This window comes from Trachinotus anak, unplaced genomic scaffold (assembly GCF_046630095.1).
Source record: "Trachinotus anak isolate AG129_WGS33_773 ecotype Australia unplaced genomic scaffold, CSIRO_AGI_Tana_v1 ptg000009l, whole genome shotgun sequence".
Classification (NCBI taxonomy): domain Eukaryota; kingdom Metazoa; phylum Chordata; class Actinopteri; order Carangiformes; family Carangidae; genus Trachinotus; species Trachinotus anak.
The window spans coordinates 23,026,362-23,098,450 of NW_027273860.1; the positions used below are offsets into that span (position 1 = coordinate 23,026,362).

The following is a 72,089-nucleotide window of genomic DNA, read 5'->3' on the forward strand; positions in this document are numbered from 1 at the left end:
TCAAAAACTCAAAAGCTTCACCAAAAACGCACAACTGAACAGTATTCACTCACATTCAGTCATTTTAAGCTGACTCTATCCTAAGATTACTGTTTGATATCTGTGATGTCAAAAACTCAAAAGCTTCACCAAAAACGCACAACTGAACAGTATTCACTCACATTCAGTCATTTTAAGCTGACTGTATCCTAAGATTACTGTTTGATATCTGCCGACGTCAAAAACTCAAAAGCTTCACCAAAAACGCACAACTGAACAGTATTCACTCATCTGAGTCATTTTAAGATGACTGCATCCTAAGATTAATGTTTGATATCTGTGACGTCAAAAACTCAAAAGCTTCACCAAAAACGCACAACTGAACAGTATTCACTCATCTGAGTCATTTTAAGATGACTGTATCCTAAGATTACTGTTTGATATCTGTGACGTCAAAAACTCAAAAGCTTCACCAAAAACGCACAACTGAACAGGAGTCACTCATCTGAGTCATTTTAAGCTGACTGTATCCTAAGATTACTGTTTGATATCTGCCGACGTCAAAAACTCAAAAGCTTCCCCAAAAACGCACAACTGAACAGTATTCACTCATCTGAGTCATTTTAAGCTGACTGTATCCTAAGATTACTGTTTGATATCTGCCGACGTCAAAAACTCAAAAGCTTCACCAAAAACGCACAAGTGAACAGGATTCACTCACATTCAGTCATTTTAAGCTGACTGTATCCTAAGATTACTGTTTGATATCTGTGACGTCAAAAACTCAAAAGCTTCACCAAAAACGCACAACTGAACAGTATTCACTCACATTCAGTCATTTTAAGATGACTGTATCCTAAGATTACTGTTTGATATCTGCCGACGTCAAAAACTCAAAAGCTTCACCAAAAACGCACAACTGAACAGTATTCACTCATCTGAGTCATTTCAAGCTGACTGTATCCTAAGATTAATGTTTGATATCTGCCGACGTCAAAAACTCAAAAGCTTCACCAAAAACGCACAACTGAACAGGATTCACTCACATTCAGTCATTTTAAGCTGACTGTATCCTAAGATTACTGTTTGATATCTGTGACGTCAAAAACTCAAAAGCTTCACCAAAAACGCACAACTGAACAGCAGTCACTCATCTGAGTCATTTTAAGCTGACTGTATCCTAAGATTACTGTTTGATAGCTGCCAACGTCAAAAACTCAAACGCTTCACCAAAAACGCACAACTGAACAGTATTCACTCACATTCAGTCATTTTAAGCTGACTGTATCCTAAGATTACTGTTTGATATCTGCCGACGTCAAAAACTCAAAAGCTTCACCAAAAACGCACAACTGAACAGTATTCACTCACATTCAGTCATTTTAAGCTGACTGTATCCTAAGATTACTGTTTGATATCTGTGACGTCAAAAACTCAAAAGCTTCACCAAAAACGCACAACTGAACAGTAGTCACTCATCTGAGTCATTTTAAGCTGACTGTATCCTAAGATTACTGTTTGATAGCTGCCAACGTCAAAAACTCAAAAGCTTCACCAAAAACGCACAACTGAACAGTATTCACTCACATTCAGTCATTTTAAGCTGACTGTATCCTAAGATTACTGTTTGATATCTGCCGACGTCAAAAACTCAAAAGCTTCACCAAAAACGCACAACTGAACAGTATTCACTCATCTGAGTCATTTTAAGCTGACTGTATCCTAAGATTACTGTTTGATATCTGCCGACGTCAAAAACTCAAAAGCTTCACCAAAAACGCACAACTGAACAGTATTCACTCATCTGAGTCATTTTAAGCTGACTGTATCCTAAGATTACTGTTTGATATCTGCCGACGTCAAAAACTCAAAAGCTTCACCAAAAACGCACAACTGAATAGTAGTCACTCATCTGAGTCATTTTAAGCTGACTGTATCCTAAGATTACTGTTTGATATCTGTGATGTCAAAAACTCAAAAGCTTCACCAAAAACGCACAACTGAACAGTATTCACTCACATTCAGTCATTTTAAGCTGACTGTATCCTAAGATTACTGTTTGATATCTGCCGACGTCAAAAACTCAAAAGCTTCACCAAAAACGCACAACTGAACATTATTCACTCACATTCAGTCATTTTAAGATGACTGTATCCTAAGATTACTGTTTGATATCTGCCGACGTCAAAAACTCAAAAGCTTCACCAAAAACGCACAACTGAACAGTATTCACTCATCTGAGTCATTTTAAGCTGACTGTATCCTAAGATTACTGTTTGATATCTGCCGACGTCAAAAACTCAAAAGCTTCACCAAAAACGCACAACTGAACAGTATTCACTCACATTCAGTCATTTTAAGCTGACTGTATCCTAAGATTACTGTTTGATATCTGTGATGTCAAAAACTCAAAAGCTTCACCAAAAACGCACAACTGAACAGTATTCACTCACATTCAGTCATTTTAAGCTGACTCTATCCTAAGATTACTGTTTGATATCTGTGATGTCAAAAACTCAAAAGCTTCACCAAAAACGCACAACTGAACAGTATTCACTCACATTCAGTCATTTTAAGCTGACTGTATCCTAAGATTACTGTTTGATATCTGCCGACGTCAAAAACTCAAAAGCTTCACCAAAAACGCACAACTGAACAGTATTCACTCATCTGAGTCATTTTAAGATGACTGCATCCTAAGATTAATGTTTGATATCTGTGACGTCAAAAACTCAAAAGCTTCACCAAAAACGCACAACTGAACAGTATTCACTCATCTGAGTCATTTTAAGATGACTGTATCCTAAGATTACTGTTTGATATCTGTGACGTCAAAAACTCAAAAGCTTCACCAAAAACGCACAACTGAACAGGAGTCACTCATCTGAGTCATTTTAAGCTGACTGTATCCTAAGATTACTGTTTGATATCTGCCGACGTCAAAAACTCAAAAGCTTCCCCAAAAACGCACAACTGAACAGTATTCACTCATCTGAGTCATTTTAAGCTGACTGTATCCTAAGATTACTGTTTGATATCTGCCGACGTCAAAAACTCAAAAGCTTCACCAAAAACGCACAAGTGAACAGGATTCACTCACATTCAGTCATTTTAAGCTGACTGTATCCTAAGATTACTGTTTGATATCTGTGACGTCAAAAACTCAAAAGCTTCACCAAAAACGCACAACTGAACAGTATTCACTCACATTCAGTCATTTTAAGATGACTGTATCCTAAGATTACTGTTTGATATCTGCCGACGTCAAAAACTCAAAAGCTTCACCAAAAACGCACAACTGAACAGTATTCACTCATCTGAGTCATTTCAAGCTGACTGTATCCTAAGATTAATGTTTGCTATCTGCCGACGTCAAAAACTCAAAAGCTTCACCAAAAACGCACAACTGAACAGGATTCACTCATCTGAGTCATTTTAAGCTGACTGTATCCTAAGATTACTGTTTGATAGCTGCCAACGTCAAAAACTCAAACGCTTCACCAAAAACGCACAACTGAACAGTATTCACTCACATTCAGTCATTTTAAGCTGACTGTATCCTAAGATTACTGTTTGATATCTGCCAACGTCAAAAACTCAAACGCTTCACCAAAAACGCACAACTGAACAGTAGTCACTCATCTGAGTCATTTTAAGCTGACTGTATCCTAAGATTACTGTTTGATAGCTGCCAACGTCAAAAACTCAAACGCTTCACCAAAAACGCACAACTGAACAGTATTCACTCACATTCAGTCATTTTAAGCTGACTGTATCCTAAGATTACTGTTTGATATCTGCCGACGTCAAAAACTCAAAAGCTTCACCAAAAACGCACAACTGAACAGGATTCACTCACATTCAGTCATTTTAAGCTGACTGTATCCTAAGATTAATGTTTGATATCTGTGACGTCAAAAACTCAAAAGCTTCACCAAAAACGCACAACTGAACAGTAGTCACTCATCTGAGTCATTTTAAGCTGACTGTATCCTAAGATTAATGTTTGATATCTGTGACGTCAAAAACTCAAAAGCTTCACCAAAAACGCACAACTGAACAGTAGTCACTCATCTGAGTCATTTTAAGCTGACTGTATCCTAAGATTACTGTTTGATAGCTGCCAACGTCAAAAACTCAAACGCTTCACCAAAAACGCACAACTGAACAGTATTCACTCACATTCAGTCATTTTAAGCTGACTGTATCCTAAGATTACTGTTTGATATCTGCCGACGTCAAAAACTCAAAAGCTTCACCAAAAACGCACAACTGAACAGTATTCACTCATCTGAGTCATTTTAAGCTGACTGTATCCTAAGATTACTGTTTGATATCTGTGATGTCAAAAACTCAAAAGCTTCACCAAAAACGCACAACTGAACAGTATTCACTCATCTGAGTCATTTTAAGATGACTGCATCCTAAGATTACTGTTTGATATCTGCCGACGTCAAAAACTCAAAAGCTTCACCAAAAACGCACAACTGAATAGTAGTCACTCATCTGAGTCATTTTAAGCTGACTGTATCCTAAGATTACTGTTTGATATCTGCCGACGTCAAAAACTCAAAAGCTTCACCAAAAACGCACAACTGAACAGTATTCACTCATCTGAGTCATTTTAAGCTGACTGTATCCTAAGATTACTGTTTGATATCTGTGATGTCAAAAACTCAAAAGCTTCACCAAAAACGCACAACTGAACAGTATTCACTCACATTCAGTCATTTTAAGCTGACTGTATCCTAAGATTACTGTTTGATATCTGCCGACGTCAAATACTCAAAAGCTTCACCAAAAACGCACAACTGAACATTATTCACTCACATTCAGTCATTTTAAGATGACTGTATCCTAAGATTACTGTTTGATATCTGCCGACGTCAAAAACTCAAAAGCTTCACCAAAAACGCACAACTGAACAGTATTCACTCATCTGAGTCATTTTAAGCTGACTGTATCCTAAGATTACTGTTTGATATCTGCCGACGTCAAAAACTCAAAAGCTTCACCAAAAACGCACAACTGAACAGTATTCACTCACATTCAGTCATTTTAAGATGTCTGCATCCTAAGATTACTGTTTGATATCTGTGACGTCAAAAACTCAAAAGCTTCACCAAAAACGCACAACTGAACAGTATTCACTCATCTGAGTCATTTTAAGCTGACTGTATCCTAAGATTACTGTTTGACATCTGCCGACGTCAAAAACTCAAAAGCTTCACCAAAAACGCACAACTGAACAGTATTCACTCATCTGAGTCATTTTAAGATGACTGTATCCTAAGATTACTGTTTGATATCTGCCGACGTCAAAAACTCAAAAGCTTCACCAAAAACGCACAACTGAACAGTATTCACTCACATTCAGTCATTTTAAGATGACTGTATCCTAAGATTACTGTTTGATATCTGTGATGTCAAAAACTCAAAAGCTTCACCAAAAACGCACAACTGAACAGTATTCACTCACATTCAGTCATTTTAAGCTGACTGTATCCTAAGATTACTGTTTGATATCTGCCGACGTCAAAAACTCAAAAGCTTCACCAAAAACGCACAACTGAACAGTATTCACTCACATTCAGTCATTTTAAGATGTCTGCATCCTAAGATTACTGTTTGATATCTGTGACGTCAAAAACTCAAAAGCTTCACCAAAAACGCACAACTGAACAGTATTCACTCATCTGAGTCATTTTAAGCTGACTGTATCCTAAGATTACTGTTTGACATCTGCCGACGTCAAAAACTCAAAAGCTTCACCAAAAACGCACAACTGAACAGTATTCACTCATCTGAGTCATTTTAAGCTGACTGTATCCTAAGATTACTGTTTGATATCTGTGATGTCAAAAACTCAAAAGCTTCACCAAAAACGCACAACTGAACAGTATTCACTCATCTGAGTCATTTTAAGATGACTGTATCCTAAGATTACTGTTTGATATCTGCCGACGTCAAAAACTCAAAAGCTTCACCAAAAACGCACAACTGAACAGTATTCACTCACATTCAGTCATTTTAAGATGACTGTATCCTAAGATTACTGTTTGATATCTGTGATGTCAAAAACTCAAAAGCTTCACCAAAAACGCACAACTGAACAGTATTCACTCACATTCAGTCATTTTAAGCTGACTGTATCCTAAGATTACTGTTTGATATCTGCCGACGTCAAAAACTCAAAAGCTTCACCAAAAACGCACAACTGAACATTATTCACTCACATTCAGTCATTTTAAGATGACTGTATCCTAAGATTACTGTTTGATATCTGCCGACGTCAAAAACTCAAAAGCTTCACCAAAAACGCACAACTGAACAGTATTCACTCATCTGAGTCATTTTAAGCTGACTGTATCCTAAGATTACTGTTTGATATCTGCCGACGTCAAAAACTCAAAAGCTTCACCAAAAACGCACAACTGAAAAGTATTCACTCACATTCAGTCATTTTAAGATGTCTGCATCCTAAGATTACTGTTTGATATCTGCCGACGTCAAAAACTCAAAAGCTTCACCAAAAACGCACAACTGAACAGTATTCACTCATCTGAGTCATTTTAAGCTGACTGTATCCTAAGATTACTGTTTGATATCTGCCGACGTCAAAAACTCAAAAGCTTCACCAAAAACGCACAACTGAACAGTATTCACTCATCTGAGTCATTTTAAGCTGACTGTATCCTAAGATTACTGTTTGATATCTGTGATGTCAAAAACTCAAAAGCTTCACCAAAAACGCACAACTGAACAGTATTCACTCATCTGAGTCATTTTAAGATGACTGCATCCTAAGATTACTGTTTGATATCTGCCGACGTCAAAAACTCAAAAGCTTCACCAAAAACGCACAACTGAATAGTAGTCACTCATCTGAGTCATTTTAAGCTGACTGTATCCTAAGATTACTGTTTGATATCTGCCGACGTCAAAAACTCAAAAGCTTCACCAAAAACGCACAACTGAACAGTATTCACTCATCTGAGTCATTTTAAGCTGACTGTATCCTAAGATTACTGTTTGATATCTGCCGACGTCAAAAACTCAAAAGCTTCACCAAAAACGCACAACTGAACAGTATTCACTCATCTGAGTCATTTTAAGCTGACTGTATCCTAAGATTACTGTTTGATATCTGTGATGTCAAAAACTCAAAAGCTTCACCAAAAACGCACAACTGAACAGTATTCACTCATCTGAGTCATTTTAAGATGACTGTATCCTAAGATTACTGTTTGATATCTGCCGACGTCAAAAACTCAAAAGCTTCACCAAAAACGCACAACTGAACAGTATTCACTCACATTCAGTCATTTTAAGATGACTGTATCCTAAGATTACTGTTTGATATCTGTGATGTCAAAAACTCAAAAGCTTCACCAAAAACGCACAACTGAACAGTATTCACTCACATTCAGTCATTTTAAGCTGACTGTATCCTAAGATTACTGTTTGATATCTGCCGACGTCAAAAACTCAAAAGCTTCACCAAAAACGCACAACTGAACATTATTCACTCACATTCAGTCATTTTAAGATGACTGTATCCTAAGATTACTGTTTGATATCTGCCGACGTCAAAAACTCAAAAGCTTCACCAAAAACGCACAACTGAACAGTATTCACTCATCTGAGTCATTTTAAGCTGACTGTATCCTAAGATTACTGTTTGATATCTGCCGACGTCAAAAACTCAAAAGCTTCACCAAAAACGCACAACTGAAAAGTATTCACTCACATTCAGTCATTTTAAGATGTCTGCATCCTAAGATTACTGTTTGATATCTGCCGACGTCAAAAACTCAAAAGCTTCACCAAAAACGCACAACTGAACAGTATTCACTCATCTGAGTCATTTTAAGCTGACTGTATCCTAAGATTACTGTTTGATATCTGCCGACGTCAAAAACTCAAAAGCTTCACCAAAAACGCACAACTGAACAGTATTCACTCATCTGAGTCATTTTAAGCTGACTGTATCCTAAGATTACTGTTTGATATCTGTGATGTCAAAAACTCAAAAGCTTCACCAAAAACGCACAACTGAACAGTATTCACTCATCTGAGTCATTTTAAGATGACTGTATCCTAAGATTACTGTTTGATATCTGCCGAAGTCAAAAACTCAAAAGCTTCACCAAAACCACACAACGGAACAGTATTCACTCATCTGAGTCATTTTAAGCTGACTGTATCCTAAGATTACTGTTTGATATCTGTGACGTCAAAAACTCAAAAGCTTCACCAAAAACGCACAACTGAACAGTATTCACTCACATTCAGTCATTTTAAGCTGACTGTATCCTAAGATTACTGTTTGATATCTGTGATGTCAAAAACTCAAAAGCTTCAACAAAAACGCACAACTGAACAGTATTCACTCACATTCAGTCATTTTAAGCTGACTGTATCCTAAGATTAATGTTTGATATCTGTGACGTCAAAAACTCAAAAGCTTCACCAAAAACGCACAACTGAACAGTATTCACTCATCTGAGTCATTTTAAGCTGACTGTGTCCTAAGATTAATGTTTGATATCTGACGACGTCAAAAACTCAAAAGCTTCACCAAAAACGCACAACTGAACAGTATTCACTCACATTCAGTCATTTTAAGCTGACTGTATCCTAAGATTAATGTTTGATATCTGCCGACGTCAAAAACTCAAAAGCTTCACCAAAAACGCACAACTGAACAGTATTCACTCACATTCAGTCATTTTAAGCTGACTGTATCCTAAGATTACTGTTTGATATCTGTGACGTCATCTGAGTCATTTTAAACTGACTGTATCCTAAGATTAATGTTTGATATCTGTGACGTCAAAAACTCAAAAGCTTCACCAAAAACGCACAACTGAACAGTATTCACTCATCTGAGTCATTTTAAGCTGACTGTATCCTAAGATTAATGTTTGATATCTGACGACGTCAAAAACTCAAAAGCTTCACCAAAAACGCACAACTGAACAGTATTCACTCACATTCAGTCATTTTAAGCTGACTGTATCCTAAGATTACTGTTTGATATCTGCCGAAGTCAAAAACTCAAAAGCTTCACCAAAACCACACAACTGAACAGTATTCACTCATCTGAGTCATTTTAAGCTGACTGTATCCTAAGATTAATGTTTGATATCTGCCGACGTCAAAAACTCAAAAGCTTCACCAAAAACGCACAACTGAACAGTATTCACTCACATTCAGTCATTTTAAGCTGACTGTATCCTAAGATTAATGTTTGATATCTGTGACGTCAAAAACTCAAAAGCTTCACCAAAAACGCACAACTGAACAGTATTCACTCACATTCAGTCATTTTAAGCTGACTGTATCCTAAGATTAATGTTTGATATCTGCCGACGTCAAAAACTCAAAAGCTTCAACAAAAACGCACAACTGAACAGTATTCACTCACATTCAGTCATTTTAAGCTGACTGTATCCTAAGATTAATGTTTGATATCTGTGACGTCAAAAACTCAAAAGCTTCACCAAAAACGCACAACTGAACAGTATTCACTCATCTGAGTCATTTTAAGCTGACTGTATCCTAAGATTAATGTTTGATATCTGACGACGTCAAAAACTCAAAAGCTTCACCAAAAACGCACAACTGAACAGTATTCACTCACATTCAGTCATTTTAAGCTGACTGTATCCTAAGATTAATGTTTGATATCTGCCGACGTCAATGTGAGTGAATACTGTTCAGTTGTGCGTTTTTGGTGAAGCTTTTGAGTTAAAAGCTTCACCAAAAACGCAAAACTGAACAGTATTCACTTTTGAGTTAAAAGCTTCACCAAAAACGCACAACTGAACAGTATTCACTCACATTCAGTCATTTTAAGCTGACTGTATCCTAAGATTAATGTTTGATATCTGCCGACGTCAAAAACTCAAAAGCTTCACCAAAAACGCACAACTGAACAGTATTCACTCACATTCAGTCATTTTAAGATGACTGTATCCTAAGATTCCTGTTTGATATCTGTGACGTCAAAAACTCAAAAGCTTCACCAAAAACGCACAACTGAACAGTATTCACTCATCTGAGTCATTTTAAGCTGACTGTATCCTAAGATTACTGTTTGATATCTGCCGACTGTTCACTTTCTCCTAAAAGTATTGCTTCACACCTGCAAATCTCAGAAACTGAAATACATCACACAAATCACACAACCACTGATTCTGATAAGTATTCACTCACATTCAATAATTTTCAGTTCACTGTCTCCTAAAACTAGTGCTTCTGTCCTGAAGATCTCAGAAACTGAAATACATCACACGAAACTAACAACTGTTGATTCTGATTTGTTTTCACTCATACTGTGTGATTTTCTATTCACTTTCTCCTAAAAATAGTGCTTCACACCTGCAGACCTCAGAAACTCACAAACTGATGAACATCATGATATGTTGAAGAAGATGCAGCAAAAGATTGTTTAGAATTAATTCTATAAGCTGTCTCAAAACATCACAAAGTATTATGGAGCAAAACTGTAGTCAGACCCCCACACAAACCATCGCAGCAGATCATCATTTCTAGTTCAACACCGATCCACACCAGAACCAGAACCCGTGACATGGTCAACATCACAAAGAGTGAGGCAGATGTCTATACAGCATGTAGGCCTGTTCCTCTGTGCGCGTGTGTCTGTGTCGACTGAATATGCAGCCCTACCTGTATGGGAAACAATGTGTCTACCTACAAATATTGATGTTGAAGCATTTGCAATGCTGACATTAATTTTATGGCGAATTCAGCCCTACAAAAGCTTCTATCAAATTAGTCTTACCTTAAAAAATTGACCACAAAGGTTTGGGTTGACTCTTCTGGCCTGTCCTCCCTGGCATCGACAATGTTAGAAAGCAATGTCCAGCTCTCACCCAGTATGTCAAAAATCCTTCTAGGTCTTCACTGTCCTCTTGACCTCCTCCTGCCTGCTGATGTCATTATGTTCTCCCTCTGCTTGCTTAATACAACAGCACAACCACAGACAACAAACACAGTAATGTCATCTCTGAGTCCTAATTCTTACAAATTTCATCTTACTCTTTTTCAGCAACTTATCTCCACTCCGCTTGCTCATGCTCATCTATGAATTAACTCTTCGATGAAGTAGCCTTTGAACTAATAACAGTGGTGGAGGTAGTATTCAGACCCTTTACTTCAGCAAAGGTACCAATACAGCAAATCCTCCATTGTAAGTCCTGCATGAAAAATCCTGCCTTAGTAAAAGTACATGAGTATTAGCAGCAAAATGTAGTTAAATTACATCAGAAAAGTAATGGTAACTCAGTCCCTCTGACTGAGTGGCAGGAACCTAACCATTATTAATCTGAAGATTAATCTGAGAGGAAACATACATCTATTCAATTCAATTCAATTTTATTTGTATAGCGCCAAATCATAATATACATTATCTCAAGGCACTTTACAGGGTAAGGTCAAGACCTTACTTTGTTACAGAGAAAAACCCAACAGTTCCCACAACGAGCAAGCGCTTGGCGACAGGGGGGAGGAAAAACTCCCTTTTAACAGGAAGAAACCTCCAACAGAACCGGGCTCAGGGTGGGCGGCCGTCTGCCTCGACCGGTTGGGTTTAGGAGAAGATAGAAAGAGGGGGAGGGGGAGGAGAGGGGAGAGGAGAGAGAGAGAGAGAGAGAGAGACCAGGAACAGCTGTGTAGGTAATGGTGTTATCAATAATAATGATGACAGGTAACAGTGGTTAATAGTAAAGATGAGTAGTGGTGGATCTGGATCCTGCTGCTCCCGAGGCAGAGATACCTGCAGAATGAGGACAGAGAGAGGGAGAGAGAGGAGAAGCACAAACTACGGGAGAGAAAAGGAAACAAAGTTAATGGCATGAAGTCATCGAGAGAGAGAGAGGGAGAGAGACAGAAATAGGGAGAGAGCGCCCAGTGAATCATGGGAATCCCCCAGCAGTCTAGCTCTATAGCAGCATAACTAAGGGATGGGTCAGGACATACCCGAGCCAGCCTTAACTATAAGCTTTACTAAACAAGACAGTTTTAAGCCTGATCTTAAAGGTAGAGAGGGGGTCTGCCTCCCGAACCCACACTGGGAGCTGGTTCCACAGGAGAGGAGCCTGATAGCTGAAGGCTCTGCCCCCCATTCTACTCTTACAAACTCTGGGAACCACAAGTTGACCTGCATTTAGAGAGCGAAGTGTCCTATTGGGAAAATAGGGAACTATAAGCTCTCCAAGGTACGATGGTGCCTGACCATTAATGGCTTTGTAGGTGAGGAGGAGGATTTTAAATTCGATTCTGGATTTTGGATCTGTTTTCATCTTTTGGACTTTTCCTCTATTCTTTGATTTTTGTTGAGATATATTGAAATAAAACCATGTGAGAAGTTTACAGGGAAAAATCACTATTTAGTGGAGCTGTTAATAACTCATAGACATCTGAAATGTGACCCTGTCTGCACACTGCTTTTTGTAAAATGTCAGAGGCCAAAAAGCTTTGAAACCACAGGTTTAATCTCTAACTATGCATTGCATTTTAATGCTTGTTAAACTATCCTTTGTGTGAAATACTCATGTTAAAAATAACTACTACTATAAATAACCATCGCCAGATGAGTGTATTGGAGTAAAGAGTACAATATTTCCCTCTGAACTTCAGTGAAAGTATACCATAGCATAAAATTATTTAAAAAAAATATTTCCAGTACCCAAAAGAGGTTAACCATGATGGACAGCACATTCTGTAACAGACCAGCAGGGGGATCCATACACTTTTTAACCTGTGCCAGAGAGTTGATGGAACCAAATTATTCATAATCAGAACTCTTCCTCTGTACAATATGTGAGGTAACAGCTACCTCCACTTGGCCAACCTTCCCTCCACCTTCTCCTCCACTTCCTTCCAGTTCTTCTGTACAGTCTGATCAGATCAGAACAGGTCTGCTAGTATGCCTTTTCTGATTGGAGGTCTTCAATGCCGCCTTTTCACAAGAGATATTGAGAGTGTACTGGTGACAAAGCTGCTTGATTTCCACTTTCCCACAATCCCACCACTGCTTCAACAATGTAAAATCTCCTTTCCAATCTTTCCAAAACTAGAATTACTGCCTCACAGTTGTATGCCTCCACCTGTCAGACTAATTTCAGATCACATCTTTGTTTTTCCAGTCATATAAAATATTAACCATTTGTGTGAAATTTTGTCATAATTGATGTGTGAAGTCTTGAGTAATGCTAAAAAGTATTTTGTGAAGTCACAATACCCTTGACACTGACCACCAAAATCTAATCAGTTCTTTCGTACCAAATTTGAAGAAATAACTGTGTATGGTGAGGTCACCAAGACCTTGACCTTTGACCACAAAAATCTTATCAGTTCATCCTTGGGTCCAACTAAATGTTGGCACAACTTGAGTCCAACATTTAGTTGTGCCAAATTTCAAGAAGTTCTGTCAAAGTGTTACTGAGATGAGTTTCTAAAATGTTAAATGTGCATCTAATAACAAACAAGTGTTACAGTGCCAGTATGCAGACTTGTATTTCAGATTTGCAATAACACATTACACAACACTGTGGGAATGATCTGATCAGAACCCCAGTATCCTGCAGTATCCTACACCCTTTTAAAAATATTGAAATGATGCTTAAAACAAAAAACAACAACAAAAAAAAAACAACAAAAAAGAACCCAACTGTCTCATCTGGCCATAGAAAAATAGGAAAATAGGAAGCAAAAGTCGTAACAAGGTTTCCGTACGTGAACCTGCGGAAGGATCACTACCGTTTCTGAACACCCATGTGTTACTGTCTGTGCATTTCTCTCCATACATCATTTAACCTGTGAGCCTACACCAGCTGCTTTGTGGCACATTTTGAAGCAGCATGAGGCTCAGTGTGGTTAATGTCCAGCTCATTGTTCTCTGTACAGTTGAAATCTCCTCCAAGAATTAAAAACTGTTCAGGACCACACTGACTTAAAATCACACAGAGCTCATTTAAATACTGATCTCTGTGCACTGTGTTGGGTGTGTAGATAGTCTCAGGCTCTGGATGCTCCTCCTGCTGCTGCTCTCTCAACCTGCCTACTACACTATTCTTGGCCTGAAAGCCACTGGTGTTCATCTGCTTTCTCTTGAGAGCAGGGACTTTAAACATTGTCATCCACCATCAGGTCCTCATCAGTGTCCCTCAGAGTGTCCTTTGCTACTCTGTCTGCAGTGTTCAACACAGCCGGCTCTTGTCCTCCTGAGCTCTATCACTATGTCCACACTACTGTTCTCATTTCAAAATGCATCATTTTTGCTACATTTGTGCCTGGCATCCACACTACTCCCGAATTTTCTAAACGGAGACATTTGTAAATGATGCTGGCCCTGTGTTAGTTTGAAAACTCCAGCCATGCGTTTGTAGTCTGGATGGGCAAAACAGAGACCTCTGGAAACAATGATATAGACAACCACAGTCACTCCCTGATTAGGTCTTATCAGCCTTGACTACCAGCTTTGTCTGGATTGAGATCATTTTCATTTCTCTCCAGAAATGTTTTAAACTCTGTAAAAATCTGCTATGATTAATATTTTGTTTAACATGGTTTTCCCGCATAAAAGGTGAAAAAAAAAATCAAAAACCAGGGCTGTAAGCACATCTACACTCCTCGTTGAAAAATCTGGATCAGGCCTTATGCCCCACCCACCACTGCTGCTTGCACTTGGTTTACAGGTGAAACAACAGAGCATATCAAGATGGTTAGTGGAGGAAACATCACAAAGTCTGAGCTGCATGTTTGTGCCTTAGTCATACCCAGACTCAGGAGTTTTTGAGTTTATTGTGACCAAAACTGGTTCCTGGAAGACATATCAGAACTGTATGCGTAGCTCACTGATTACGTTGTTTGTTAGCTTGTAACCGCGTCAGTAGCTGTGCTAGTGCTAACTAACACAGTGTCATCAGCTGTGCAAGTGCAAACTCTGGCCCTCTGTCCTGACAAGGTCTTGGGTTTATTTTGTCCGCCCCCTCATCTCCACAAGTTGACAGGATTGGTTCATACAGCTAATATGACCTATTAATCCCTGGCTGTCTGAATCTGTTTTTATGAGACTGTTATTGGTTCACAGTGACCCTCGTTCCTGCAGCACTTCAAAAACACTTAAAGGCCCCAAAGTTGACAAACACCACATATTCAAAGTCATCAGCCTTCACACTTAAACCTAGACGGAGGTCCTCATCTTTTTTACTGAAGATCATGTGAACCTGCCATCTGTGAGAGACAACATGTTTCACCAGTGAAGACCTTCCTGACCATCCTGACTGCAACCTATTGAATGGGGAGACAATCTTCCTGTGTCTTGGCAGTTCCTTCAGAATCTCATCACTGATGAATGGTGATATGTAAGAGATCATCACTATCTTTACTGGTGTACTCATTGGTGAGACTGATACAAAGGTGTTGTTGATCAGTACACTGCTCTCAACCAGTTTCTTTCTTTGCCTTTTCAATCTCTTCCAAAAAAATCATGACTGCACTGTAAATCTGAGCACCTGCTGTAACCCCCAACTCTCTCCACGACCATACTACACTAACCACTAACCAGCTGTAGGGATTAGGATTTTATCTTTATCTTATCCAAAATTGATCCAGCTAATACTATCACTTAAGAATTCGACAAATTAAATAAAGAACACGATTAGAATTGTCTTGAATTTAATTGGCTTTTTTGTCTGAGCAGTTGCTCAATTTGTGGTAAATGAAGACAGCTTTCCTTTTAGCTTTTTCTAACAATTGGCTATTGTTAGAAAGAGTGATGTCATTGTGTAAATAACACTGGGAGACATCGGACAAAATAGTTGAAAATATCTCTTTTATAGATGCTTGTTGAACAGGTTGTTTGATAAAGTTCTTATTAGCCTTTTACTTTTTATTGCACTTAAAATAACATAAAGTACAGCAACAGTGTACTTGAGTCAACTTTTCTTCACCTGGTTCTGTGTCCAGTGCAGCCTCTCTGCCCTGCTGTTTGTTCCGCGTGTGTGTGTATGTGTGTGTATCTGTATCTCGTGCATGTATGTACCTTGCGCAGAAAACAGAGAACAGAGAGCAGAGTTAAGAGCAGAGGAACAGTGCAAACGTAAATGATAAAATAGAAAATAAATATATGTCTATTTTCTATTAATGTTTTGTGGTATTTTAAGTTAATGTTTATGTTGCGGCTGGCTGCCATAAATAAACCAATGTATGAGAAATGACGCGTTGACTTAATAGTATAATAGTAGACTCATCACTGCACCCCAAGCATGCGCACAGACAGACCTCTGATGGTGTTCAAGCACCTGCCTTTTTGGCGTCTGATCAGATAAGTGCTCTTTTTACAATACTTTTTTTATTTATTTCTCCTTTTCTAAGTTTATATTTAAGTTATTAAATTTGTCTCGTGGCATCAGTTCTCATCTAAAAAACATGTTGAATTGACCAATGACTGTGTTTCAGCTTCCCTCGTCACAGTCTCCACAGTTAACCAACCCAGACTGAGAGGACTGCAGAACAGCGCTTTTCACTGACCTACCTTCACCGGTGACAACCAAGTAACGAGTGTTTGTCCTAAGCCTTGGTATTGTTTGTCACTGTTGTGAAATTAAACTACTATTAAAACAGCTCAATACAGACCAATAGCAACATAATGCTCCCTTTACAGGGGTACACAGTGTGTTCCTTGTACAGTACACAGAATACAATGAGCCTAATTGTTGCTGCATTCTAGTTTGGAAGGTAGATTGGTTGGTTTATCATTATTTTATATAGTTAGAGACCAGCTTTTTTTTTGTTTTACATCAACAAATCTTTATTTTTTGAGACTGAATTATTATTTTATAGACAAATCTATACATGTGAAAATGCCCTAAAACACAGTGTGTCATTGTTTTCTTTGGTGTTGCCTGTTCTTGTGATAAATGTAGAAAAGTACTAAAGACCATTGTCTCTGTGCAAATTGATAATTTTATCTGCAAGTGTAGAGTATTGAAATGAATAAATATGTAAGTAACTTTATTTAATTTAATAATTATGAGAGGAAGGTCCCCTTTTCCCCTTGAGCACCTACCCCTCAAAATGTCTGTGCATGGGCCTGCTGCAGCCCTCCAAAAGATTCCATCAAATCAGTCTTACCTTAAAAAATTGAGGTTTGGGTTCGGGTTGATTCTTCTGGGCTCTCCTCCTTGACGTACACGATGTTGGAAGGCAATGTCCGTCTATCACCCAGGATGTCACAAATGTCCTTCAAAGGTCCTGCCTGCTTACTGTGTCCTCTTGACCTCCTCCTGCCTGCTGACTGTCATTATGGCCTCCCTCTGCTTCAACAGCACATAAATGTAAAACTCACATCACCCATACTTTCCTGTTCAGTTTGAAACCTGCAGGACAGCCACAGAAAATACACACTGCATTATCATCTCTGAGTCCTAATTCTTACAAGTTTCCTCTGAAAGTAACAGTTAGGTCCATCTGACTAATGTATTATTGTATATGACATCATCAGATGATTAATACTGAAGCATCAGTTTTCAGCAGCATGTTACTCTTTGAACTACTTTATATCGAGTTTTATATAAAGGGTCACCAGATAAATCTGAAGGGTTGTCAGATGATAATTTGGAGAGGAAAGAAGAAAGAATAATACCGATACATAGATCTGATACATACATAGACCATGTCAGAGCTGTAGAGGGAAAATCACTATTTGGTGGCGCTCATAGGCCCTGTTAAAACTTGGGATTAACATCCATCTCTGGTGATCCAATCACACCCAGACTGTTCTAAGTAGAGTTGTGACTGTACCCAGGACATATTGAGGGCACATTTGAGATCCGATCACCCAGACCAAACGCTCTGGGCCACATGGCCACATTCTTTTAGCAGTGTGAATGCAAATGCATCCACATAGAACAAATATTATGTAAGACAGTCATATTTAGGCTTAACACCAACAATATCAGAGACTATGACAGCCTGGTCGAAATTCCACCAAATCACAAACTCTATCCTTACACTATCTAACCTCACCCCAATATGGAATAATCCAGACTTTCTTATCAATAAAGCACCACTTAACTTCTGCACCTGGGCTGAAAAAGGAATCACACACCTCAAGCATATCTTCCATAATAATAAACTGGCTTCATTCAATCATGTGACCCAATTGGACACTTCGCTCTCTAAATGCAGGTCTACTTGTGGTTCCCAGAGTTTGTAATAGCAGAATGGGGGGTAGAGCCTTCATCTGTCAGGCTCCTCTCCTGTGGAACCCGCTCCCTGTGTGGGTTCAGGAGGCCGACACCCTCTCTACCTTTGAGATCAGGCTTAAAACTGTCCTGTTTGGTAAAGCTTATAGTCAAGGCTGGCTCGGGTATGTCCTGAACCATCCCTTAGTTATGCTGCTATAGAGCTAGAATGGGATTCCCATGATGCACTGGGCTCTCTCTCTCTCTCTCTCTCTCTCTCTCTCTCTCTCTCTCTCTCGACTACTTTATGCCATTAACTTTTTTACTTTTTTTAACGTTTTTTTTTTTTTTCTCTCCTCAGTAGTTTGTGCTTCTCCTCTCTCTCCATCTCTCTGTCCTCATTCTGCAGGTATCTCTGCCTCTGGAGCAGCAGGATCCAGATCCACCACGACTCATCATTACTATTAACCACTGTTATCTGTCATTATTATTGATCACACCATTACCTATACAGCTGTTCCTGGTCTCTCTCTCTCTCTATCCCCCCCCCACTCCCCCTTTTTTTCTCCTCCTAAACCCAACCGGTCGAGGCAGACGGCCGCCCACCCTGAGCCCAGTTCTGTTGGAGGTTTCTTGCTGTTAAAAGGAGATTTTCCTCCCCCCCTGTCACCAAGCACTTGCTCTTTGTGGGAGCTGTTGGGTTTTTCTCTGTAACAATGTGAGGTCTTGACTTTACCCTGTAAAGTGCCTTGAGATAATGTATATTGTGATTTGGCGCTATACAAATAAAATTGAATCAAATTGACTCTGACCAGTATGGCAAGTATGGCATCGAGAGCGACCACTTCTTAGAATACTTACAACTTAAATCCTGTATACAAGCAAAATGTAACATAACAGCCTGTAATCTGGAACTCTCATTCTCAACTCTCATTCTCAAGTCTCCATACATATGTACTCCATACAACTCACTACCTTGGGCAAAAAATATTTAGAATGGGATTCACTTCTGAAATTTGTACCAATTGCACCCAAACAGGCCAGAAACCTACATGGCACCTGGCACTGCACACCCATTCACCAATTTTGGAAAAAAGTCATACGATCACTATCTGCCATCTTTGGCTGCCACATCCCACTTTCCCCCTCACTCTGCTTACATTTACATTTACATTCAGTCATTTAGCAGACGCTTTTATCCAAAGCGACTTACAGAAAGGGGAACAATCAAGGTTAAGTGCAGGAGACACATCAGCTATCAACATTAACACAACAAACAGCAGAACCCTCCTCATTGCCCTAGCTATCGCTAAGAAGACTATCCTCATGAACTTGAAATGAAGGAACACCACAACACTCTGGAAAAACGTACTCTGGAATATATCTCTCTAGAATATTCATCAACTCACAATAATAGCCATGGCAACCCTTCATTAATTTTCTACACTACTGAGTTCTTCCTCCTCTCAGTCATTATCATTATCACTGTTCATACTTATTATTGTTATTACTATTATTATCACTATTATGATTATTATTACTTCTCTATTTGATGGTTCCTTTATTTATTCTGTTTTTTCTTTCTCTTTTTGTCCACCAACTTCCAGCATGGTTTCTATATACACACTCCAACAATTAAGTTGCTATCCTTTTTTTTCTCTTTACTATTTTTTTTAACATTATAACTACTATTATTATTGTTATGTACAGAATCCATAGGATTACTCTCTCAGTTTTCTGTGTAATCATGTATACCACCATTACTATCATACTTCAATTTTTTATTCATTTTGTATTCCTGGGTTTGCTTTAGTACATTCTATTCTCTTATTTCATTATTATTAATATTGCTATTATTTCATCATTATTAATATTGCTATTATTTCATCATTATTAATATTACCATTACTATCACTACAATTATTATTAATTTCTTATTGCTGTTATTATATTATCTTGAAATATTATTAATTCATTTATTTATCCATTCACTTTTTGTTATTGTTAATATCTATTTATTTACTCAATTTATTTTATTTATTAAGGGCAAGGGAAGGATCCCATATCTCTCACGTCTTTTAATACAATACATTAGATAGGGTTAAAAAAAAAAAGAAAAAAAAGAAATACAAAAGTATTATAACTTGACGTTGTTCAAACGACAAACTGAACCACCACAGCCACTGATAAACTCTATGGCCTTGTTCATTACCTGCCAATAACATGCGTCTTACAAGTAGACAGATGTAAAATGAACAAATGAGCAAATGAACACTTATTTATTTAGCCAGTCAGACAGACGGGTCCATTGTTAATGTATGTGTGTGTGTGTGTGTGTGAGAGAGAGAGAGAGAGAGAAAGAGAGAGAGAGAGAGAGAGAGAGAGAGAGAGCGGGTGCGGAGGAGCTGGGCAATCATCGGCTCTGCACAGCTCAAATGAGATAAGCCTTAAGCCACTTGACAGAGTCAAATTTTCTGGTTTCACTGTGAAACTGTGGCGGCACAACTGAGTAGGCAGTCTTTTAGTGTGGCCCAGGACACGTTTGCGTTCACATTGCTAAAAGAATGTGGCCACAGACATGATCTGATCTCAGTGCCTCTTGCGTGCGTTATCTATACTTAGTGCTGTCCACCTGTGATCGGATCACCCCATCTCTACAACAAAATCCACCAGTCTCACTGCGCACAACTGATCACCCATATTTGAAAGGATACACTATCAGTTAGCCAACATTAGCTAGCTAAACTGTAACTTAGGGCGAAAATTAACTAGCTAACATTAGCTCTCCTCCACAAATACTTGACATAATCAAATTCAGATTCTCTGGTGCTGAGAAAGTAAAGTGTCTTAAACAAGCAAGATCGTTAACCACTGCTACTTACATTTACCTTCATCGTACAGATGGTGATGCGACACGGTGCATGGATGCCAGTGCTTTGCAGGGCATGTGGTTGCAGGATGCTCTGAAGGGAGTAAGGCGGGCAGATCAAAGAGGCGGCGCGAGGTTTTGACGTGGGAGAGAGAGACTAACCGTCCACATGAAGAAAGGGTGTGACCCAGGGGCGTCTGGCGGCGGCGATTCTTTGATGTGGGAGAAACAAACGGAGGAGATGCATCATTCAAATTAAGAAAACGTAAGAAAATATCCTGAAACAGAGAGGTCACTGGGTAGCTGAGTAGTTAGTGCGTATAACATATAAAGCGATCTTTTCATCACCGGTTCGACTCCCGGCAGCCCCGACTCTTTCGTGCATGTCATTACATCTCCTTTTGCCCCTTTCCTGTCACTCTCTCCTGTCCTATCTAATAAAAGCAAAAATGCCCCCAAAATTTCTTTAAAAAAAAATACATTCTTCCTGTCCATCACAGTCAGAGGGTGTACCCCGCCCTCGCCCAAATTTCTGTTGCCATGGCGCCGCGGATGGCTGCCTCGGTGTTTTGGTGCGCATTTTTTTGCCTTATTTTCTTTATAAATCCAGTTTTCTGCTTTGGTTTCCGGAGCTCTTTCACCAGAGAAGAGCTCATTAATATCAGAGAAACAACTCCAGTGGATTTTTTTCCTACTTTTCTCGACTCATCTGTGGGATTATTGGACATTTTGGTCAGAGGTCACTGACCGTTGCTCTCGCAGTGAAACGCCGGAGGAGAGGAAAACGTGCTGGTGCGCTTGCGCGTCTCCGCCGGCGCGGACTCCGCACACCTCTCCCAGGTATCTTTCTCTCCAACGTGCGTTCACTGCCCAACAAACTGGATGAACTTCAGCTACTGGTGCAGAAGAACAGAGACTTTTCCTCATTTTCCGTCCTGTGCTTCACGGAGACGTGGCTGTGTGGATCGACTCCGAACTCTGCGCTGGAGCTGGCCGGCTTCCAACTCTTCAGAGCGGATCGCGACACAGAGCTGTCCGGCAAAACCAAAGGTGGAGGAATCTGCTTTTATGCAAACAGTGGCTGGTGCAAAGACGTGACAGTGATCCTGCAGCACTGTTCTCCTGACCTGGAGACTTTCATCATAAACTGCAGGCCCTTCTACTCCCCCCGTGAGTTCACCTCAATCATCCTGGTCGGTGTTTACATCCCACCACAGGCAAAAGTGCAGGAGGCACAGCGGGCGCTCGCCGACCAGATACTGTGTGTGGAGCAGACGAACCCGGACTCCGTAGTTATTGTCCTTGGTGACTTTAACAAAGGTGACCTCAGTCATGAACTGCCCAAATACAGACAGTTTGTTAATTGCCCGACCAGAGAGGGGAACACTCTGGACCACTGTTACACCACAATCAGTGGTGCTTATCACGCCGTCCCCCGGGCTGCACTGGGCCACTCTGACCATGTGATGGTCCACCTGATTCCCACATACAGGCAGAAACTAAAACTGTGTAAACCTGTTGCGAAGACATCAAAGCAGTGGAGCAGTGAAGCCATAGAGGATCTGCGGGCATGTTTGGACTGCACTGACTGGGAGGTGTTCAGGACTGCTTCCAACAGTCTGGATGAGTTCACAGAGGCTGTGACGTCATACATCAGCTTCTGTGAGGACTGTTGCATCCCATCACGCACCAGGGTGAGTTATAACAATGACAAACCCTGGTTCACAGCTAAGCTCAGTCAGCTCAGGAGGCAAAAGGAGGAAGCTTTCAGGAGCAGGGACAGGGACAGGTTTAAAGAGTCCAAGTACAGGTTTAGCAAGGTGGTGAGAGAAGCTAAACGACTGTACTCTGAGAAACTTCAGCTCCAGTTCTCAGCCAATGACTCTGCTTCTGTCTGGAAAGGGCTCAGAAAGATCACAAACTACAAACCTAAACCCCCCCACTCCATTAATGACTTCCGTCTGGCCAACGATCTGAATGAGTTCTACTGCCGCTTTGAAAGACAGTGGGACAAGCCTGACACTAACCTCCACATCAGAGCCACATCAGAACCCCCCTCCTCCCCTACCAAAGGAACGTCTCTCTCTATCCTGGAGAGAGATGTCAACAGGCTTTTTAAGAAGCAGAACCCCCGCAAAGCAGCCGGTCCTGACTCTGTCTCTCCATCATCCCTGAAGCACTGTGCTGATCAGCTGTCTCCAGTGTTCACGGACATCTTCAACACCTCACTGGAGACCTGCCACGTGCCAGCCTGCTTCAAATCCTCCACCATCATCCCTGTCCCCAAAAAACCAAGGCCCACAGGACTAAATGACTACAGACCCATTGCCCTGACCTCTGTGCTCATGAAATCATTTGAGCACCTTGTCCTGTCCCATCTCAAATCCATCACTGACCCACTCCTGGACCCCCTGCAGTTCGCCTACAGAGCCAACAGGTCTGTAGACGACGCCGTCAACATGGCTCTCCACTTCATCCTCCAGCACCTGGACTCCTCAGGGACCTATGCCAGGATCCTGTTTGTGGACTTCAGCTCTGCCTTCAACACCATCATCCCGGCTCTGCTGCAGGACAAGCTCTCCCAGCTGAGCGTGCCTGACTCCACCTGCAGGTGGATCACCGACTTCCTGTCTGACAGGAGGCAGCACGTGAAGCTAGGAAAGCACGTGTCTGACTCCCAGACCATCAGCACTGGATCCCCGCAAGGCTGCGTTCTTTCTCCTCTGCTCTTCTCCCTGTACACCAACACCTGCACCTCCAGCCATCAGTCTGTCAAGCTCCTGAAGTTTGCAGACGACACCACTCTCATTGGACTCATCTCTGATGGCGATGAGTCTGCCTACAGGTGGGAGACTGACCGTCTGGTGACCTGGTGCAGGCAGAACAACCTAGAGCTAAACGCTCTGAAGACAGTGGAAATGATAGTGGACTTCAGGAAGAGCCCAGCCCCACCCACCCCCATCTCCCTGTGTGACTCCTCCGTGGCTACCGTGGAGCATTTTCGCTTCTTGGGAACCACCATCACACAGGATCTCAAATGGGAGCTAAACATCAGCTCCCTCATCAAAAAAGCTCAGCAGAGGATGTATTTCCTGAGGCAATTGAAGAAGTTCAACCTGCCAAGGACTATGATGGTGAACTTCTACACCTCCATCATTGAGTCCATCCTCACCTCCTCCATCACCATCTGGTACGCTGCTGCCACGGAGAGGGACAATAACAGACTGCAGTGTATCATCCACTCTGCTGAGAAGGTGATTGGCTGCAATCTTCCGTCCCTCCAGGACCTGTACGCCTCAAGGACTCTGAGGCGTACAGGGAAGATTGTAGCTGACTCCTCCCACCCTGGACACAAACTCTTTGAGACACTCCCCTCTGGCAGGAGGCTGCAATCCTTCAGGACCAAAACCTCTCGCCACAAAAATAGCTTCTTCCCATCTGCTATTAGCCTCATCAACAAGCCTAGAGAGCCCCACTGTTGCTGATCAATTGCACCAATCACCAGAAAAAATTCCTTGTATGTGAAAACATACTTGGCAATAAAACTGATTCTGATTCTGATTCTGATTCTGATATCAGCTGGGATTGGCTCCAGCACCCCCACCCCCGTGACCGGGCCTCTGATAAGCGGCATGGAAAATGAATGAAAAAAATGAATGAATTAAGTTTTCAAGAGTTCATTTTTGCATTACCTAACATGCCATGTTTCCTTGTTAAACTAATGCGTTCTCTCCCCTCCCTTGCCTTTCCAAATTGTCGTTTCAATGAGAGATACAAAAATACAGTTAGAAAAAGTAATGATGACGTTGCTGCTCCATAGACACTAGAGACATGACAGCAGCAAGTGACAAATCAATTATTGTAATATAATTTATATAATTAGTCCCATGCTGCTATGCAGGCAGGTGTGTTGCTCTGTGTCTATATAGTTCTGAAACTGTCTCGTGATTCAATAACAGGTTTTTAGGTTAGTATGCCTTTACGAAAATGATGAATGTAATTGTGCCTCAACACTGAAATCTAGTGATATAATTATGCGTTTTTGGTTAGCATAATTAAAGAATATATGCTGAATGTGCTTCCAGTCCATTAAGTCGGAACATCAGAACACAGTTTGTATGGAGAGGAGCATGACATGCAGGGAAGAGTCGGGCCGGTCGAGAGTCGAACCGGTGACTGCCTGCTAAGACCGTTTGCGCTCACATGGTACGCGCCCCAACCACTTGAGTATCCGGGCCGCCGTGTACATTGTAATTTTTTAACCCAGACAAAGTGAAGTACAAAACATTAAGTGAATACTGGTCAGGATCAACAGTTGTGTGATTTCTGTTAAATATTTGAGTTTCTCAGGTCACCAGGAATCAAAATGACTGAATACTGTTCTGAAACAACAGTTGTGCGATCTTTGTAGAACTTTTCAGTTTCTGAGGACGGCAGCGATGACGCTCAGATTTTAGGTCACATTGCACAGAAAAACATTCAGACTGACGGAATACTGATCAGAAACAACAATTATGCGATCGTTGTGAAACTTTTGAGTTTCTGTGGTCGGCAGGCATGATTCTCTGCTTTTGGGTCATATTGCACAGAAAATGACTTAGATTGAGTGAATACTGATCACAAACAACAGTTATGCGACTTTGTGAAACTTTTCAGTTTCTGAGGTCGGCGTGTGTGTCTTACTACACTGATGTCAAATTGCACAGAAAATGACTCAGATGAAGTTGTATCAGAAACAACAGCTGTGCGATCTTTGTGAAACTTTTCAAGTTTTTGACGTTGACTTAATGAATCCCTGCTTTTAGGTCACATTGCACAGAAAATGACTCAGATGAAGTGAATACTGATCACAAACAACAGTTATGCGACTTTGTGAAACTTTTCAGTTTCTGAGGACGGCATGTATGTCTTACTACACTTATGTCAAATTGCACAGAAAATGAATCAGACTGAGTGAATACAGATCAGAAACAACAGTTATGCGATCTCAGTGAAACGTTTCAATTTCTGAGGTCGTCATGTATGTCGTAGTACTGTTATGTCAAATTGCACAGAAATTGAATCAGACTGAGTGAATACAGATCAGAAACAACAGCTGTGCGATCTTTGTGAAACCTTTCAGTTTCTGAGGTCGGCATGTATTTCGTACTACTCTTATGTCAAATTGATCAGAAAATGACTTAGACTGAGTGAATACAGATCAGAAACAACAGTTATGCGACTTTGTGAAACTTTTCAGTTTCTGAGGTCGGCATGTGTTTCTTACTACTGTTATGTCAAATTGCACAGAAAATGACTCAGATGAAGTGAATACAGATCAGAAAAAACAGTTATGCGATCTCAGTGAAACGTTTCCGTTTCTGAGGTCCGCATGTATGCTCTGCTACTCTTATGTCAAATTGCACAGAAAATGACTCATATGAAGTGAATACAGATCAGAAACAACAGTTATGCGATCTCAGTGTAACGTTTCAGTTTCTGAGGTCGGCATGTATGTCGTAACTACTTTTATGTCAAATTGCACAGAAAATGAATCAGACTGAGTGAATACAGATCAGAAACAACAGCTCTGCGATCTTTGTGAAACTTTTCAGTTTCTGAGGTCGGCATGTATGTCTTACTACTGTTATGTCAAATTGCACAGAAAATGACTCAGATGAAGTGAATACAGATCAGAAAGAACAGTTGTGCGATCTTTGTGAAACTTTTCAGTTTCTGAGGTCGGCATGTATGTCTTACTACTGTTATGTCAAATTGCACAGAAAATGAATCAGACTGAGTGAATACAGATCAGAAACAACAGCTGTGCGATCTTTGTGAAACTTTTCAAGTTTTTGACGTTGACTTAATGAATCCCTGCTTTTAGGTCAAATTGCACAGAAAATGACTCAGATTGAGTGAATACTGATCAGAAACAACAGCTGTGCGATCTTTGTGAAACTTTTCAAGTTTTTGACGTTGACTTAATGAATCCCTGCTTTTAGGTCACATTGCACAGAAAATGACTCAGATTGAGTGAATACTGATCACAAACAACAGTTATGCGATCTCAGTGTAACGTTTCAGTTCCTGAGGTCGGTATGTATGTCTTACTACACTTATGTCAAATTGCACAGAAAATGACTCAGATGAAGTGAATACAGATCAGAAACAACAGCTCTGCGATCTTTGTGAAACTTTTCAGTTCCTGAGGTCGGCATGTATGTCTTACTACTGTTATGTCAAATTGCACAGAAAATGACTCAGATGAAGTGAATACAGATCAGAAAAAACAGTTATGCGATCTCAGTGAAACGTTTCCGTTTCTGAGGTCGGCATGTATGTCTTACTACTCTTATGTCAAATTGCACAGAAAATGAATCAGATGAAGTGAATACAGATCAGAAACAACAGTTATGCGATCTCAGTGAAACGTTTCAATTTCTGAGGTCGGCATGTATGTCGTTGTACTGTTATGTCAAATTGCACAGAAATTGAATCATACTGAGTGAATACAGATCAGAAACAACAGTTATGCGACTTTGTGAAACTTTTCAGTTTCTGAGGTCGGCATGTGTGTCTTACTACTGTTATGTCAAATTGCACAGAAAATGAATCAGACTGAGTGAATACAGATCAGAAACAACAGCTGTGCGATCTTTGTGAAACTTTTCAAGTTTTTGACGTTGACTTAATGAATCCCTGCTTTTAGGTCAAATTGCACAGAAAATGACTCAGATTGAATGAATACTGATCACAAACAACAGCTGTGCGATCTCAGTGAAACATTTCAGTTTCTGAGGTCGGCATGTATGGCTTACTACACTTATGTCAAATTGCACAGAAAATGACTCAGATGAAGTGAATACAGATCAGAAACAACAGCTGTGCGATCTTTGTGAAACTTTTCAAGTTTTTGACGTTGACTTAATGAATCCCTGCTTTTAGGTCACATTGCACAGAAAATGACTCAGATTGAGTGAATACTGATCACAAACAACAGTTATGCGATCTCAGTGTAACATTTCAGTTTCTGAGGTCGGCATGTGTGTCTTACTACACTTATGTCAAATTGCACAGAAAATGACTCAGATGAAGTGAATACAGATCAGAAAGAACAGTTGTGCGATCTTTGTGAAACTTTTCAGTTTCTGAGGTCGGCATGTGTGTCTTACTACTGTTATGTCAAATTGCACAGAAAATGACTCAGATGAAGTGAATACAGATCAGAAACAACAGTTATGCGACTTTGTGAAACTTTTCAGTTTCTGAGGTCGGCATGTGTGTCTTACTACACTTATGTCAAATTGCACAGAAAATGACTCAGATGAAGTGAATACAGATCAGAAAGAACAGTTGTGCGATCTTTGTGAAATTTTTCAGTTTCTGAGGTCGGCATGTATGTCTTACTACTGTTATGTCAAATTGCACAGAAAATGAATCAGACTGAGTGAATAAAGATCAGAAACAACAGCTGTGCGATCTTTGTGAAACTTTTCAAGTTTTTGACGTTGACTTAATGAATCCCTTCTTTTAGGTCAAATTGCACAGAAAATGACTCAGATTGAATGAATACTGATCACAAACAACAGCTGTGCGATCTCAGTGAAACATTTCAGTTTCTGAGGTCGGCATGTGGGTCTTACTACTGTTATGTCAAATTGCACAGAAATTGAATCAGACTGAGTGAATACAGATCAGAAACAACAGTTATGCGACTTTGTGAAACTTTTCAGTTTCTGAGGTCGGCATGTGTTTCTTACTACTGTTATGTCAAATTGCACAGAAAATGACTCAGATGAAGTGAATACAGATCAGAAAAAACAGTTATGCGATCTCAGTGAAACGTTTCAGTTTCTGAGGTCCACATGTATGCCGTGCTACTCTTATGTCAAATTGCACAGAAAATGACTCATATGAAGTGAATACAGATCAGAAACAACAGTTATGCGATCTCAGTGTAACGTTTCAGTTTCTGAGGTCGGCATGTATGTCGTACTACTCTTATGTCAAATTGCACAGAAAATGAATCAGACTGAGTGAATACAGATCAGAAACAACAGTTATGCGATCTCAGTGAAACGTTTCAATTTCTGAGGTCGGCATGTATGTCGTTGTACTGTTATGTCAAATTGCACAGAAAATGAATCAGACTGAGTGAATACAGATCAGAAACAACAGCTGTGCGATCTTTGTGAAACTTTTCAAGTTTTTGACGTTGACTTAATGAATCCCTGCTTTTAGGTCAAATTGCACAGAAAATGACTCAGATTGAATGAATACTGATCACAAACAACAGCTGTGCGATCTCAGTGAAACATTTCAGTTTCTGAGGTCGGCATGTATGGCTTACTACACTTATGTCAAATTGCACAGAAAATGACTCAGATGAAGTGAATACAGATCAGAAACAACAGCTGTGCGATCTTTGTGAAACTTTTCAAGTTTTTGACGTTGACTTAATGAATCCCTGCTTTTAGGTCACATTGCACAGAAAATGACTCAGATTGAGTGAATACTGATCACAAACAACAGTTATGCGACTTTGTGAAACTTTTCAGTTTCTGAGGTCGGCATGTGTGTCTTACTACACTTATGTCAAATTGCACAGAAAATGACTCAGATGAAGTGAATACAGATCAGAAACAACAGTTGTGCGATCTTTGTGAAACTTTTCAGTTTCTGAGGTCGGCATGTATGTTGTACTACTCTTATGTCAAATTGCACAGAAAATGAATCAGACTGAGTGAATACAGATCAGAAACAACAGTTATGCGATCTCAGTGAAACTTTTCAATTTCTGAGGTCGGCATGTATGTCGCAGTACTGTTATGTCAAATTGCACAGAAAATGAATCAGATGAAGTGAATACAGATCAGAAACAACAGCTGTGCGATCTTTGTGAAACTTTTCAAGTTTTTGACGTTGACTTAATGAATCCCTGCTTTTAGGTCACATTGCACAGAAAATGACTCAGATTGAGTGAATACTGATCACAAACAACAGTTATGCGATCTCAGTGTAACGTTTCAGTTTCTGAGGTCGGCATGTATGTCTTACTACTGTTATGTCAAATTGCACAGAAAATGACTCAGATGAAGTGAATACAGATCAGAAACAACAGTTATGCGATCTCAGTGAAACTTTTCAGTTTCTGAGGTCGGCATGTGTGTCTTACTACACTTATGTCAAATTGCACAGAAAATGACTCAGATGAAGTGAATACAGATCAGAAACAACAGCTGTGCGATCTTTGTGAAACTTTTCAGTTTCTGAGGTCGGCATGTATGTCGTACTACTCTTATGTCAAATTGCACAGAAATTGAATCAGACTGAGTGAATACAGATCAGAAACAACAGCTGTGCGATCTTTGTGAAACTTTTCAGTTTTTGACGTTGACTTAATGAATCCCTGCTTTTAGGTCACATTGCACAGAAAATGAATCAGACTGAGTGAATACAGATCAGAAAAAACAGTTATGCGATCTCAGTGAAACGTTTCAATTTCTGAGGTCGGCATGTATGTCGTAGTACTGTTATGTCAAATTGCACAGAAAATGACTCAGATGAAGTGAATACAGATCAGAAACAACAGTTATGCGACTTTGTGAAACTTTTCAGTTTCTGAGGTCGGCATGTGTGTCTTACTACTGTTATGTCAAATTGCACAGAAAATGACTCAGATGAAGTGAATACAGATCAGAAAGAACAGTTGTGCGACTTTGTGAAACTTTTCAGTTTCTGAGGTCGGCATGTGTGTCTTACTACACTTATGTCAAATTGCACAAAAAATGACTCAGCTTGAGTGAATACTGATAACAAACAACAGCTGTGCGATCTTTGTGAAACTTTTCAGTTTCTGAGGTCGTCATGTATGTCTTACTACTGTTATTTCAAATTGCACAGAAAATGACTCAGATGAAGTGAATACAGATCAGAAACAACAGTTATGCGACTTTGTGAAACTTTTCAGTTTCTGAGGTCGGCATGTGTGTCTTACTACTGTTATGTCAAATTGCACAGAAAATGACTCAGATGAAGTGAATACAGATCAGAAAGAACAGTTGTGCGACTTTGTGAAACTTTTCAGTTTCTGAGGTCGGCATGTGTGTCTTACTACACTTATGTCAAATTGCACAAAAAATGACTCAGCTTGAGTGAATACTGATAACAAACAACAGCTGTGCGATCTTTGTGAAACTTTTCAGTTTCTGAGGTCGTCATGTATGTCTTACTACTGTTATTTCAAATTGCACAGAAAATGAATCAGACTGAGTGAATACAGATCAGAAACAACAGTTATGCGATCTCAGCGTAACGTTTCAGTTTCTGAGGTCGGCATGTGGGTCTTACTACCGTTATGTCAAATTGCACAGAAAATGACTCAGATGAAGTGAATACAGATCAGAAACAACAGTTATGCGATCTCAGTGTAACGTTTCAATTTCTGAGGTCGGCATGTATGTCGTAGTACTGTTATGTCAAATTGCACAGAAATTGAATCAGACTGAGTGAATACAGATCAGAAACAACAGCTGTGCGATCTTTGTGAAACCTTTCAGTTTCTGAGGTCGGCATGTGTGTCTTACTACACTTATGTCAAATTGCACAGAAAATGACTCAGATGAAGTCAATACAGATCAGAAAAAACAGTTATGCGATCTTTGTGAAACTGTTCAGTTTTTCATTTCTGCAGACATCACTCCCTGATTTTCGTTTACCTCTCACAGACAATCACTCAGACTGACTGAATTGTAAATCTGAGCCGTTTCTGCCATAGGTCTCATTCCACACTCCCAGAGAGGACACGCGTCTGTGACGTTTGTCGCTTTTCAGCGTTGCCGGTCTCAGACGTGGTCCGGACCAGAGCGTTCATGAGTCCTCTGTGGGAGCTTGTGGTGGGCAGCCCTTGAGGAGCACCGGGACACTTCCCAGTTGCCTCAGTGTTGAGTGTTGCCTTGGCCTGCGCCGCGACACGGGCCTGCTCCCTGTTGGTGTCCCATCCAACTCACACGACAGCCTGCGGGTCCTCGGAACGCAAAGCTCCTCGCAAAAACAGAGCATACACTCTTACACAAAAAACACAGGGGAAAAACACTTACAAGTCAATAATACGGCCAGGACCTCAGGAGCTCAACTTATACTTAAACGTATACTTTTGTCTGTGGAGGGAGGTTTCCTGCTGAAGTGTTGGCTCGTTAAACTGTCTGTTCCTGATGAGAGGAGCTGCTGTGATTGGCTTTATCGAAGCGTCCCGTAGATCCACTTTGCTGCTGAAACATATGCTTGAGCAAGAATCAGTGAAAGTGAAAATCATTTGATCATTATGTTGGGCGTCATTTTGGTATTGACATGATTCTAGAGGCGGAAGGAGCGTGCGTAAAAGCCACAATTACTGCCATGAGGCAGTTACAATGATCTATGATGTTCAATTGACTGGGGAAAAACAATGATTGCCACAGCCGAGAGAAACCAAAAGACTAATAATACAATCACAAATAAAAACAACTACATAAACCACAAGGAAACAAAACAGCAGTGGCAGTCAATGTCTCTCCTGCCTCATTATTGCGCAGTCACCACACGGCTGGCTCAACACATGGCAAAGGGAATCGCTGTAACACTGGACCTGAAACAGAATAAAGCACACAGCAGCAAAGCCTCGACTTCAAAGCAAAATGAGCGGGATCCTCCTTTGATACGTCCCTGGCTTGGTGACGTCACATTCGATATGACTACTTCACCCTCGGAAGATTTTAAATAGGAGCCGTTTCTGCCATAGGTCTCATTCCACACTCCCAGAGAGGACACGCGTCTGTGACGTTTGTCGCTTTTCAGCGTTGCCGGTCTCAGACGTGGTCCGGACCAGAGCGTTCATGAGTCCTCTGTGGGAGCTTGTGGTGGGCAGCCCTTGAGGAGCACCGGGACACTTCCCAGTTGCCTCAGTGTTGAGTGTTGCCTTGGCCTGCGCCGCGACACGGGCCTGCTCCCTGTTGGTGTCCCATCCAACTCACACGACAGCCTGCGGGTCCTCGGAACGCAAAGCTCCTCGCAAAAACAGAGCATACACTCTTACACAAAAAACACAGGGGAAAAACACTTACAAGTCAATAATACGGCCAGGACCTCAGGAGCTCAACTTATACTTAAACGTATACTTTTGTCTGTGGAGGGAGGTTTCCTGCTGAAGTGTTGGCTCGTTAAACTGTCTGTTCCTGATGAGAGGAGCTGCTGTGATTGGCTTTATCGAAGCGTCCCGTAGATCCACTTTGCTGCTGAAACATATGCTTGAGCAAGAATCAGTGAAAGTGAAAATCATTTGATCATTATGTTGGGCGTCATTTTGGTATTGACATGATTCTAGAGGCGGAAGGAGCGTGCGTAAAAGCCACAATTACTGCCATGAGGCAGTTACAATGATCTATAGTGTTCAATTGACTGGGGAAAAACAATGATTGCCACAGCCGAGAGAAACCAAAAGACTAATAATACAATCACAAATAAAAACAACTACATAAACCACAAGGAAACAAAACAGCAGTGGCAGTCAATGTCTCTCCTGCCTCATTATTGCGCAGTCACCACACGGCTGGCTCAACACATGGCAAAGGGAATCGCTGTAACACTGGACCTGAAACAGAATAAAGCACACAGCAGCAAAGCCTCGACTTCAAAGCAAAATGAGCGGGATCCTCCTTTGATACGTCCCTGGCTTGGTGACGTCACATTCGATATGACTACTTCACCCTCGGAAGATTTTAAATAGGAGCCGTTTCTGCCATAGGTCTCATTCCACACTCCCAGAGAGGACACGCGTCTGTGACGTTTGTCGCTTTTCAGCGTTGCCGGTCTCAGACGTGGTCCGGACCAGAGCGTTCATGAGTCCTCTGTGGGAGCTTGTGGTGGGCAGCCCTTGAGGAGCACCGGGACACTTCCCAGTTGCCTCAGTGTTGAGTGTTGCCTTGGCCTGCGCCGCGACACGGGCCTGCTCCCTGTTGGTGTCCCATCCAACTCACACGACAGCCTGCGGGTCCTCGGAACGCAAAGCTCCTCGCAAAAACAGAGCATACACTCTTACACAAAAAACACAGGGGAAAAACACTTACAAGTCAATAATACGGCCAGGACCTCAGGAGCTCAACTTATACTTAAACGTATACTTTTGTCTGTGGAGGGAGGTTTCCTGCTGAAGTGTTGGCTCGTTAAACTGTCTGTTCCTGATGAGAGGAGCTGCTGTGATTGGCTTTATCGAAGCGTCCCGTAGATCCACTTTGCTGCTGAAACATATGCTTGAGCAAGAATCAGTGAAAGTGAAAATCATTTGATCATTATGTTGGGCGTCATTTTGGTATTGACATGATTCTAGAGGCGGAAGGAGCGTGCGTAAAAGCCACAATTACTGCCATGAGGCAGTTACAATGATCTATGATGTTCAATTGACTGGGGAAAAACAATGATTGCCACAGCCGAGAGAAACCAAAAGACTAATAATACAATCACAAATAAAAACAACTACATAAACCACAAGGAAACAAAACAGCAGTGGCAGTCAATGTCTCTCCTGCCTCATTATTGCGCAGTCACCACACGGCTGGCTCAACACATGGCAAAGGGAATCGCTGTAACACTGGACCTGAAACAGAATAAAGCACACAGCAGCAAAGCCTCGACTTCAAAGCAAAATGAGCGGGATCCTCCTTTGATACGTCCCTGGCTTGGTGACGTCACATTCGATATGACTACTTCACCCTCGGAAGATTTTAAATAGGAGCCGTTTCTGCCATATGTCTCATTCCACACTCCCAGAGAGGACACGCGTCTGTGACGTTTGTCGCTTTTCAGCGTTGCCGGTCTCAGACGTGGTCCGGACCAGAGCGTTCATGAGTCCTCTGTGGGAGCTTGTGGTGGGCAGCCCTTGAGGAGCACCGGGACACTTCCCAGTTGCCTCAGTGTTGAGTGTTGCCTTGGCCTGCGCCGCGACACGGGCCTGCTCCCTGTTGGTGTCCCATCCAACTCACACGACAGCCTGCGGGTCCTCGGAACGCAAAGCTCCTCGCAAAAACAGAGCATACACTCTTACACAAAAAACACAGGGGAAAAACACTTACAAGTCAATAATACGGCCAGGACCTCAGGAGCTCAACTTATACTTAAACGTATACTTTTGTCTGTGGAGGGAGGTTTCCTGCTGAAGTGTTGGCTCGTTAAACTGTCTGTTCCTGATGAGAGGAGCTGCTGTGATTGGCTTTATCGAAGCGTCCCGTAGATCCACTTTGCTGCTGAAACATATGCTTGAGCAAGAATCAGTGAAAGTGAAAATCATTTGATCATTATGTTGGGCGTCATTTTGGTATTGACATGATTCTAGAGGCGGAAGGAGCGTGCGTAAAAGCCACAATTACTGCCATGAGGCAGTTACAATGATCTATAGTGTTCAATTGACTGGGGAAAAACAATGATTGCCACAGCCGAGAGAAACCAAAAGACTAATAATACAATCACAAATAAAAACAACTACATAAACCACAAGGAAACAAAACAGCAGTGGCAGTCAATGTCTCTCCTGCCTCATTATTGCGCAGTCACCACACGGCTGGCTCAACACATGGCAAAGGGAATCGCTGTAACACTGGACCTGAAACAGAATAAAGCACACAGCAGCAAAGCCTCGACTTCAAAGCAAAATGAGCGGGATCCTCCTTTGATACGTCCCTGGCTTGGTGACGTCACATTCGATATGACTACTTCACCCTCGGAAGATTTTAAATAGGAGCCGTTTCTGCCATAGGTCTCATTCCACACTCCCAGAGAGGACACGCGTCTGTGACGTTTGTCGCTTTTCAGCGTTGCCGGTCTCAGACGTGGTCCGGACCAGAGCGTTCATGAGTCCTCTGTGGGAGCTTGTGGTGGGCAGCCCTTGAGGAGCACCGGGACACTTCCCAGTTGCCTCAGTGTTGAGTGTTGCCTTGGCCTGCGCCGCGACACGGGCCTGCTCCCTGTTGGTGTCCCATCCAACTCACACGACAGCCTGCGGGTCCTCGGAACGCAAAGCTCCTCGCAAAAACAGAGCATACACTCTTACACAAAAAACACAGGGGAAAAACACTTACAAGTCAATAATACGGCCAGGACCTCAGGAGCTCAACTTATACTTAAACGTATACTTTTGTCTGTGGAGGGAGGTTTCCTGCTGAAGTGTTGGCTCGTTAAACTGTCTGTTCCTGATGAGAGGAGCTGCTGTGATTGGCTTTATCGAAGCGTCCCGTAGATCCACTTTGCTGCTGAAACATATGCTTGAGCAAGAATCAGTGAAAGTGAAAATCATTTGATCATTATGTTGGGCGTCATTTTGGTATTGACATGATTCTAGAGGCGGAAGGAGCGTGCGTAAAAGCCACAATTACTGCCATGAGGCAGTTACAATGATCTATAGTGTTCAATTGACTGGGGAAAAACAATGATTGCCACAGCCGAGAGAAACCAAAAGACTAATAATACAATCACAAATAAAAACAACTACATAAACCACAAGGAAACAAAACAGCAGTGGCAGTCAATGTCTCTCCTGCCTCATTATTGCGCAGTCACCACACGGCTGGCTCAACACATGGCAAAGGGAATCGCTGTAACACTGGACCTGAAACAGAATAAAGCACACAGCAGCAAAGCCTCGACTTCAAAGCAAAATGAGCGGGATCCTCCTTTGATACGTCCCTGGCTTGGTGACGTCACATTCGATATGACTACTTCACCCTCGGAAGATTTTAAATAGGAGCCGTTTCTGCCATAGGTCTCATTCCACACTCCCAGAGAGGACACGCGTCTGTGACGTTTGTCGCTTTTCAGCGTTGCCGGTCTCAGACGTGGTCCGGACCAGAGCGTTCATGAGTCCTCTGTGGGAGCTTGTGGTGGGCAGCCCTTGAGGAGCACCGGGACACTTCCCAGTTGCCTCAGTGTTGAGTGTTGCCTTGGCCTGCGCCGCGACACGGGCCTGCTCCCTGTTGGTGTCCCATCCAACTCACACGACAGCCTGCGGGTCCTCGGAACGCAAAGCTCCTCGCAAAAACAGAGCATACACTCTTACACAAAAAACACAGGGGAAAAACACTTACAAGTCAATAATACGGCCAGGACCTCAGGAGCTCAACTTATACTTAAACGTATACTTTTGTCTGTGGAGGGAGGTTTCCTGCTGAAGTGTTGGCTCGTTAAACTGTCTGTTCCTGATGAGAGGAGCTGCTGTGATTGGCTTTATCGAAGCGTCCCGTAGATCCACTTTGCTGCTGAAACATATGCTTGAGCAAGAATCAGTGAAAGTGAAAATCATTTGATCATTATGTTGGGCGTCATTTTGGTATTGACATGATTCTAGAGGCGGAAGGAGCGTGCGTAAAAGCCACAATTACTGCCATGAGGCAGTTACAATGATCTATAGTGTTCAATTGACTGGGGAAAAACAATGATTGCCACAGCCGAGAGAAACCAAAAGACTAATAATACAATCACAAATAAAAACAACTACATAAACCACAAGGAAACAAAACAGCAGTGGCAGTCAATGTCTCTCCTGCCTCATTATTGCGCAGTCACCACACGGCTGGCTCAACACATGGCAAAGGGAATCGCTGTAACACTGGACCTGAAACAGAATAAAGCACACAGCAGCAAAGCCTCGACTTCAAAGCAAAATGAGCGGGATCCTCCTTTGATACGTCCCTGGCTTGGTGACGTCACATTCGATATGACTACTTCACCCTCGGAAGATTTTAAATAGGAGCCGTTTCTGCCATAGGTCTCATTCCACACTCCCAGAGAGGACACGCGTCTGTGACGTTTGTCGCTTTTCAGCGTTGCCGGTCTCAGACGTGGTCCGGACCAGAGCGTTCATGAGTCCTCTGTGGGAGCTTGTGGTGGGCAGCCCTTGAGGAGCACCGGGACACTTCCCAGTTGCCTCAGTGTTGAGTGTTGCCTTGGCCTGCGCCGCGACACGGGCCTGCTCCCTGTTGGTGTCCCATCCAACTCACACGACAGCCTGCGGGTCCTCGGAACGCAAAGCTCCTCGCAAAAACAGAGCATACACTCTTACACAAAAAACACAGGGGAAAAACACTTACAAGTCAATAATACGGCCAGGACCTCAGGAGCTCAACTTATACTTAAACGTATACTTTTGTCTGTGGAGGGAGGTTTCCTGCTGAAGTGTTGGCTCGTTAAACTGTCTGTTCCTGATGAGAGGAGCTGCTGTGATTGGCTTTATCGAAGCGTCCCGTAGATCCACTTTGCTGCTGAAACATATGCTTGAGCAAGAATCAGTGAAAGTGAAAATCATTTGATCATTACATGAAATCATTATGTTGGGCGTCATTTTGGTATTGACATGATTCTAGAGGCGGAAGGAGCGTGCGTAAAAGCCACAATTACTGCCATGAGGCAGTTACAATGATCTATAGTGTTCAATTGACTGGGGAAAAACAATGATTGCCACAGCCGAGAGAAACCAAAAGACTAATAATACAATCACAAATAAAAACAACTACATAAACCACAAGGAAACAAAACAGCAGTGGCAGTCAATGTCTCTCCTGCCTCATTATTGCGCAGTCACCACACGGCTGGCTCAACACATGGCAAAGGGAATCGCTGTAACACTGGACCTGAAACAGAATAAAGCACACAGCAGCAAAGCCTCGACTTCAAAGCAAAATGAGCGGGATCCTCCTTTGATACGTCCCTGGCTTGGTGACGTCACATTCGATATGACTACTTCACCCTCGGAAGATTTTAAATAGGAGCCGTTTCTGCCATAGGTCTCATTCCACACTCCCAGAGAGGACACGCGTCTGTGACGTTTGTCGCTTTTCAGCGTTGCCGGTCTCAGACGTGGTCCGGACCAGAGCGTTCATGAGTCCTCTGTGGGAGCTTGTGGTGGGCAGCCCTTGAGGAGCACCGGGACACTTCCCAGTTGCCTCAGTGTTGAGTGTTGCCTTGGCCTGCGCCGCGACACGGGCCTGCTCCCTGTTGGTGTCCCATCCAACTCACACGACAGCCTGCGGGTCCTCGGAACGCAAAGCTCCTCGCAAAAACAGAGCATACACTCTTACACAAAAAACACAGGGGAAAAACACTTACAAGTCAATAATACGGCCAGGACCTCAGGAGCTCAACTTATACTTAAACGTATACTTTTGTCTGTGGAGGGAGGTTTCCTGCTGAAGTGTTGGCTCGTTAAACTGTCTGTTCCTGATGAGAGGAGCTGCTGTGATTGGCTTTATCGAAGCGTCCCGTAGATCCACTTTGCTGCTGAAACATATGCTTGAGCAAGAATCAGTGAAAGTGAAAATCATTTGATCATTATGTTGGGCGTCATTTTGGTATTGACATGATTCTAGAGGCGGAAGGAGCGTGCGTAAAAGCCACAATTACTGCCATGAGGCAGTTACAATGATCTATAGTGTTCAATTGACTGGGGAAAAACAATGATTGCCACAGCCGAGAGAAACCAAAAGACTAATAATACAATCACAAATAAAAACAACTACATAAACCACAAGGAAACAAAACAGCAGTGGCAGTCAATGTCTCTCCTGCCTCATTATTGCGCAGTCACCACACGGCTGGCTCAACACATGGCAAAGGGAATCGCTGTAACACTGGACCTGAAACAGAATAAAGCACACAGCAGCAAAGCCTCGACTTCAAAGCAAAATGAGCGGGATCCTCCTTTGATACGTCCCTGGCTTGGTGACGTCACATTCGATATGACTACTTCACCCTCGGAAGATTTTAAATAGGAGCCGTTTCTGCCATAGGTCTCATTCCACACTCCCAGAGAGGACACGCGTCTGTGACGTTTGTCGCTTTTCAGCGTTGCCGGTCTCAGACGTGGTCCGGACCAGAGCGTTCATGAGTCCTCTGTGGGAGCTTGTGGTGGGCAGCCCTTGAGGAGCACCGGGACACTTCCCAGTTGCCTCAGTGTTGAGTGTTGCCTTGGCCTGCGCCGCGACACGGGCCTGCTCCCTGTTGGTGTCCCATCCAACTCACACGACAGCCTGCGGGTCCTCGGAACGCAAAGCTCCTCGCAAAAACAGAGCATACACTCTTACACAAAAAACACAGGGGAAAAACACTTACAAGTCAATAATACGGCCAGGACCTCAGGAGCTCAACTTATACTTAAACGTATACTTTTGTCTGTGGAGGGAGGTTTCCTGCTGAAGTGTTGGCTCGTTAAACTGTCTGTTCCTGATGAGAGGAGCTGCTGTGATTGGCTTTATCGAAGCGTCCCGTAGATCCACTTTGCTGCTGAAACATATGCTTGAGCAAGAATCAGTGAAAGTGAAAATCATTTGATCATTATGTTGGGCGTCATTTTGGTATTGACATGATTCTAGAGGCGGAAGGAGCGTGCGTAAAAGCCACAATTACTGCCATGAGGCAGTTACAATGATCTATAGTGTTCAATTGACTGGGGAAAAACAATGATTGCCACAGCCGAGAGAAACCAAAAGACTAATAATACAATCACAAATAAAAACAACTACATAAACCACAAGGAAACAAAACAGCAGTGGCAGTCAATGTCTCTCCTGCCTCATTATTGCGCAGTCACCACACGGCTGGCTCAACACATGGCAAAGGGAATCGCTGTAACACTGGACCTGAAACAGAATAAAGCACACAGCAGCAAAGCCTCGACTTCAAAGCAAAATGAGCGGGATCCTCCTTTGATACGTCCCTGGCTTGGTGACGTCACATTCGATATGACTACTTCACCCTCGGAAGATTTTAAATAGGAGCCGTTTCTGCCATAGGTCTCATTCCACACTCCCAGAGAGGACACGCGTCTGTGACGTTTGTCGCTTTTCAGCGTTGCCGGTCTCAGACGTGGTCCGGACCAGAGCGTTCATGAGTCCTCTGTGGGAGCTTGTGGTGGGCAGCCCTTGAGGAGCACCGGGACACTTCCCAGTTGCCTCAGTGTTGAGTGTTGCCTTGGCCTGCGCCGCGACACGGGCCTGCTCCCTGTTGGTGTCCCATCCAACTCACACGACAGCCTGCGGGTCCTCGGAACGCAAAGCTCCTCGCAAAAACAGAGCATACACTCTTACACAAAAAACACAGGGGAAAAACACTTACAAGTCAATAATACGGCCAGGACCTCAGGAGCTCAACTTATACTTAAACGTATACTTTTGTCTGTGGAGGGAGGTTTCCTGCTGAAGTGTTGGCTCGTTAAACTGTCTGTTCCTGATGAGAGGAGCTGCTGTGATTGGCTTTATCGAAGCGTCCCGTAGATCCACTTTGCTGCTGAAACATATGCTTGAGCAAGAATCAGTGAAAGTGAAAATCATTTGATCATTATGTTGGGCGTCATTTTGGTATTGACATGATTCTAGAGGCGGAAGGAGCGTGCGTAAAAGCCACAATTACTGCCATGAGGCAGTTACAATGATCTATGATGTTCAATTGACTGGGGAAAAACAATGATTGCCACAGCCGAGAGAAACCAAAAGACTAATAATACAATCACAAATAAAAACAACTACATAAACCACAAGGAAACAAAACAGCAGTGGCAGTCAATGTCTCTCCTGCCTCATTATTGCGCAGTCACCACACGGCTGGCTCAACACATGGCAAAGGGAATCGCTGTAACACTGGACCTGAAACAGAATAAAGCACACAGCAGCAAAGCCTCGACTTCAAAGCAAAATGAGCGGGATCCTCCTTTGATACGTCCCTGGCTTGGTGACGTCACATTCGATATGACTACTTCACCCTCGGAAGATTTTAAATAGGAGCCGTTTCTGCCATAGGTCTCATTCCACACTCCCAGAGAGGACACGCGTCTGTGACGTTTGTCGCTTTTCAGCGTTGCCGGTCTCAGACGTGGTCCGGACCAGAGCGTTCATGAGTCCTCTGTGGGAGCTTGTGGTGGGCAGCCCTTGAGGAGCACCGGGACACTTCCCAGTTGCCTCAGTGTTGAGTGTTGCCTTGGCCTGCGCCGCGACACGGGCCTGCTCCCTGTTGGTGTCCCATCCAACTCACACGACAGCCTGCGGGTCCTCGGAACGCAAAGCTCCTCGCAAAAACAGAGCATACACTCTTACACAAAAAACACAGGGGAAAAACACTTACAAGTCAATAATACGGCCAGGACCTCAGGAGCTCAACTTATACTTAAACGTATACTTTTGTCTGTGGAGGGAGGTTTCCTGCTGAAGTGTTGGCTCGTTAAACTGTCTGTTCCTGATGAGAGGAGCTGCTGTGATTGGCTTTATCGAAGCGTCCCGTAGATCCACTTTGCTGCTGAAACATATGCTTGAGCAAGAATCAGTGAAAGTGAAAATCATTTGATCATTATGTTGGGCGTCATTTTGGTATTGACATGATTCTAGAGGCGGAAGGAGCGTGCGTAAAAGCCACAATTACTGCCATGAGGCAGTTACAATGATCTATAGTGTTCAATTGACTGGGGAAAAACAATGATTGCCACAGCCGAGAGAAACCAAAAGACTAATAATACAATCACAAATAAAAACAACTACATAAACCACAAGGAAACAAAACAGCAGTGGCAGTCAATGTCTCTCCTGCCTCATTATTGCGCAGTCACCACACGGCTGGCTCAACACATGGCAAAGGGAATCGCTGTAACACTGGACCTGAAACAGAATAAAGCACACAGCAGCAAAGCCTCGACTTCAAAGCAAAATGAGCGGGATCCTCCTTTGATACGTCCCTGGCTTGGTGACGTCACATTCGATATGACTACTTCACCCTCGGAAGATTTTAAATAGGAGCCGTTTCTGCCATAGGTCTCATTCCACACTCCCAGAGAGGACACGCGTCTGTGACGTTTGTCGCTTTTCAGCGTTGCCGGTCTCAGACGTGGTCCGGACCAGAGCGTTCATGAGTCCTCTGTGGGAGCTTGTGGTGGGCAGCCCTTGAGGAGCACCGGGACACTTCCCAGTTGCCTCAGTGTTGAGTGTTGCCTTGGCCTGCGCCGCGACACGGGCCTGCTCCCTGTTGGTGTCCCATCCAACTCACACGACAGCCTGCGGGTCCTCGGAACGCAAAGCTCCTCGCAAAAACAGAGCATACACTCTTACACAAAAAACACAGGGGAAAAACACTTACAAGTCAATAATACGGCCAGGACCTCAGGAGCTCAACTTATACTTAAACGTATACTTTTGTCTGTGGAGGGAGGTTTCCTGCTGAAGTGTTGGCTCGTTAAACTGTCTGTTCCTGATGAGAGGAGCTGCTGTGATTGGCTTTATCGAAGCGTCCCGTAGATCCACTTTGCTGCTGAAACATATGCTTGAGCAAGAATCAGTGAAAGTGAAAATCATTTGATCATTATGTTGGGCGTCATTTTGGTATTGACATGATTCTAGAGGCGGAAGGAGCGTGCGTAAAAGCCACAATTACTGCCATGAGGCAGTTACAATGATCTATGATGTTCAATTGACTGGGGAAAAACAATGATTGCCACAGCCGAGAGAAACCAAAAGACTAATAATACAATCACAAATAAAAACAACTACATAAACCACAAGGAAACAAAACAGCAGTGGCAGTCAATGTCTCTCCTGCCTCATTATTGCGCAGTCACCACACGGCTGGCTCAACACATGGCAAAGGGAATCGCTGTAACACTGGACCTGAAACAGAATAAAGCACACAGCAGCAAAGCCTCGACTTCAAAGCAAAATGAGCGGGATCCTCCTTTGATACGTCCCTGGCTTGGTGACGTCACATTCGATATGACTACTTCACCCTCGGAAGATTTTAAATAGGAGCCGTTTCTGCCATAGGTCTCATTCCACACTCCCAGAGAGGACACGCGTCTGTGACGTTTGTCGCTTTTCAGCGTTGCCGGTCTCAGACGTGGTCCGGACCAGAGCGTTCATGAGTCCTCTGTGGGAGCTTGTGGTGGGCAGCCCTTGAGGAGCACCGGGACACTTCCCAGTTGCCTCAGTGTTGAGTGTTGCCTTGGCCTGCGCCGCGACACGGGCCTGCTCCCTGTTGGTGTCCCATCCAACTCACACGACAGCCTGCGGGTCCTCGGAACGCAAAGCTCCTCGCAAAAACAGAGCATACACTCTTACACAAAAAACACAGGGGAAAAACACTTACAAGTCAATAATACGGCCAGGACCTCAGGAGCTCAACTTATACTTAAACGTATACTTTTGTCTGTGGAGGGAGGTTTCCTGCTGAAGTGTTGGCTCGTTAAACTGTCTGTTCCTGATGAGAGGAGCTGCTGTGATTGGCTTTATCGAAGCGTCCCGTAGATCCACTTTGCTGCTGAAACATATGCTTGAGCAAGAATCAGTGAAAGTGAAAATCATTTGATCATTATGTTGGGCGTCATTTTGGTATTGACATGATTCTAGAGGCGGAAGGAGCGTGCGTAAAAGCCACAATTACTGCCATGAGGCAGTTACAATGATCTATAGTGTTCAATTGACTGGGGAAAAACAATGATTGCCACAGCCGAGAGAAACCAAAAGACTAATAATACAATCACAAATAAAAACAACTACATAAACCACAAGGAAACAAAACAGCAGTGGCAGTCAATGTCTCTCCTGCCTCATTATTGCGCAGTCACCACACGGCTGGCTCAACACATGGCAAAGGGAATCGCTGTAACACTGGACCTGAAACAGAATAAAGCACACAGCAGCAAAGCCTCGACTTCAAAGCAAAATGAGCGGGATCCTCCTTTGATACGTCCCTGGCTTGGTGACGTCACATTCGATATGACTACTTCACCCTCGGAAGATTTTAAATAGGAGCCGTTTCTGCCATAGGTCTCATTCCACACTCCCAGAGAGGACACGCGTCTGTGACGTTTGTCGCTTTTCAGCGTTGCCGGTCTCAGACGTGGTCCGGACCAGAGCGTTCATGAGTCCTCTGTGGGAGCTTGTGGTGGGCAGCCCTTGAGGAGCACCGGGACACTTCCCAGTTGCCTCAGTGTTGAGTGTTGCCTTGGCCTGCGCCGCGACACGGGCCTGCTCCCTGTTGGTGTCCCATCCAACTCACACGACAGCCTGCGGGTCCTCGGAACGCAAAGCTCCTCGCAAAAACAGAGCATACACTCTTACACAAAAAACACAGGGGAAAAACACTTACAAGTCAATAATACGGCCAGGACCTCAGGAGCTCAACTTATACTTAAACGTATACTTTTGTCTGTGGAGGGAGGTTTCCTGCTGAAGTGTTGGCTCGTTAAACTGTCTGTTCCTGATGAGAGGAGCTGCTGTGATTGGCTTTATCGAAGCGTCCCGTAGATCCACTTTGCTGCTGAAACATATGCTTGAGCAAGAATCAGTGAAAGTGAAAATCATTTGATCATTATGTTGGGCGTCATTTTGGTATTGACATGATTCTAGAGGCGGAAGGAGCGTGCGTAAAAGCCACAATTACTGCCATGAGGCAGTTACAATGATCTATGATGTTCAATTGACTGGGGAAAAACAATGATTGCCACAGCCGAGAGAAACCAAAAGACTAATAATACAATCACAAATAAAAACAACTACATAAACCACAAGGAAACAAAACAGCAGTGGCAGTCAATGTCTCTCCTGCCTCATTATTGCGCAGTCACCACACGGCTGGCTCAACACATGGCAAAGGGAATCGCTGTAACACTGGACCTGAAACAGAATAAAGCACACAGCAGCAAAGCCTCGACTTCAAAGCAAAATGAGCGGGATCCTCCTTTGATACGTCCCTGGCTTGGTGACGTCACATTCGATATGACTACTTCACCCTCGGAAGATTTTAAATAGGAGCCGTTTCTGCCATAGGTCTCATTCCACACTCCCAGAGAGGACACGCGTCTGTGACGTTTGTCGCTTTTCAGCGTTGCCGGTCTCAGACGTGGTCCGGACCAGAGCGTTCATGAGTCCTCTGTGGGAGCTTGTGGTGGGCAGCCCTTGAGGAGCACCGGGACACTTCCCAGTTGCCTCAGTGTTGAGTGTTGCCTTGGCCTGCGCCGCGACACGGGCCTGCTCCCTGTTGGTGTCCCATCCAACTCACACGACAGCCTGCGGGTCCTCGGAACGCAAAGCTCCTCGCAAAAACAGAGCATACACTCTTACACAAAAAACACAGGGGAAAAACACTTACAAGTCAATAATACGGCCAGGACCTCAGGAGCTCAACTTATACTTAAACGTATACTTTTGTCTGTGGAGGGAGGTTTCCTGCTGAAGTGTTGGCTCGTTAAACTGTCTGTTCCTGATGAGAGGAGCTGCTGTGATTGGCTTTATCGAAGCGTCCCGTAGATCCACTTTGCTGCTGAAACATATGCTTGAGCAAGAATCAGTGAAAGTGAAAATCATTTGATCATTATGTTGGGCGTCATTTTGGTATTGACATGATTCTAGAGGCGGAAGGAGCGTGCGTAAAAGCCACAATTACTGCCATGAGGCAGTTACAATGATCTATGATGTTCAATTGACTGGGGAAAAACAATGATTGCCACAGCCGAGAGAAACCAAAAGACTAATAATACAATCACAAATAAAAACAACTACATAAACCACAAGGAAACAAAACAGCAGTGGCAGTCAATGTCTCTCCTGCCTCATTATTGCGCAGTCACCACACGGCTGGCTCAACACATGGCAAAGGGAATCGCTGTAACACTGGACCTGAAACAGAATAAAGCACACAGCAGCAAAGCCTCGACTTCAAAGCAAAATGAGCGGGATCCTCCTTTGATACGTCCCTGGCTTGGTGACGTCACATTCGATATGACTACTTCACCCTCGGAAGATTTTAAATAGGAGCCGTTTCTGCCATAGGTCTCATTCCACACTCCCAGAGAGGACACGCGTCTGTGACGTTTGTCGCTTTTCAGCGTTGCCGGTCTCAGACGTGGTCCGGACCAGAGCGTTCATGAGTCCTCTGTGGGAGCTTGGGACACTTCCCAGTTGCCTCATTGTTGCTTGTTTCATTCCTGCAAACTTCAGAAACTGAAAAGTTTCACAAACATCACACAAGCGTTGATTCTGACCACGATTCAATCACACTGAGTCATTTTCAGTTGTTTCAGACTTGCAGACCTCACAAACTGAAAAGCTTGACAAAAAACACAGAAGTGCTGATTCTGACCAGTATTCACTGACACTGAGTGGTTTTCAGTTGACTTTTTTCTAAAAATTGTGTGTCATTCCTGCAAACCTCAGAAACTGAAAAGCTTCACGATAAACACAATAGTGTTGATTCTGACCACTTTTCACTCACACTGAGTCATTTTCAGTTGACTGTGCTTTAAAATGACTGTTTCATGCCTGCAAACCTCAGAAACTGAAAAGCTTCACATAAAACACACTGTTATGTTAGAAACCAGAGAACACAAATGCACTCCAGGCCTGAATGGGGCAAAGTAACAAGTGATGATGTTAATGAGCTCTTCTCTGGTGAAAGAGCTCCGGAAACCATGGGTGTTATTTCTGCCATAGGTCTCATTCCACACTCCCAGAGAGGACACGCGTCTGTGACGTTTGTCGCTTTTCAGCGTTGCCGGTCTCAGACGTGGTCCGGACCAGAGCGTTCATGAGTCCTCTGTGGGAGCTTGTGGTGGGCAGCCCTTGAGGAGCACCGGGACACTTCCCAGTTGCCTCAGTGTTGAGTGTTGCCTTGGCCTGCGCCGCGACACGGGCCTGCTCCCTGTTGGTGTCCCATCCAACTCACACGACAGCCTGCGGGTCCTCGGAACGCAAAGCTCCTCGCAAAAACAGAGCATACACTCTTACACAAAAAACACAGGGGAAAAACACTTACAAGTCAATAATACGGCCAGGACCTCAGGAGCTCAACTTATACTTAAACGTATACTTTTGTCTGTGGAGGGAGGTTTCCTGCTGAAGTGTTGGCTCGTTAAACTGTCTGTTCCTGATGAGAGGAGCTGCTGTGATTGGCTTTATCGAAGCGTCCCGTAGATCCACTTTGCTGCTGAAACATATGCTTGAGCAAGAATCAGTGAAAGTGAAAATCATTTGATCATTACATGAAATCATTATGTTGGGCGTCATTTTGGTATTGACATGATTCTAGAGGCGGAAGGAGCGTGCGTAAAAGCCACAATTACTGCCATGAGGCAGTTACAATGATCTATGATGTTCAATTGACTGGGGAAAAACAATGATTGCCACAGCCGAGAGAAACCAAAAGACTAATAATACAATCACAAATAAAAACAACTACATAAACCACAAGGAAACAAAACAGCAGTGGCAGTCAATGTCTCTCCTGCCTCATTATTGCGCAGTCACCACACGGCTGGCTCAACACATGGCAAAGGGAATCGCTGTAACACTGGACCTGAAACAGAATAAAGCACACAGCAGCAAAGCCTCGACTTCAAAGCAAAATGAGCGGGATCCTCCTTTGATACGTCCCTGGCTTGGTGACGTCACATTCGATATGACTACTTCACCCTCGGAAGATTTTAAATAGGAGCCGTTTCTGCCATAGGTCTCATTCCACACTCCCAGAGAGGACACGCGTCTGTGACGTTTGTCGCTTTTCAGCGTTGCCGGTCTCAGACGTGGTCCGGACCAGAGCGTTCATGAGTCCTCTGTGGGAGCTTGTGGTGGGCAGCCCTTGAGGAGCACCGGGACACTTCCCAGTTGCCTCAGTGTTGAGTGTTGCCTTGGCCTGCGCCGCGACACGGGCCTGCTCCCTGTTGGTGTCCCATCCAACTCACGCGACAGCCTGCGGGTCCTCGGAACGCAAAGCTCCTCGCAAAAACAGAGCATACACTCTTACACAAAAAACACAGGGGAAAAACACTTACAAGTCAATAATACGGCCAGGACCTCAGGAGCTCAACTTATACTTAAACGTATACTTTTGTCTGTGGAGGGAGGTTTCCTGCTGAAGTGTTGGCTCGTTAAACTGTCTGTTCCTGATGAGAGGAGCTGCTGTGATTGGCTTTATCGAAGCGTCCCGTAGATCCACTTTGCTGCTGAAACATATGCTTGAGCAAGAATCAGTGAAAGTGAAAATCATTTGATCATTATGTTGGGCGTCATTTTGGTATTGACATGATTCTAGAGGCGGAAGGAGCGTGCGTAAAAGCCACAATTACTGCCATGAGGCAGTTACAATGATCTATGATGTTCAATTGACTGGGGAAAAACAATGATTGCCACAGCCGAGAGAAACCAAAAGACTAATAATACAATCACAAATAAAAACAACTACATAAACCACAAGGAAACAAAACAGCAGTGGCAGTCAATGTCTCTCCTGCCTCATTATTGCGCAGTCACCACACGGCTGGCTCAACACATGGCAAAGGGAATCGCTGTAACACTGGACCTGAAACAGAATAAAGCACACAGCAGCAAAGCCTCGACTTCAAAGCAAAATGAGCAGGATCCTCCTTTGATACGTCCCTGGCTTGGTGACGTCACATTCGATATGACTACTTCACCCTCGGAAGATTTTAAATAGGAGCCGTTTCTGCCATAGGTCTCATTCCACACTCCCAGAGAGGACACGCGTCTGTGACGTTTGTCGCTTTTCAGCGTTGCCGGTCTCAGACGTGGTCCGGACCAGAGCGTTCATGAGTCCTCTGTGGGAGCTTGTGGTGGGCAGCCCTTGAGGAGCACCGGGACACTTCCCAGTTGCCTCAGTGTTGAGTGTTGCCTTGGCCTGCGCCGCGACACGGGCCTGCTCCCTGTTGGTGTCCCATCCAACTCACACGACAGCCTGCGGGTCCTCGGAACGCAAAGCTCCTCGCAAAAACAGAGCATACACTCTTACACAAAAAACACAGGGGAAAAACACTTACAAGTCAATAATACGGCCAGGACCTCAGGAGCTCAACTTATACTTAAACGTATACTTTTGTCTGTGGAGGGAGGTTTCCTGCTGAAGTGTTGGCTCGTTAAACTGTCTGTTCCTGATGAGAGGAGCTGCTGTGATTGGCTTTATCGAAGCGTCCCGTAGATCCACTTTGCTGCTGAAACATATGCTTGAGCAAGAATCAGTGAAAGTGAAAATCATTTGATCATTATGTTGGGCGTCATTTTGGTATTGACATGATTCTAGAGGCGGAAGGAGCGTGCGTAAAAGCCACAATTACTGCCATGAGGCAGTTACAATGATCTATAGTGTTCAATTGACTGGGGAAAAACAATGATTGCCACAGCCGAGAGAAACCAAAAGACTAATAATACAATCACAAATAAAAACAACTACATAAACCACAAGGAAACAAAACAGCAGTGGCAGTCAATGTCTCTCCTGCCTCATTATTGCGCAGTCACCACACGGCTGGCTCAACACATGGCAAAGGGAATCGCTGTAACACTGGACCTGAAACAGAATAAAGCACACAGCAGCAAAGCCTCGACTTCAAAGCAAAATGAGCGGGATCCTCCTTTGATACGTCCCTGGCTTGGTGACGTCACATTCGATATGACTACTTCACCCTCGGAAGATTTTAAATAGGAGCCGTTTCTGCCATAGGTCTCATTCCACACTCCCAGAGAGGACACGCGTCTGTGACGTTTGTCGCTTTTCAGCGTTGCCGGTCTCAGACGTGGTCCGGACCAGAGCGTTCATGAGTCCTCTGTGGGAGCTTGTGGTGGGCAGCCCTTGAGGAGCACCGGGACACTTCCCAGTTGCCTCAGTGTTGAGTGTTGCCTTGGCCTGCGCCGCGACACGGGCCTGCTCCCTGTTGGTGTCCCATCCAACTCACACGACAGCCTGCGGGTCCTCGGAACGCAAAGCTCCTCGCAAAAACAGAGCATACACTCTTACACAAAAAACACAGGGGAAAAACACTTACAAGTCAATAATACGGCCAGGACCTCAGGAGCTCAACTTATACTTAAACGTATACTTTTGTCTGTGGAGGGAGGTTTCCTGCTGAAGTGTTGGCTCGTTAAACTGTCTGTTCCTGATGAGAGGAGCTGCTGTGATTGGCTTTATCGAAGCGTCCCGTAGATCCACTTTGCTGCTGAAACATATGCTTGAGCAAGAATCAGTGAAAGTGAAAATCATTTGATCATTATGTTGGGCGTCATTTTGGTATTGACATGATTCTAGAGGCGGAAGGAGCGTGCGTAAAAGCCACAATTACTGCCATGAGGCAGTTACAATGATCTATGATGTTCAATTGACTGGGGAAAAACAATGATTGCCACAGCCGAGAGAAACCAAAAGACTAATAATACAATCACAAATAAAAACAACTACATAAACCACAAGGAAACAAAACAGCAGTGGCAGTCAATGTCTCTCCTGCCTCATTATTGCGCAGTCACCACACGGCTGGCTCAACACATGGCAAAGGGAATCGCTGTAACACTGGACCTGAAACAGAATAAAGCACACAGCAGCAAAGCCTCGACTTCAAAGCAAAATGAGCGGGATCCTCCTTTGATACGTCCCTGGCTTGGTGACGTCACATTCGATATGACTACTTCACCCTCGGAAGATTTTAAATAGGAGCCGTTTCTGCCATAGGTCTCATTCCACACTCCCAGAGAGGACACGCGTCTGTGACGTTTGTCGCTTTTCAGCGTTGCCGGTCTCAGACGTGGTCCGGACCAGAGCGTTCATGAGTCCTCTGTGGGAGCTTGTGGTGGGCAGCCCTTGAGGAGCACCGGGACACTTCCCAGTTGCCTCAGTGTTGAGTGTTGCCTTGGCCTGCGCCGCGACACGGGCCTGCTCCCTGTTGGTGTCCCATCCAACTCACACGACAGCCTGCGGGTCCTCGGAACGCAAAGCTCCTCGCAAAAACAGAGCATACACTCTTACACAAAAAACACAGGGGAAAAACACTTACAAGTCAATAATACGGCCAGGACCTCAGGAGCTCAACTTATACTTAAACGTATACTTTTGTCTGTGGAGGGAGGTTTCCTGCTGAAGTGTTGGCTCGTTAAACTGCCTGTTCCTGATGAGAGGAGCTGCTGTGATTGGCTTTATCGAAGCGTCCCGTAGATCCACTTTGCTGCTGAAACATATGCTTGAGCAAGAATCAGTGAAAGTGAAAATCATTTGATCATTACATGAAATCATTATGTTGGGCGTCATTTTGGTATTGACATGATTCTAGAGGCGGAAGGAGCGTGCGTAAAAGCCACAATTACTGCCATGAGGCAGTTACAATGATCTATGATGTTCAATTGACTGGGGAAAAACAATGATTGCCACAGCCGAGAGAAACCAAAAGACTAATAATACAATCACAAATAAAAACAACTACATAAACCACAAGGAAACAAAACAGCAGTGGCAGTCAATGTCTCTCCTGCCTCATTATTGCGCAGTCACCACACGGCTGGCTCAACACATGGCAAAGGGAATCGCTGTAACACTGGACCTGAAACAGAATAAAGCACACAGCAGCAAAGCCTCGACTTCAAAGCAAAATGAGCGGGATCCTCCTTTGATACGTCCCTGGCTTGGTGACGTCACATTCGATATGACTACTTCACCCTCGGAAGATTTTAAATAGGAGCCGTTTCTGCCATAGGTCTCATTCCACACTCCCAGAGAGGACACGCGTCTGTGACGTTTGTCGCTTTTCAGCGTTGCCGGTCTCAGACGTGGTCCGGACCAGAGCGTTCATGAGTCCTCTGTGGGAGCTTGTGGTGGGCAGCCCTTGAGGAGCACCGGGACACTTCCCAGTTGCCTCAGTGTTGAGTGTTGCCTTGGCCTGCGCCGCGACACGGGCCTGCTCCCTGTTGGTGTCCCATCCAACTCACGCGACAGCCTGCGGGTCCTCGGAACGCAAAGCTCCTCGCAAAAACAGAGCATACACTCTTACACAAAAAACACAGGGGAAAAACACTTACAAGTCAATAATACGGCCAGGACCTCAGGAGCTCAACTTATACTTAAACGTATACTTTTGTCTGTGGAGGGAGGTTTCCTGCTGAAGTGTTGGCTCGTTAAACTGTCTGTTCCTGATGAGAGGAGCTGCTGTGATTGGCTTTATCGAAGCGTCCCGTAGATCCACTTTGCTGCTGAAACATATGCTTGAGCAAGAATCAGTGAAAGTGAAAATCATTTGATCATTACATGAAATCATTATGTTGGGCGTCATTTTGGTATTGACATGATTCTAGAGGCGGAAGGAGCGTGCGTAAAAGCCACAATTACTGCCATGAGGCAGTTACAATGATCTATAGTGTTCAATTGACTGGGGAAAAACAATGATTGCCACAGCCGAGAGAAACCAAAAGACTAATAATACAATCACAAATAAAAACAACTACATAAACCACAAGGAAACAAAACAGCAGTGGCAGTCAATGCCTCTCCTGCCTCATTATTGCGCAGTCACCACACGGCTGGCTCAACACATGGCAAAGGGAATCGCTGTAACACTGGACCTGAAACAGAATAAAGCACACAGCAGCAAAGCCTCGACTTCAAAGCAAAATGAGCGGGATCCTCCTTTGATACGTCCCTGGCTTGGTGACGTCACATTCGATATGACTACTTCACCCTCGGAAGATTTTAAATAGGAGCCGTTTCTGCCATAGGTCTCATTCCACACTCCCAGAGAGGACACGCGTCTGTGACGTTTGTCGCTTTTCAGCGTTGCCGGTCTCAGACGTGGTCCGGACCAGAGCGTTCATGAGTCCTCTGTGGGAGCTTGTGGTGGGCAGCCCTTGAGGAGCACCGGGACACTTCCCAGTTGCCTCAGTGTTGAGTGTTGCCTTGGCCTGCGCCGCGACACGGGCCTGCTCCCTGTTGGTGTCCCATCCAACTCACACGACAGCCTGCGGGTCCTCGGAACGCAAAGCTCCTCGCAAAAACAGAGCATACACTCTTACACAAAAAACACAGGGGAAAAACACTTACAAGTCAATAATACGGCCAGGACCTCAGGAGCTCAACTTATACTTAAACGTATACTTTTGTCTGTGGAGGGAGGTTTCCTGCTGAAGTGTTGGCTCGTTAAACTGTCTGTTCCTGATGAGAGGAGCTGCTGTGATTGGCTTTATCGAAGCGTCCCGTAGATCCACTTTGCTGCTGAAACATATGCTTGAGCAAGAATCAGTGAAAGTGAAAATCATTTGATCATTATGTTGGGCGTCATTTTGGTATTGACATGATTCTAGAGGCGGAAGGAGCGTGCGTAAAAGCCACAATTACTGCCATGAGGCAGTTACAATGATCTATAGTGTTCAATTGACTGGGGAAAAACAATGATTGCCACAGCCGAGAGAAACCAAAAGACTAATAATACAATCACAAATAAAAACAACTACATAAACCACAAGGAAACAAAACAGCAGTGGCAGTCAATGTCTCTCCTGCCTCATTATTGCGCAGTCACCACACGGCTGGCTCAACACATGGCAAAGGGAATCGCTGTAACACTGGACCTGAAACAGAATAAAGCACACAGCAGCAAAGCCTCGACTTCAAAGCAAAATGAGCGGGATCCTCCTTTGATACGTCCCTGGCTTGGTGACGTCACATTCGATATGACTACTTCACCCTCGGAAGATTTTAAATAGGAGCCGTTTCTGCCATAGGTCTCATTCCACACTCCCAGAGAGGACACGCGTCTGTGACGTTTGTCGCTTTTCAGCGTTGCCGGTCTCAGACGTGGTCCGGACCAGAGCGTTCATGAGTCCTCTGTGGGAGCTTGTGGTGGGCAGCCCTTGAGGAGCACCGGGACACTTCCCAGTTGCCTCAGTGTTGAGTGTTGCCTTGGCCTGCGCCGCGACACGGGCCTGCTCCCTGTTGGTGTCCCATCCAACTCACACGACAGCCTGCGGGTCCTCGGAACGCAAAGCTCCTCGCAAAAACAGAGCATACACTCTTACACAAAAAACACAGGGGAAAAACACTTACAAGTCAATAATACGGCCAGGACCTCAGGAGCTCAACTTATACTTAAACGTATACTTTTGTCTGTGGAGGGAGGTTTCCTGCTGAAGTGTTGGCTCGTTAAACTGTCTGTTCCTGATGAGAGGAGCTGCTGTGATTGGCTTTATCGAAGCGTCCCGTAGATCCACTTTGCTGCTGAAACATATGCTTGAGCAAGAATCAGTGAAAGTGAAAATCATTTGATCATTATGTTGGGCGTCATTTTGGTATTGACATGATTCTAGAGGCGGAAGGAGCGTGCGTAAAAGCCACAATTACTGCCATGAGGCAGTTACAATGATCTATAGTGTTCAATTGACTGGGGAAAAACAATGATTGCCACAGCCGAGAGAAACCAAAAGACTAATAATACAATCACAAATAAAAACAACTACATAAACCACAAGGAAACAAAACAGCAGTGGCAGTCAATGTCTCTCCTGCCTCATTATTGCGCAGTCACCACACGGCTGGCTCAACACATGGCAAAGGGAATCGCTGTAACACTGGACCTGAAACAGAATAAAGCACACAGCAGCAAAGCCTCGACTTCAAAGCAAAATGAGCGGGATCCTCCTTTGATACGTCCCTGGCTTGGTGACGTCACATTCGATATGACTACTTCACCCTCGGAAGATTTTAAATAGGAGCCGTTTCTGCCATAGGTCTCATTCCACACTCCCAGAGAGGACACGCGTCTGTGACGTTTGTCGCTTTTCAGCGTTGCCGGTCTCAGACGTGGTCCGGACCAGAGCGTTCATGAGTCCTCTGTGGGAGCTTGTGGTGGGCAGCCCTTGAGGAGCACCGGGACACTTCCCAGTTGCCTCAGTGTTGAGTGTTGCCTTGGCCTGCGCCGCGACACGGGCCTGCTCCCTGTTGGTGTCCCATCCAACTCACACGACAGCCTGCGGGTCCTCGGAACGCAAAGCTCCTCGCAAAAACAGAGCATACACTCTTACACAAAAAACACAGGGGAAAAACACTTACAAGTCAATAATACGGCCAGGACCTCAGGAGCTCAACTTATACTTAAACGTATACTTTTGTCTGTGGAGGGAGGTTTCCTGCTGAAGTGTTGGCTCGTTAAACTGTCTGTTCCTGATGAGAGGAGCTGCTGTGATTGGCTTTATCGAAGCGTCCCGTAGATCCACTTTGCTGCTGAAACATATGCTTGAGCAAGAATCAGTGAAAGTGAAAATCATTTGATCATTATGTTGGGCGTCATTTTGGTATTGACATGATTCTAGAGGCGGAAGGAGCGTGCGTAAAAGCCACAATTACTGCCATGAGGCAGTTACAATGATCTATGATGTTCAATTGACTGGGGAAAAACAATGATTGCCACAGCCGAGAGAAACCAAAAGACTAATAATACAATCACAAATAAAAACAACTACATAAACCACAAGGAAACAAAACAGCAGTGGCAGTCAATGTCTCTCCTGCCTCATTATTGCGCAGTCACCACACGGCTGGCTCAACACATGGCAAAGGGAATCGCTGTAACACTGGACCTGAAACAGAATAAAGCACACAGCAGCAAAGCCTCGACTTCAAAGCAAAATGAGCGGGATCCTCCTTTGATACGTCCCTGGCTTGGTGACGTCACATTCGATATGACTACTTCACCCTCGGAAGATTTTAAATAGGAGCCGTTTCTGCCATATGTCTCATTCCACACTCCCAGAGAGGACACGCGTCTGTGACGTTTGTCGCTTTTCAGCGTTGCCGGTCTCAGACGTGGTCCGGACCAGAGCGTTCATGAGTCCTCTGTGGGAGCTTGTGGTGGGCAGCCCTTGAGGAGCACCGGGACACTTCCCAGTTGCCTCAGTGTTGAGTGTTGCCTTGGCCTGCGCCGCGACACGGGCCTGCTCCCTGTTGGTGTCCCATCCAACTCACACGACAGCCTGCGGGTCCTCGGAACGCAAAGCTCCTCGCAAAAACAGAGCATACACTCTTACACAAAAAACACAGGGGAAAAACACTTACAAGTCAATAATACGGCCAGGACCTCAGGAGCTCAACTTATACTTAAACGTATACTTTTGTCTGTGGAGGGAGGTTTCCTGCTGAAGTGTTGGCTCGTTAAACTGTCTGTTCCTGATGAGAGGAGCTGCTGTGATTGGCTTTATCGAAGCGTCCCGTAGATCCACTTTGCTGCTGAAACATATGCTTGAGCAAGAATCAGTGAAAGTGAAAATCATTTGATCATTATGTTGGGCGTCATTTTGGTATTGACATGATTCTAGAGGCGGAAGGAGCGTGCGTAAAAGCCACAATTACTGCCATGAGGCAGTTACAATGATCTATGATGTTCAATTGACTGGGGAAAAACAATGATTGCCACAGCCGAGAGAAACCAAAAGACTAATAATACAATCACAAATAAAAACAACTACATAAACCACAAGGAAACAAAACAGCAGTGGCAGTCAATGTCTCTCCTGCCTCATTATTGCGCAGTCACCACACGGCTGGCTCAACACATGGCAAAGGGAATCGCTGTAACACTGGACCTGAAACAGAATAAAGCACACAGCAGCAAAGCCTCGACTTCAAAGCAAAATGAGCGGGATCCTCCTTTGATACGTCCCTGGCTTGGTGACGTCACATTCGATATGACTACTTCACCCTCGGAAGATTTTAAATAGGAGCCGTTTCTGCCATAGGTCTCATTCCACACTCCCAGAGAGGACACGCGTCTGTGACGTTTGTCGCTTTTCAGCGTTGCCGGTCTCAGACGTGGTCCGGACCAGAGCGTTCATGAGTCCTCTGTGGGAGCTTGTGGTGGGCAGCCCTTGAGGAGCACCGGGACACTTCCCAGTTGCCTCAGTGTTGAGTGTTGCCTTGGCCTGCGCCGCGACACGGGCCTGCTCCCTGTTGGTGTCCCATCCAACTCACACGACAGCCTGCGGGTCCTCGGAACGCAAAGCTCCTCGCAAAAACAGAGCATACACTCTTACACAAAAAACACAGGGGAAAAACACTTACAAGTCAATAATACGGCCAGGACCTCAGGAGCTCAACTTATACTTAAACGTATACTTTTGTCTGTGGAGGGAGGTTTCCTGCTGAAGTGTTGGCTCGTTAAACTGTCTGTTCCTGATGAGAGGAGCTGCTGTGATTGGCTTTATCGAAGCGTCCCGTAGATCCACTTTGCTGCTGAAACATATGCTTGAGCAAGAATCAGTGAAAGTGAAAATCATTTGATCATTATGTTGGGCGTCATTTTGGTATTGACATGATTCTAGAGGCGGAAGGAGCGTGCGTAAAAGCCACAATTACTGCCATGAGGCAGTTACAATGATCTATGATGTTCAATTGACTGGGGAAAAACAATGATTGCCACAGCCGAGAGAAACCAAAAGACTAATAATACAATCACAAATAAAAACAACTACATAAACCACAAGGAAACAAAACAGCAGTGGCAGTCAATGTCTCTCCTGCCTCATTATTGCGCAGTCACCACACGGCTGGCTCAACACATGGCAAAGGGAATCGCTGTAACACTGGACCTGAAACAGAATAAAGCACACAGCAGCAAAGCCTCGACTTCAAAGCAAAATGAGCGGGATCCTCCTTTGATACGTCCCTGGCTTGGTGACGTCACATTCGATATGACTACTTCACCCTCGGAAGATTTTAAATAGGAGCCGTTTCTGCCATAGGTCTCATTCCACACTCCCAGAGAGGACACGCGTCTGTGACGTTTGTCGCTTTTCAGCGTTGCCGGTCTCAGACGTGGTCCGGACCAGAGCGTTCATGAGTCCTCTGTGGGAGCTTGTGGTGGGCAGCCCTTGAGGAGCACCGGGACACTTCCCAGTTGCCTCAGTGTTGAGTGTTGCCTTGGCCTGCGCCGCGACACGGGCCTGCTCCCTGTTGGTGTCCCATCCAACTCACACGACAGCCTGCGGGTCCTCGGAACGCAAAGCTCCTCGCAAAAACAGAGCATACACTCTTACACAAAAAACACAGGGGAAAAACACTTACAAGTCAATAATACGGCCAGGACCTCAGGAGCTCAACTTATACTTAAACGTATACTTTTGTCTGTGGAGGGAGGTTTCCTGCTGAAGTGTTGGCTCGTTAAACTGTCTGTTCCTGATGAGAGGAGCTGCTGTGATTGGCTTTATCGAAGCGTCCCGTAGATCCACTTTGCTGCTGAAACATATGCTTGAGCAAGAATCAGTGAAAGTGAAAATCATTTGATCATTATGTTGGGCGTCATTTTGGTATTGACATGATTCTAGAGGCGGAAGGAGCGTGCGTAAAAGCCACAATTACTGCCATGAGGCAGTTACAATGATCTATGATGTTCAATTGACTGGGGAAAAACAATGATTGCCACAGCCGAGAGAAACCAAAAGACTAATAATACAATCACAAATAAAAACAACTACATAAACCACAAGGAAACAAAACAGCAGTGGCAGTCAATGTCTCTCCTGCCTCATTATTGCGCAGTCACCACACGGCTGGCTCAACACATGGCAAAGGGAATCGCTGTAACACTGGACCTGAAACAGAATAAAGCACACAGCAGCAAAGCCTCGACTTCAAAGCAAAATGAGCGGGATCCTCCTTTGATACGTCCCTGGCTTGGTGACGTCACATTCGATATGACTACTTCACCCTCGGAAGATTTTAAATAGGAGCCGTTTCTGCCATAGGTCTCATTCCACACTCCCAGAGAGGACACGCGTCTGTGACGTTTGTCGCTTTTCAGCGTTGCCGGTCTCAGACGTGGTCCGGACCAGAGCGTTCATGAGTCCTCTGTGGGAGCTTGGGACACTTCCCAGTTGCCTCATTGTTGCTTGTTTCATTCCTGCAAACTTCAGAAACTGAAAAGTTTCACAAACATCACACAAGCGTTGATTCTGACCACGATTCAATCACACTGAGTCATTTTCAGTTGTTTCAGACTTGCAGACCTCACAAACTGAAAAGCTTGACAAAAAACACAGAAGTGCTGATTCTGACCAGTATTCACTGACACTGAGTGGTTTTCAGTTGACTTTTTTCTAAAAATTGTGTGTCATTCCTGCAAACCTCAGAAACTGAAAAGCTTCACGATAAACACAATAGTGTTGATTCTGACCACTTTTCACTCACACTGAGTCATTTTCAGTTGACTGTGCTTTAAAATGACTGTTTCATGCCTGCAAACCTCAGAAACTGAAAAGCTTCACATAAAACACACTGTTATGTTAGAAACCAGAGAACACAAATGCACTCCAGGCCTGAATGGGGCAAAGTAACAAGTGATGATGTTAATGAGCTCTTCTCTGGTGAAAGAGCTCCGGAAACCATGGGTGTTATTTCTGCCATAGGTCTCATTCCACACTCCCAGAGAGGACACGCGTCTGTGACGTTTGTCGCTTTTCAGCGTTGCCGGTCTCAGACGTGGTCCGGACCAGAGCGTTCATGAGTCCTCTGTGGGAGCTTGTGGTGGGCAGCCCTTGAGGAGCACCGGGACACTTCCCAGTTGCCTCAGTGTTGAGTGTTGCCTTGGCCTGCGCCGCGACACGGGCCTGCTCCCTGTTGGTGTCCCATCCAACTCACACGACAGCCTGCGGGTCCTCGGAACGCAAAGCTCCTCGCAAAAACAGAGCATACACTCTTACACAAAAAACACAGGGGAAAAACACTTACAAGTCAATAATACGGCCAGGACCTCAGGAGCTCAACTTATACTTAAACGTATACTTTTGTCTGTGGAGGGAGGTTTCCTGCTGAAGTGTTGGCTCGTTAAACTGTCTGTTCCTGATGAGAGGAGCTGCTGTGATTGGCTTTATCGAAGCGTCCCGTAGATCCACTTTGCTGCTGAAACATATGCTTGAGCAAGAATCAGTGAAAGTGAAAATCATTTGATCATTACATGAAATCATTATGTTGGGCGTCATTTTGGTATTGACATGATTCTAGAGGCGGAAGGAGCGTGCGTAAAAGCCACAATTACTGCCATGAGGCAGTTACAATGATCTATGATGTTCAATTGACTGGGGAAAAACAATGATTGCCACAGCCGAGAGAAACCAAAAGACTAATAATACAATCACAAATAAAAACAACTACATAAACCACAAGGAAACAAAACAGCAGTGGCAGTCAATGTCTCTCCTGCCTCATTATTGCGCAGTCACCACACGGCTGGCTCAACACATGGCAAAGGGAATCGCTGTAACACTGGACCTGAAACAGAATAAAGCACACAGCAGCAAAGCCTCGACTTCAAAGCAAAATGAGCGGGATCCTCCTTTGATACGTCCCTGGCTTGGTGACGTCACATTCGATATGACTACTTCACCCTCGGAAGATTTTAAATAGGAGCCGTTTCTGCCATAGGTCTCATTCCACACTCCCAGAGAGGACACGCGTCTGTGACGTTTGTCGCTTTTCAGCGTTGCCGGTCTCAGACGTGGTCCGGACCAGAGCGTTCATGAGTCCTCTGTGGGAGCTTGTGGTGGGCAGCCCTTGAGGAGCACCGGGACACTTCCCAGTTGCCTCAGTGTTGAGTGTTGCCTTGGCCTGCGCCGCGACACGGGCCTGCTCCCTGTTGGTGTCCCATCCAACTCACGCGACAGCCTGCGGGTCCTCGGAACGCAAAGCTCCTCGCAAAAACAGAGCATACACTCTTACACAAAAAACACAGGGGAAAAACACTTACAAGTCAATAATACGGCCAGGACCTCAGGAGCTCAACTTATACTTAAACGTATACTTTTGTCTGTGGAGGGAGGTTTCCTGCTGAAGTGTTGGCTCGTTAAACTGTCTGTTCCTGATGAGAGGAGCTGCTGTGATTGGCTTTATCGAAGCGTCCCGTAGATCCACTTTGCTGCTGAAACATATGCTTGAGCAAGAATCAGTGAAAGTGAAAATCATTTGATCATTACATGAAATCATTATGTTGGGCGTCATTTTGGTATTGACATGATTCTAGAGGCGGAAGGAGCGTGCGTAAAAGCCACAATTACTGCCATGAGGCAGTTACAATGATCTATAGTGTTCAATTGACTGGGGAAAAACAATGATTGCCACAGCCGAGAGAAACCAAAAGACTAATAATACAATCACAAATAAAAACAACTACATAAACCACAAGGAAACCAAACAGCAGTGGCAGTCAATGTCTCTCCTGCCTCATTATTGCGCAGTCACCACACGGCTGGCTCAACACATGGCAAAGGGAATCGCTGTAACACTGGACCTGAAACAGAATAAAGCACACAGCAGCAAAGCCTCGACTTCAAAGCAAAATGAGCGGGATCCTCCTTTGATACGTCCCTGGCTTGGTGACGTCACATTCGATATGACTACTTCACCCTCGGAAGATTTTAAATAGGAGCCGTTTCTGCCATAGGTCTCATTCCACACTCCCAGAGAGGACACGCGTCTGTGACGTTTGTCGCTTTTCAGCGTTGCCGGTCTCAGACGTGGTCCGGACCAGAGCGTTCATGAGTCCTCTGTGGGAGCTTGGGACACTTCCCAGTTGCCTCATTGTTGCTTGTTTCATTCCTGCAAACTTCAGAAACTGAAAAGTTTCACAAACATCACACAAGCGTTGATTCTGACCACGATTCAATCACACTGAGTCATTTTCAGTTGTTTCAGACTTGCAGACCTCACAAACTGAAAAGCTTGACAAAAAACACAGAAGTGCTGATTCTGACCAGTATTCACTGACACTGAGTGGTTTTCAGTTGACTTTTTTCTAAAATTTGTGTGTCATTCCTGCAAACCTCAGAAACTGAAAAGCTTCACGATAAACACAATAGTGTTGATTCTGACCACTTTTCACTCACACTGAGTCATTTTCAGTTGACTGTGCTTTAAAATTACTGTTTCATGCCTGCAAACCTCAGAAACTGAAAAGCTTCACATAAAACACACTGTTATGTTAGAAACCAGAGAACACAAATGCACTCCAGGCCTGAATGGGGCAAAGTTACAAGTGATGATGTTAATGAGCTCTTCTCTGGTGAAAGAGCTCCGGAAACCATGGGTGTTATTTCTGCCATAGGTCTCATTCCACACTCCCAGAGAGGACACGCGTCTGTGACGTTTGTCGCTTTTCAGCGTTGCCGGTCTCAGACGTGGTCCGGACCAGAGCGTTCATGAGTCCTCTGTGGGAGCTTGTGGTGGGCAGCCCTTGAGGAGCACCGGGACACTTCCCAGTTGCCTCAGTGTTGAGTGTTGCCTTGGCCTGCGCCGCGACACGGGCCTGCTCCCTGTTGGTGTCCCATCCAACTCACACGACAGCCTGCGGGTCCTCGGAACGCAAAGCTCCTCGCAAAAACAGAGCATACACTCTTACACAAAAAACACAGGGGAAAAACACTTACAAGTCAATAATACGGCCAGGACCTCAGGAGCTCAACTTATACTTAAACGTATACTTTTGTCTGTGGAGGGAGGTTTCCTGCTGAAGTGTTGGCTCGTTAAACTGTCTGTTCCTGATGAGAGGAGCTGCTGTGATTGGCTTTATCGAAGCGTCCCGTAGATCCACTTTGCTGCTGAAACATATGCTTGAGCAAGAATCAGTGAAAGTGAAAATCATTTGATCATTACATGAAATCATTATGTTGGGCGTCATTTTGGTATTGACATGATTCTAGAGGCGGAAGGAGTGTGCGTAAAAGCCACAATTACTGCCATGAGGCAGTTACAATGATCTATAGTGTTCAATTGACTGGGGAAAAACAATGATTGCCACAGCCGAGAGAAACCAAAAGACTAATAATACAATCACAAATAAAAACAACTACATAAACCACAAGGAAACCAAACAGCAGTGGCAGTCAATGTCTCTCCTGCCTCATTATTGCGCAGTCACCACACGGCTGGCTCAACACATGGCAAAGGGAATCGCTGTAACACTGGACCTGAAACAGAATAAAGCACACAGCAGCAAAGCCTCGACTTCAAAGCAAAATGAGCGGGATCCTCCTTTGATACGTCCCTGGCTTGGTGACGTCACATTCGATATGACTACTTCACCCTCGGAAGATTTTAAATAGGAGCCGTTTCTGCCATAGGTCTCATTCCACACTCCCAGAGAGGACACGCGTCTGTGACGTTTGTCGCTTTTCAGCGTTGCCGGTCTCAGACGTGGTCCGGACCAGAGCGTTCATGAGTCCTCTGTGGGAGCTTGTGGTGGGCAGCCCTTGAGGAGCACCGGGACACTTCCCAGTTGCCTCAGTGTTGAGTGTTGCCTTGGCCTGCGCCGCGACACGGGCCTGCTCCCTGTTGGTGTCCCATCCAACTCACGCGACAGCCTGCGGGTCCTCGGAACGCAAAGCTCCTCGCAAAAACAGAGCATACACTCTTACACAAAAAACACAGGGGAAAAACACTTACAAGTCAATAATACGGCCAGGACCTCAGGAGCTCAACTTATACTTAAACGTATACTTTTGTCTGTGGAGGGAGGTTTCCTGCTGAAGTGTTGGCTCGTTAAACTGTCTGTTCCTGATGAGAGGAGCTGCTGTGATTGGCTTTATCGAAGCGTCCCGTAGATCCACTTTGCTGCTGAAACATATGCTTGAGCAAGAATCAGTGAAAGTGAAAATCATTTGATCATTACATGAAATCATTATGTTGGGCGTCATTTTGGTATTGACATGATTCTAGAGGCGGAAGGAGCGTGCGTAAAAGCCACAATTACTGCCATGAGGCAGTTACAATGATCTATAGTGTTCAATTGACTGGGGAAAAACAATGATTGCCACAGCCGAGAGAAACCAAAAGACTAATAATACAATCACAAATAAAAACAACTACATAAACCACAAGGAAACCAAACAGCAGTGGCAGTCAATGTCTCTCCTGCCTCATTATTGCGCAGTCACCACACGGCTGGCTCAACACATGGCAAAGGGAATCGCTGTAACACTGGACCTGAAACAGAATAAAGCACACAGCAGCAAAGCCTCGACTTCAAAGCAAAATGAGCGGGATCCTCCTTTGATACGTCCCTGGCTTGGTGACGTCACATTCGATATGACTACTTCACCCTCGGAAGATTTTAAATAGGAGCCGTTTCTGCCATAGGTCTCATTCCACACTCCCAGAGAGGACACGCGTCTGTGACGTTTGTCGCTTTTCAGCGTTGCCGGTCTCAGACGTGGTCCGGACCAGAGCGTTCATGAGTCCTCTGTGGGAGCTTGGGACACTTCCCAGTTGCCTCATTGTTGCTTGTTTCATTCCTGCAAACTTCAGAAACTGAAAAGTTTCACAAACATCACACAAGCGTTGATTCTGACCACGATTCAATCACACTGAGTCATTTTCAGTTGTTTCAGACTTGCAGACCTCACAAACTGAAAAGCTTGACAAAAAACACAGAAGTGCTGATTCTGACCAGTATTCACTGACACTGAGTGGTTTTCAGTTGACTTTTTTCTAAAATTTGTGTGTCATTCCTGCAAACCTCAGAAACTGAAAAGCTTCACGATAAACACAATAGTGTTGATTCTGACCACTTTTCACTCACACTGAGTCATTTTCAGTTGACTGTGCTTTAAAATTACTGTTTCATGCCTGCAAACCTCAGAAACTGAAAAGCTTCACATAAAACACACTGTTATGTTAGAAACCAGAGAACACAAATGCACTCCAGGCCTGAATGGGGCAAAGTTACAAGTGATGATGTTAATGAGCTCTTCTCTGGTGAAAGAGCTCCGGAAACCATGGGTGTTATTTCTGCCATAGGTCTCATTCCACACTCCCAGAGAGGACACGCGTCTGTGACGTTTGTCGCTTTTCAGCGTTGCCGGTCTCAGACGTGGTCCGGACCAGAGCGTTCATGAGTCCTCTGTGGGAGCTTGTGGTGGGCAGCCCTTGAGGAGCACCGGGACACTTCCCAGTTGCCTCAGTGTTGAGTGTTGCCTTGGCCTGCGCCGCGACACGGGCCTGCTCCCTGTTGGTGTCCCATCCAACTCACACGACAGCCTGCGGGTCCTCGGAACGCAAAGCTCCTCGCAAAAACAGAGCATACACTCTTACACAAAAAACACAGGGGAAAAACACTTACAAGTCAATAATACGGCCAGGACCTCAGGAGCTCAACTTATACTTAAACGTATACTTTTGTCTGTGGAGGGAGGTTTCCTGCTGAAGTGTTGGCTCGTTAAACTGTCTGTTCCTGATGAGAGGAGCTGCTGTGATTGGCTTTATCGAAGCGTCCCGTAGATCCACTTTGCTGCTGAAACATATGCTTGAGCAAGAATCAGTGAAAGTGAAAATCATTTGATCATTACATGAAATCATTATGTTGGGCGTCATTTTGGTATTGACATGATTCTAGAGGCGGAAGGAGTGTGCGTAAAAGCCACAATTACTGCCATGAGGCAGTTACAATGATCTATAGTGTTCAATTGACTGGGGAAAAACAATGATTGCCACAGCCGAGAGAAACCAAAAGACTAATAATACAATCACAAATAAAAACAACTACATAAACCACAAGGAAACCAAACAGCAGTGGCAGTCAATGTCTCTCCTGCCTCATTATTGCGCAGTCACCACACGGCTGGCTCAACACATGGCAAAGGGAATCGCTGTAACACTGGACCTGAAACAGAATAAAGCACACAGCAGCAAAGCCTCGACTTCAAAGCAAAATGAGCGGGATCCTCCTTTGATACGTCCCTGGCTTGGTGACGTCACATTCGATATGACTACTTCACCCTCGGAAGATTTTAAATAGGAGCCGTTTCTGCCATAGGTCTCATTCCACACTCCCAGAGAGGACACGCGTCTGTGACGTTTGTCGCTTTTCAGCGTTGCCGGTCTCAGACGTGGTCCGGACCAGAGCGTTCATGAGTCCTCTGTGGGAGCTTGTGGTGGGCAGCCCTTGAGGAGCACCGGGACACTTCCCAGTTGCCTCAGTGTTGAGTGTTGCCTTGGCCTGCGCCGCGACACGGGCCTGCTCCCTGTTGGTGTCCCATCCAACTCACGCGACAGCCTGCGGGTCCTCGGAACGCAAAGCTCCTCGCAAAAACAGAGCATACACTCTTACACAAAAAACACAGGGGAAAAACACTTACAAGTCAATAATACGGCCAGGACCTCAGGAGCTCAACTTATACTTAAACGTATACTTTTGTCTGTGGAGGGAGGTTTCCTGCTGAAGTGTTGGCTCGTTAAACTGTCTGTTCCTGATGAGAGGAGCTGCTGTGATTGGCTTTATCGAAGCGTCCCGTAGATCCACTTTGCTGCTGAAACATATGCTTGAGCAAGAATCAGTGAAAGTGAAAATCATTTGATCATTATGTTGGGCGTCATTTTGGTATTGACATGATTCTAGAGGCGGAAGGAGCGTGCGTAAAAGCCACAATTACTGCCATGAGGCAGTTACAATGATCTATGATGTTCAATTGACTGGGGAAAAACAATGATTGCCACAGCCGAGAGAAACCAAAAGACTAATAATACAATCACAAATAAAAACAACTACATAAACCACAAGGAAACAAAACAGCAGTGGCAGTCAATGTCTCTCCTGCCTCATTATTGCGCAGTCACCACACGGCTGGCTCAACACATGGCAAAGGGAATCGCTGTAACACTGGACCTGAAACAGAATAAAGCACACAGCAGCAAAGCCTCGACTTCAAAGCAAAATGAGCGGGATCCTCCTTTGATACGTCCCTGGCTTGGTGACGTCACATTCGATATGACTACTTCACCCTCGGAAGATTTTAAATAGGAGCCGTTTCTGCCATAGGTCTCATTCCACACTCCCAGAGAGGACACGCGTCTGTGACGTTTGTCGCTTTTCAGCGTTGCCGGTCTCAGACGTGGTCCGGACCAGAGCGTTCATGAGTCCTCTGTGGGAGCTTGGGACACTTCCCAGTTGCCCCAGTGTTGCTTGTTTCATTCCTGCAAACTTCAGAAACTGAAAAGTGTCACAAACATCACACAAGCGTTGATTCTGACCACGATTCAATCACACTGAGTCATTTTCAGTTGTTTCATTCCTGCAGACCTCACAAACTGAAAAGCTTGACAAAAAACACAGAAGTGCTGATTCTGACCAGTATTCACTGACACTGAATGGTTTTCAGTTGACTTTTTTATAAAATTTGTGTGTCATTCCTGCAAACCTCAGAAACTGAAAAGCTTCACGATAAACACAATAGTGTTGATTCTGACCACTTTTCACTCACACTGAGTCATTTTCAGTTGACTGTGCTTTAAAATTACTGTTTCATGTCTGCAAACCTCAGAAACTGAAAAGCTTCACATAAAACACACTGTTATGTTATAAACCAGAGAACACAAATGCACTCCAGGCCTGAATGGGGCAAAGTTACAAGTGATGATGTTAATGAGCTCTTCTCTGGTGAAAGAGCTCCGGAAACCATGGGTGTTATTTCTGCCATAGGTCTCATTCCACACTCCCAGAGAGGACACGCGTCTGTGACGTTTGTCGCTTTTCAGCGTTGCCGGTCTCAGACGTGGTCCGGACCAGAGCGTTCATGAGTCCTCTGTGGGAGCTTGTGGTGGGCAGCCCTTGAGGAGCGCCGGGACACTTCCCAGTTGCCTCAGTGTTGAGTGTTGCCTTGGCCTGCGCCGCGACACGGGCCTGCTCCCTGTTGGTGTCCCATCCAACTCACACGACAGCCTGCGGGTCCTCGGAACGCAAAGCTCCTCGCAAAAACAGAGCATACACTCTTACACAAAAAACACAGGGGAAAAACACTTACAAGTCAATAATACGGCCAGGACCTCAGGAGCTCAACTTATACTTAAACGTATACTTTTGTCTGTGGAGGGAGGTTTCCTGCTGAAGTGTTGGCTCGTTAAACTGTCTGTTCCTGATGAGAGGAGCTGCTGTGATTGGCTTTATCGAAGCGTCCCGTAGATCCACTTTGCTGCTGAAACATATGCTTGAGCAAGAATCAGTGAAAGTGAAAATCATTTGATCATTATGTTGGGCGTCATTTTGGTATTGACATGATTCTAGAGGCGGAAGGAGCGTGCGTAAAAGCCACAATTACTGCCATGAGGCAGTTACAATGATCTATAGTGTTCAATTGACTGGGGAAAAACAATGATTGCCACAGCCGAGAGAAACCAAAAGACTAATAATACAATCACAAATAAAAACAACTACATAAACCACAAGGAAACAAAACAGCAGTGGCAGTCAATGTCTCTCCTGCCTCATTATTGCGCAGTCACCACACGGCTGGCTCAACACATGGCAAAGGGAATCGCTGTAACACTGGACCTGAAACAGAATAAAGCACACAGCAGCAAAGCCTCGACTTCAAAGCAAAATGAGCAGGATCCTCCTTTGATACGTCCCTGGCTTGGTGACGTCACATTCGATATGACTACTTCACCCTCGGAAGATTTTAAATAGGAGCCGTTTCTGCCATAGGTCTCATTCCACACTCCCAGAGAGGACACGCGTCTGTGACGTTTGTCGCTTTTCAGCGTTGCCGGTCTCAGACGTGGTCCGGACCAGAGCGTTCATGAGTCCTCTGTGGGAGCTTGTGGTGGGCAGCCCTTGAGGAGCGCCGGGACACTTCCCAGTTGCCTCAGTGTTGAGTGTTGCCTTGGCCTGCGCCGCGACACGGGCCTGCTCCCTGTTGGTGTCCCATCCAACTCACACGACAGCCTGCGGGTCCTCGGAACGCAAAGCTCCTCGCAAAAACAGAGCATACACTCTTACACAAAAAACACAGGGGAAAAACACTTACAAGTCAATAATACGGCCAGGACCTCAGGAGCTCAACTTATACTTAAACGTATACTTTTGTCTGTGGAGGGAGGTTTCCTGCTGAAGTGTTGGCTCGTTAAACTGTCTGTTCCTGATGAGAGGAGCTGCTGTGATTGGCTTTATCGAAGCGTCCCGTAGATCCACTTTGCTGCTGAAACATATGCTTGAGCAAGAATCAGTGAAAGTGAAAATCATTTGATCATTATGTTGGGCGTCATTTTGGTATTGACATGATTCTAGAGGCGGAAGGAGCGTGCGTAAAAGCCACAATTACTGCCATGAGGCAGTTACAATGATCTATAGTGTTCAATTGACTGGGGAAAAACAATGATTGCCACAGCCGAGAGAAACCAAAAGACTAATAATACAATCACAAATAAAAACAACTACATAAACCACAAGGAAACAAAACAGCAGTGGCAGTCAATGTCTCTCCTGCCTCATTATTGCGCAGTCACCACACGGCTGGCTCAACACATGGCAAAGGGAATCGCTGTAACACTGGACCTGAAACAGAATAAAGCACACAGCAGCAAAGCCTCGACTTCAAAGCAAAATGAGCGGGATCCTCCTTTGATACGTCCCTGGCTTGGTGACGTCACATTCGATATGACTACTTCACCCTCGGAAGATTTTAAATAGGAGCCGTTTCTGCCATAGGTCTCATTCCACACTCCCAGAGAGGACACGCGTCTGTGACGTTTGTCGCTTTTCAGCGTTGCCGGTCTCAGACGTGGTCCGGACCAGAGCGTTCATGAGTCCTCTGTGGGAGCTTGTGGTGGGCAGCCCTTGAGGAGCACCGGGACACTTCCCAGTTGCCTCAGTGTTGAGTGTTGCCTTGGCCTGCGCCGCGACACGGGCCTGCTCCCTGTTGGTGTCCCATCCAACTCACACGACAGCCTGCGGGTCCTCGGAACGCAAAGCTCCTCGCAAAAACAGAGCATACACTCTTACACAAAAAACACAGGGGAAAAACACTTACAAGTCAATAATACGGCCAGGACCTCAGGAGCTCAACTTATACTTAAACGTATACTTTTGTCTGTGGAGGGAGGTTTCCTGCTGAAGTGTTGGCTCGTTAAACTGTCTGTTCCTGATGAGAGGAGCTGCTGTGATTGGCTTTATCGAAGCGTCCCGTAGATCCACTTTGCTGCTGAAACATATGCTTGAGCAAGAATCAGTGAAAGTGAAAATCATTTGATCATTATGTTGGGCGTCATTTTGGTATTGACATGATTCTAGAGGCGGAAGGAGCGTGCGTAAAAGCCACAATTACTGCCATGAGGCAGTTACAATGATCTATGATGTTCAATTGACTGGGGAAAAACAATGATTGCCACAGCCGAGAGAAACCAAAAGACTAATAATACAATCACAAATAAAAACAACTACATAAACCACAAGGAAACCAAACAGCAGTGGCAGTCAATGTCTCTCCTGCCTCATTATTGCGCAGTCACCACACGGCTGGCTCAACACATGGCAAAGGGAATCGCTGTAACACTGGACCTGAAACAGAATAAAGCACACAGCAGCAAAGCCTCGACTTCAAAGCAAAATGAGCAGGATCCTCCTTTGATACGTCCCTGGCTTGGTGACGTCACATTCGATATGACTACTTCACCCTCGGAAGATTTTAAATAGGAGCCGTTTCTGCCATAGGTCTCATTCCACACTCCCAGAGAGGACACGCGTCTGTGACGTTTGTCGCTTTTCAGCGTTGCCGGTCTCAGACGTGGTCCGGACCAGAGCGTTCATGAGTCCTCTGTGGGAGCTTGTGGTGGGCAGCCCTTGAGGAGCACCGGGACACTTCCCAGTTGCCTCAGTGTTGAGTGTTGCCTTGGCCTGCGCCGCGACACGGGCCTGCTCCCTGTTGGTGTCCCATCCAACTCACACGACAGCCTGCGGGTCCTCGGAACGCAAAGCTCCTCGCAAAAACAGAGCATACACTCTTACACAAAAAACACAGGGGAAAAACACTTACAAGTCAATAATACGGCCAGGACCTCAGGAGCTCAACTTATACTTAAACGTATACTTTTGTCTGTGGAGGGAGGTTTCCTGCTGAAGTGTTGGCTCGTTAAACTGTCTGTTCCTGATGAGAGGAGCTGCTGTGATTGGCTTTATCGAAGCGTCCCGTAGATCCACTTTGCTGCTGAAACATATGCTTGAGCAAGAATCAGTGAAAGTGAAAATCATTTGATCATTATGTTGGGCGTCATTTTGGTATTGACATGATTCTAGAGGCGGAAGGAGCGTGCGTAAAAGCCACAATTACTGCCATGAGGCAGTTACAATGATCTATAGTGTTCAATTGACTGGGGAAAAACAATGATTGCCACAGCCGAGAGAAACCAAAAGACTAATAATACAATCACAAATAAAAACAACTACATAAACCACAAGGAAACAAAACAGCAGTGGCAGTCAATGTCTC

General features: G+C 44.4%; 1 long non-coding RNA gene across 3 annotated transcripts; it reads right to left on the reverse strand.

Moving 5' to 3' along the window:
- Nucleotides 1-9,991: 9,991 nt before the first annotated feature.
- LOC139625728 (uncharacterized) lies at nt 9,992-21,543 on the reverse strand. Of its 3 annotated transcripts, XR_011691999.1 has the most exons (4): nt 21,080-21,543; nt 17,146-17,330; nt 10,790-10,966; nt 9,992-10,674 (listed from the first exon to the last, which is right to left on the reverse strand). It is a non-coding gene; the product is annotated as an uncharacterized lncRNA (long non-coding RNA). The 3 variants fall into 3 exon arrangements; XR_011692000.1 differs by lacking the exon at nt 9,992-10,674 and having other exon boundaries at nt 10,753-10,966; nt 21,086-21,541; XR_011691998.1 differs by lacking the exon at nt 9,992-10,674 and having other exon boundaries at nt 10,753-10,966; nt 21,080-21,540.
- Between the last annotated feature and the right edge of the window lie 50,546 nt (nt 21,544-72,089).